The sequence below is a fragment of the Pogoniulus pusillus genome, chromosome 11 (assembly GCF_015220805.1).
Source record: "Pogoniulus pusillus isolate bPogPus1 chromosome 11, bPogPus1.pri, whole genome shotgun sequence".
Lineage (NCBI taxonomy): Eukaryota > Metazoa > Chordata > Aves > Piciformes > Lybiidae > Pogoniulus > Pogoniulus pusillus.
Window position 1 is genome coordinate 12,780,895 of NC_087274.1, and position 69,033 is coordinate 12,849,927.

Below are 69,033 nucleotides of genomic sequence, written 5' to 3' on the forward strand. Positions count from 1 at the left end.
AGCAGAGCAGAAGGGCAGAATCGCCTCCCTGTGCTGCTGCCCTCCCTGCTTTGGATGCAACTCAGCACACAGCTGCCTGTTGGGCTGCCAGTGACCAGTGCTGGCTCCTGAGGAGTTTGTCACCAACTGACACCCTCAGATCATTCTCCTCAAAGCTGCTTTGAGTCACTCTCTGCCCAGCCTCTGTTTGTGCTTGGGATCGTCCCGAGTCAGATGAGGTTGTGGTGTGCAAACTGCAGTCCCACCTCCTCGAAGTGAATCTGGAGGGATGGGTAACAGGTTGGCTGGTTTGTGAATGTCCTAAAATCATGTCAGAGCACTTCGAGGCCCTGCAGGAGCAAGGGCAGGGGAAAGCAGCTAAAGGTAAGGACAAGTCCTGTTGATCTATCTGAAGCCAGATGGTTAAGAGCCAAAGATTACAGTGGGGCTGTTTGTACTTGAGGTCTGCTGGTGAGACCACCCGAGTAGAGGGGCCTGGAGCACAAGGGATGAAGGAGCAACTGCAAAACCAGGTTGGGATGGATTTGGCAGTTCATGGGAAGGAGCTGGCCGTGGCAGGGGGATGTGCAGACCTGAGGAGAGGGGAAGGTTTGAAAGCATGGCTCTGAACTGAAGTGGCTCTCAGCAGGTGACAGCTCTTCTTCACCCATCCCCAAAACCAGTCAGACACAGTGCTGCCACTGGGAGCTTGGGAAGGACTTGAAGGAGCCAAGTCTTTTTCAGGGACCTTCCCAAGGGCTCCAGGGACCTGGGCTTAGGGCTGTGCTGCAAAAATGCACCACAACCCCGTGGCTGCCACCTAAGGAAAGCCACTGAGGGGGACAGGCATGCTGGGGAGCAGTGTTGCACCCAACAACTGGGGGCTGACAAATGGTGAGGGCTAAGAAAGGTGAGAGGTCTTGCCCTGGATCTCTACCAACCTTCATCAGAACCCTTTCATGGATCATCTTTCCCACCTCCACCCAGACAAAGAAAAGGTGAATTGGACTCAAAAAAGGATGAGGATTGATCTAATTTGCTTTGCATTGGATCAGGGTAAGTGCACACAAATGCTACTGCTGCACCATCATGGTCTGGAGACTGTGACCTGACAGCCACCATAGAATCATAGAATCAAGCAGGTTGGAAGAGACCTCCAATCTCAGTCAGTCCAACCTAGCACCCAGCGCTGTCCAGTCACCATGGCACTAAGTGCCTCATGCAGGCTTTTCTTGAACACCTCCAGGGACGGTGCCTCCACCACCTCCCTGGGCAGCCCATTCCAATGCCAATCACTCTCTCTGGGAAGAACTCCTCCTAACATCCAGCCTAGACCTCCCCTGGCACAACTTGAGACTGTGTCCCCTTGTTCTGTTGCTGGTTGTCTGGGAGAAGAGACCAACCCCCACCTGGCTACAGCCTCCCTTCAGGTAGCTGTAGAGAGCAATGAGGTCTGCCCTGAGCCTCCTCTTACTCCTGGCTGCACACCCCCAGCTCCCTCAGCCTCCTCACAGCGCTGTGCTCCAGGCTCCTCACCAGCTTCTTGTTGCCAGAGACAGTGATTGGCATTGGAATGGGCTGCTCAGGGAGGTGGTGGAGGCACCGTCCCTGGAGGTGTTCAAGCAAAGCCTGGATGAGGCACTTAGTGCCATGGTCTGGTTGACTGGCTAGGGCTGGGTGCTAGGTTGGACTGGCTGAGCTTGGAGGTCTCTTCCAACCTGCTTGATTCTATGATTCCCAGGATACACAGCAAGGGTGAGGTTTTGTGCACTCCAAACTGACAGAAACTGTCCCCAGGGCTCTCTCTGTCCCAAATCTGGGGAACAAGCTTCTGAGTGGCCCCAGACAGGATGCTCCAAGGAATGTGAGTGGCTCTGCCTGTGACATGAGGATGATTCTAAGCAGCAGATTCTAAGCAGCAGAGGTTATTCGCGCGAAGTGGGACAGTCCCAGGTCTGCCTATGAGACAGCTCATCCAGCTGGCCGCACACACCCACATCCAGCTGGGAATAGATGTGCTTTTGACCGCCTTTTTCCAGCTGAAGCGCTCGCTCGCACCGCCCCGAGCAGCAGGCTGCTGCAGTCACCTCCCCGTTACACGGCCGCCGGCCGCGGCGCGGCTCCGGGGGCGCAGCGCGGGGAGCAGAGGCGGCTCCGGCAACCGCCCCGCGGCCAGGCAGCAGGGCGGCGGCCGCGCCCACGCGTGGCGAGCGGAGCGGCGACAGCCGCGCTCCCGGGGCGGGCAGGTGGCTGGCGGCGCTGCGCTTCTCCCGCGGCAGGACTGAGCCTCCCGGGCGCTTCTCCCGCGGCAGGACTGAGCCTCCCAGGCGCTTCCGACAGGTCCTCGCTCTGCTTTCACCCAGCTCAGTCGCGACCGACAGCAATGCAGCCCAGGAGCGCCCTCTGCTGGCAGCGCACGGCGGCGCTGGGGCCACCTGCCGGCAGGGGCAGCCCAGCGGGGCTGCTGCTGCTGCTGCTGCTCTCCCGCACCAGGGCTACGAGGGGGGTTCTGTCCGGGGGATCACTGCCCAGGCGCTAACGAAAAGGCTGCTTTAATGTCCCCTACTCGTCCTCCTCTCCTCTGTCCTACTGAGGCCATAGCTGGAGTGCTGGAGCCAGTTCTGGGCTCCTCAGTTTAAAAGAAACAGGGAAATGCTGGAGAGAGTCCAGTGGAGGCTGCAGAGATGCTGAGGAGCAGCTCTATGAGGAGGAAAAGGCTGAGAGCCCTGGGACTGTTGAACCCTCAGAAGTGCAGCCCCAAAGAGCATCTGAGCAATGCTCAGCAAGAGCTAAAGGGTAGGGAGCAAGAGGCTGGAGCCAGGCTCTTGTCAGTGATGCCTAGGGACAGGACAAGGGGCAATAGGCACAAACTGGAAGCCAGAAGGTTGCATCTGAACAGAAGGAGAAACTGCTTTGTTGTGAGGGTGCTGGAGGCCTGGATCAAGCTGCCCAGAGAGGCTGTGGAGTCTCCTTGTCTGGAGAGCTGCCAACCCCAGCTGAGCATCAACAAGGCTGGAGGAACCAGGAGAAGAAAGTGGTCAGCAATGCCAAGCCCTCTGCTTCTCCCCACCACAGCAGGTCCTTGTGCACCCTCTGGCCAGCACAAAGCCAGCCTGTGCCCTAGGGCCTGCCCTCCCCATGCTCACAGAGGTTACTGCCTTTGGCTGGCACTGGGGCTGCTGAGCCTGGAGGAGAGCAGCCCCAGAGGGGATCTGAGCAATGCTCAGCAAGAGCTCAGGGGTAGGGGGCAAGAGGATGAGGCCGGACTCTTGTCAGTGGTGACCAGGGACAGGACAAGGGGCAGAAACTGGAAGCCAGGAGGCTCCATCTGAAGAGGAAAAGGAACTTCTTTGTTGTGAGGGTGCCAGGATTGTACCCAAGAGGTGTACCAAAAAAGTTGTTTAGTTTTTTCCCTGCCCAAAGAGATTTTAGATGAGGTTTTGGGGTAAGTCTCTGGCAACAGGTGGATTTGGGCACCTTCAGCCTGGGGGACTCTGGGGTGCTAGAAGGATCACAGAGTGTTAGGGGTTGGAAGGGACCTCCAGAGATCATCCAGTCCAACCTCCATGCCAAAGCAGGGTCACACAGGGCAGGTCACACAAGAACACATACAGATGAGTCTTGAAAGTCTCCAGAGAAGGAGACTCCACAACCAATTTGGGCAGCCTGTTCTAGGGCAAAAGGCTCCCCCCCCCCCCATGCCAAAGCAGTTCAGGAACCTGCTGTGTTCTAGCTTGTACCTGTTGTTCCTTGTCCTTTGCCCTGGATGCCACCAGCAAGAGCCTGCCCACTCCATCACTTCATTCTGACACCCTCCCCTTTGATATTTATAGACATTCGTAAGATCCTCTCTCAGCCTTCTCTTCTGCAGACTAAACAGCCCCAGCAAGAAGCCAGAAGCAAGTGTGGAAGTCTATGAGACCAGAGGCAGTCCTGGTGTGTGACTCAGATTCCTGCTGAAGCAGAGTCCAGATGTGAGGGAGGGCTCCAACGAAAGCAAAACAGAGCCCAGCTACTAGCGCAAAGAAACCTAAAAGGGACTTTTAAGCCTTACAGCAGAGGGGACAGACGACAAGTGTGGAAGGTCCTACAAGGGTTGAAGATCTCTGTCTAATGGAGGAGAAGACAAAACAGCCAAAAAGAAAAAAGGGCTGGACTCAACATTGAGACACTCTGTAGGAAACCATGAGTAACTGTCCCAACAGCTAAACCCTCCTTTAATCTGGAAACATCACAGCAGGCAAGAGCAGGGAGTATGTCCTGTGGCAGCAGAGCTGAATGACTCACCTACACCAGTGGTTACCAGGGAGTTGTTTACACACTGCTTTCTGACTGACAAAGAAAAATAGAGAGAGAGAAAAAGCCCTGAAGAACTCACCCAAAATGAACTGAGTTGAAGGAGGTTTTCTCGAGCTGGCAGCAGGAAGAGGAAAAACTCAGCAGGGCCAAGGAGGTTTTCAGGAGGAGTCCAAAGGGCTTGAGGAGGAACCCACCAAGGTGCTAATCCCTGGGGGAAAAAAGCCCAACTGCTTGTCCTGCTGCCAGACTGGTGGAAGGTGGCAAGGAGGGCACTGGGGTTTGGGGGTTTTAATAGGATTTGGGGAGGAATATGAGGAATAGCAGGAGCAGAAAATCCAACTCCTGTGTCAAACAAACTGCTCCCACTCCTGATTGGGAGTTGCAGAGATGAGAAATAGCTGAGGAGCATCACTTAAGCCCTGATTAAGTCCTGAAGCTTTGTGAAATGTGTAGCAAGCAGCTGGGGGATGAGGTAATCTGGCATTAATGGTCACTAATTGGGTAATTCATAAATTAGGAGTTTGGGAATAAATCCATAATGAAATGTGGGAATAAAATAGTAGGGTTTGTACCAGGGGGAGGTGGCCTAAGGGGATGCCAGGGGCCACATAGTTTCTGGATGGGATTCATTGCCATGGGAGGGCTTGGATGCCACCAGGTCCTGAGGCAAGTTCAAAGCTGTTAGAAATGATGATGCAGGAACAGCCTCAGAAGTCCTGCTCCACAGACTGCCAGAACTGAAGCAGGTGCAAGAGTGGCATCACTGCTTTGTGTGAGTGATTCCTGAACATCAGCATCACCCAGCAGGGGCAGAAATGGGTTTGAGCTCAGCAAGCTGATCTGGCAGGATCCCAGCAGCAGCTTGCCTGCAGATTTCCAACCCCACATACGACACAAACCCCAGTCCCTCTGCCACCTATGGCAGCAAACACAGAACACCCCCGGGCTTCCCTTTCCTCCCCAAGTGCACACAAAAGAAGGTTGGAGGTGGTTTTCACACAATGAGGTGTGCAGCATGTTCCCATGAGCAGTGCAGAGCTCTCTGCCACAGGGCACTGCAAATGCTTGAAGGCTGCATGGACCCAGAAAATCACAGAATCATGCAATGGAAGGGACCCTCAAAGGACATCTTGTCCAGCCCCCTGCAGGCAGCAGGGACTCCTCCAACTAGAGCAGGTAGCTCAGGACCCCATCAAGTTTGTCCTTCAACGACTCCAGAGATGGGGCCTCAACCACATCCCTGGGCAACCTGTTCCAGTCTCACCACCCTCATTGTGCAGAACATCCTCCTGATGTCCAATCTAAATCTTTCCTGCTCCAGATTCAAACCATTGCCCCTTGTCCTGTCACCACGGACCCTCCTAAACGCTCTCTCCCCAGCCTTCCTGCAGGTCCCTTTCAAATATTAAAATGCAGCTGTAAGGTCTCCCTGAAGCCTTCTCTTCCCCAGGGTGAACAGCTCCAGCTCTCCTATCTTCACAGGAGAGGTGCTCCAGCACTCTGGTTATCCTCATGGTCCTCCTCTAGACCATCAGATCCATGTCCTTCTTGTGTTGGGGGCCCCAGGAGCTGGACACAGCACTCAGACAGATCACTGTCATCAAAATTCATCAGGTGACAGAGAAGCCACAAAGCTCTGGTGACAAAGGTGTTCCTGGAAGCATGGCAGTGCTCACACTTCCCACAGACTGTATGAGGCACATGGAATTAGCTACTACTGGAGACAAACCTTGGGTTTGACCAGACCAGCATGGCCCAAAGAGCCTGCAAGACACAAGTGGGAGCTAAGAAACCTGCTAGGAGCCAAGGAAGGGACTGGCCTCACTGCAGCAATCAAAAGCAAAGCCTTCCCCTGGGTCAGCAGTTGTGCAGCCAGCAGGAGCAGGGCAGGGATTGTGGCTCTGTCCTGGACACTGGTGAGGCCACACCTCGACTACTGGATCAGTTTGGGACCACTTACTCCAAGGAGGACATTGAGGGGCTGGAGTGTGTCCAAAGAAGGGCAACAAAGCTGCTGAAGGGGTCTGGAGAAAAGGGCTGGTGAGGAAGAGCTGAAGGAACTGAGGTTGTTTAGCTTGGAGAAGAGGAGGCTGAGGGGAGAGCTCATTGCTCCCTGGGAGGAGGCTGCAGTGAGGTGGAGGTTGGCCTCTGCTCCCTAGTCTCAGGTGATAGGAGAGGAAATGGTTGGACCCAATGACCCAATGCCAAGCAAAACAATTCCATGAGACTGAAGCAGCAGAGAACAGCACAGCATGTCCCCAGTGCCAGCTGCCCCCAGCAGGGCTGGGAAGGAACTGGACTGGTGCTCAGCAGGGGCAGGCAGATAAGGAGGACCCAGGCGTGCCCTGTGGTGCTGACACGCTGCTATCGGGCAAACAGAAATAGCCTTTCCTTGCCCTCTGCTCTGCCCCTGCCTTATCAGGGTGCTGGGGAGGCTCTTGGCCAGCCGTGGGTTTGCAGCCTAGGAAGGAACCCCAGCTCCCAACCTGGGGCTGTTTGTACAGGAGGGAAGCGAGAAATTCCTTCCTGCCAGGAGCGCTGGAAGCAGCGCTGGGGCCTGGCCAGCAGCCACCCTCCCCACTGCCTTTGGTCTCCTCAAAGGTCACTCTCTCTTAGTCACTGCAGCTTTTTGTTTAGGAAATACCAGCTGGGATGTCCTGTTCCGTGTGAGCAGGGCTGACCCTGGCCTCTGCCAAGCAGCCCTGCAGCACTCCAGGCCTGGCAAGTGCCCAGCAGGTCTCTGGAGGGAAAGACAGGCAGGCTCCAAGTGGCCTCCTGTGCACAAGCAGCATCCCCCCTGCTGCCTGCATCTCGTCCTGCCCAGGGGCAAGGGGTAGCACACAGGGAGGGGGAGATGTTTCCTATCGGAGGCTGGAGCCAGGTGAGGGTTAGTCTCTTCTCCTGAGGCAGCAAGTGACAGGACGAGAGGAAATAGCCTTCAAGTTGCACTAAGGGAGGTTTAGGTTGGACATGAGGAACAATTTGGTCCCCAGAAGTGTTGTGAAGCCCTGGCCCAGGCTGCCCAGGGCAGTGGTGGAGTCCCCATCCCTGAAGGAATGAATTTTGCCAGACATCTGCCAGAGGAGAAATGGTCAAGGGAGAAGAAGGTGGTGAAGAATGAGGTAAGGTCATAGAATTGTTTGGGTTGAGAAAGCCCTCTAAGGTCATCCAGTCCAACCATCAACCCAGCACCACCATGGCCACCAAACCATGTTCCCAAGTACCATGGCACTGATCAGGCCACACCTTGAGTACTGTGTCCAGTTCTGGGCCTCTCAATTCAAGGGGACACAGTCTCGAGTTGTGCCAGGGGGAGGTCTAGGCTGGATGTTAGGAGGAAGTTGTTGCCAGAGAGAGTGATTGGCATTGGAATGGGCTGTCCAGGGAGGTGGTGGAGTCACCATCCCTGGAGGTGTTCAAGAAAAGACTGGATGAGGCACTTAGTGCCATGGTCTGGTTGACTGGCCAGGGCTGGGTGCTAGGTTGGACTGGATGATCTTGGAGGTCTCTTCCAACCTGCTTGATTCTATGATTCCCAGGATACACAGCAAGGGTGAGGTTTTGTGCACTCCAAACTGACAGAAACTGTCCCCAGGGCTCTCTCTGTCCCAAATCTGGGGAACAAGCTTCTGAGTGGCCCCAGACATGATGCTCCAAGGAATGTGAGTGGCTCTGCCTGTGACATGAGGATGATTTCAAGCCCACTTCCAGCTGCACTTTCAACAGCCAAGGGGTACTTTGCTGATTCAAACAGTGGCTTATTATTGTCAATCTTGGAGTATTATTGTTGCTCTTGGAGCCTTTCAATATCTTAAGGGGCTGCAAGAAAGCTGGGGAGGGACTTTTTGGGATGTCAGGTAGTGATAGGACAAAGCTAGCAATGGGTAGCTTCAGACTGGATGTTAGGAAGAAGTCCTTCACCATGAGGGTGGTGAGACCTTGGAACAGGTTGCTCAGGGAGGCGGTGGAAGCTTCATCCCTGGAGGTGTTTAAGGTCAGGCTGGATGAGGCTCTACACAACCTGATCTAGTGTGAGGTGTCCCTGCCTATGGCAGGGGTTTGGTGGTTCCAATCCTTGTGGTTCCTTCAAACCCTGACCAATTCTATTTCTGCCTCTCTAAGTTCAGCCACCACCCAGGCTTGGAGACCTTGGGTGGGGTCACTATTACACAGCTAACCCTCCAGAAACTGGCTCAGTGTGAATTCCTGAGGCTTGGGGGAGGAGGAAAAAGCACATTCAGAGAATTTCTGCTGCAGCTCCCAGTTCCTGCTGAGCAGGAAACCCCAGCAGCCAGCCAGCAGAAATCAAACGAGCCTCACACCCAACTGGAGCAGCGATAAGGAGCTTGGTTCCGATCCACGGAGCGGAGGAACGCAATAAAATACCAGCTTCTCAGAAGCCAAAAGCCTGAGTGCTTGCCAAGAGGTTAAAAATAAGCCAAAGAGGCCTATATTTAAAAGCACAAAACTAGTAAATGCCTCTGGCCTTGCTGAAATCAACGGTGACTTCCAGAAGTGCACTCTCCCTTTGCCAGCAGTTTGGGTGGGAGCTTTGGCAGCAGGGGAATGAAGATGAAATGCCAAAAAATTCCAAGATGCTTCCAAACAGCTACCTCATAGCTGAGGCTGTGCTGCTGTCAGTGACACCCATTTGATGGGCAGCAGTTGGCCAGGAGCTGAGAATCTGACAGAACCACAGAAGCATTCAGGTTGGCAAAGCCCCTCAGGATCACCCAGGTCCAACCCATATCCCTACTTTGCAAGGTTCACCCTAAACCATAGCCCCAAGCACCACATCCAAAGGACTCTTGAACACATCCAGGGTTGGTGACTCCACCACCTCCCTGGGCAGCTCACTCCAGGGCCTGACCACTCTTGCTAGAAGATTTTTTTCCCCTAATCTCTCTGGATTTGTAGTCTTCAGCCAGATGAGTTTAGCTAACCTGCTGTGTACCAAGCCCTGTGAGACTGCTTGAGACTCACAGGAGCAAACAGGGGCCCATTCCAGTGAAAATGAGCAAACAGGAATGACAACAATAAATCCTGAGGGACTCATTCTTCACTGGAGTAGAAGTTCTGTGTCTCAGTGAAAGATAGAAAACCGAGGTACTCTCAGAGGACAGCTTTAGAAGAGTTGGACTTGGTGATCATAAAGGTCTTTTCCAACCAAAAGGATCCCATGGCTTTCAGGGAGGCTAAAGATAAACTTCCCAGCTTGTAGGGGATGTGATGGGGGTTCCCCACCACAGGAACAGGAGTTCCCTTCTTGCTCCTGAGAATCACAGAATTAACTAGGTTGGAAAAGGCCTTCGAGTCCAACCTAACACCTTCTGATCAACTATCCATGGCACTAAGTGCCTCATCCAGTCTTCTTTCAAACACCTCCAGGGTTGGTGACTCCACCACCTCCCTGGGCAGCCCATTCCAATGCCTGACCACTCTTGATGGGAAGATTTTTTCTCCTAATATCTAGTCTGAACCTACTGAGTAGCAGCTTGAGGCCACTCCCTCTTGTTCTATTACTGATTACCTGTGAGAAGAGACCAGCACCAACCTCTCCACAACCTCCTTTCAAGTAGCTGTAGCCAGTGATGAGGTCTGCCCTGAGCCTCCTCATTTTCAGACTAACCATCCCCAGCTCCTTCAGTTGCTCCCCATCAGATGTACTCTCTAAATGATTTCCCATTGCTGGTGCTGAGTGCTGCTCTCACACATCCCCACGTGGCTGCAGGAGCACCTTTGGTTCAGTCACTGACTCATTTGGCTTGGCTGCCTTCATTCCTCAGAAATAAATCAGCTTCTCCAAGGAAAATGGGGATGAGGAGTTCCCACTATGGGGTGGGATAAGCATTTATGGCAGCACTGCTGGGAGCGAGCCAGGGAGCTGGGCAGGTCTCACCAAGAGCTCTCAGGAAGGAACCTCTTGGTCACTCCAGGTGAGCTGTAAAGTGTCGCTTCCCTCTGCTCCAAATGACAACTCTAACAGCCTTACAGAGAAGTGTTTGCAGGGGGAAAACCATCTAAGGACTGAACCAGAACTTCAAATCACAGGATGGTTTAGGATGGAAGGGACCTCAAAGCCCATGCAGTTCCAACCCCCTGACATAGGCAGGGACACCTCCCACTAGAACAGGTCACTCAAGGCCTCATCCAACCTGGCCTTGAACACCTCCAGGCAGGGAGCAGCCACAGCCTCCCTGAGCAACCTGTGCCAGTGTCTCACCACCTCACTACAAAGAACTTCTTCCTAACATCTGGTTTAAATTTCCTCTCTGCCAGTTCAAACCCATTCCTCCTCATCCTGCCATTACAAGACCTTGTCAATAGTCCCTCCCCAGCCCCCTTCTAGCCCCCTTCAGACACTGGAAGGCCACTCCAAGGTCTCCTGGAAGCCTTCTCTTCTCCAGGATGCAGAGCCCCAATTCTCATAGCCTGTCCTCATAGCAGAGTTGCTGCAGTCCTCTGAGCATCTTGATGGCCTCCTCTGGACTGGCTCCAACACTTCCATGTCCTTCTTCTGTTGGGTGCAACCTGAGAAGGAACCCCTGTGAGAACTCTGTCACAAGAAGGTGGTGTCCTCCTAGAGTGCAGCCCTGAACCACAAGAATGAATCACCTGTCTGGTTAAACAAAGCCTTCTTTTAATGTCAAGATTTTATAAATACATATTTACAAAAGGAAAGTATCAATCCACAGAGCTGAACAAATGTACAGCTCCCAAGTATTGCTAGAGGGAAAGAAAAATCAAGTTACCACCAGCCCACTGCTCACAAAGAAACCTCACTGGAAACACCCCACCCAAAGCTCACAACAGCCACCACCATCAAAGCAGAGTCTGCTTGGGACACAGCTATGTGACAAGGAGGAGCTGACCCCTCTCATACAGCTTCTCACACAAAACAAGCCACTTTCTGCCATCAGAGTGAATGCTGCCCCCTACAAAATGCTCTTTTCCAGACCAGACTCCTTGGGGAGCATGGCTGGAGGACAGCACATGGATCTGTGACACATAAACCTCTGTCAGTCCTGTCCCCTGTGACAAGGAGCTGGAGAGGAAACTGCAGATCACACCATCCTACACCCTCCTGGAGACAGAGAAAGGGCTGTGGCACCAAACTGCACAGCACCAACATCATGTCAGCTGCCAACCCTTGAGCAGCATCACTCAAGGACTGCTCTTGGAAGCCACTAAGGAAATTCATCTGCAATCCTGCTCCTAACCTGGTTTTCCTGGTGCTGCACTCTCCAGGCAATGACATGCAGGCAGAAGAATTTCCCTAAATCCAGGAGTTTAGGATGTTGCTGAGACCTCCATGAACACTTCAGATCAATAGAAGAACACAGTTGCTTCAGGGAGTCACTTTCTGCTTTCCAGGAGACAGCAATCATCTTCCCACTAAGCCAACAGCAATGTTTCCTCCTGACGTCCTTCAGGGCCACCACCTCAGAGCTGTCCACATCACAGGGTGAGAGATGCAGAGCCACTCAAGTGCCACCCAAACTCTGCAAGAGGCAGCAATAACCTCCCACCAGAGCAAAACACAGCAACATCCACAACCAGAACCAGCTGAGGCACCAGGTGCTGGAGGAGCTGCAGGAGTTGTTGGCTAGCAGAAGGTTTAGATTCTGCTCGGTGTTTCTGAAGAAGGATGCCAAGCAATTTCCTCTGAATTCATCCAGCAGACCCAAACCTGTAGGAGAGCCATCTAGAATCTGCTTTAATTTGAACTGGAGACAAATGAACTGGAGACAAATTAAGTCTAATTTAAGTAACCTAAAGAAGAAAAGGACTGAAACACAAACTCCTAACGGAAAACTGAAGTTGCCAGGAGGGTTAACCTGAAGCCTTCAACAATTTATTTACTTCTTTTAATTCACACCTCAGGTATGCAGCTCCCAGATCTAAAGGTCACAGCAACATTCTCTGCTGTCCACTACTGAGAATCCAGCCTGAATTGAGGCTTCCACACAGCTCAGGATGCTGGTTGGTCCTCTTTGGCCACAGTCTGCAGGAGACAGAGAAGAAAAAAAATGAAGAAAAGAAGCAAAGTGGAACAGGAATCTCCTCAGTGCTAGACACTAATTAAAGGGTAGGGGGCAAGAGGCTGGGGCCAGACTCTTGTCAGTGGTGCCCAGTGACAGGGCAAGGGGCAATGGGCACAAACTGGAAGCAAGGAGGTTCCACCTGAACAGGAGGAGAAACTTCTTTGTTGAGAAGGTGCTGGAGGCCTAGAGCAGGCTACCTAGAGAGGCTGTGGAGTCTCCTTCTCTAGAGAGATTCTAAACCCATCTGGGCATTGTGATGCTGGGCAAGCTGCTGTGGGTGCCCTGCTTTAAGAGGGGGGTTGGACTGGCTGATCTCCAGAGGTCACTTCCAATCCCCACCCTGCTGGGATTCCATGATGTGACTCACTGCCAGGACTCTGGGGCAAGACAGTGGTTTCTGCCAGAGGCTGAGCCTGGTCTAGAACTCTGGTTAACCACAGCAGTTGTGAAAGCATTCAGAACTGCAGCCAGCTACAGAAGAGGACAAGAGCACAGGCTGCCAAGAAAGATTTATCAGTGAGCTGCTATCACACTGGTAAGAGTAATTCCAGCAAACACATGTGAACCTGTGGCAGCCAGAGCAGAGCTGTCTGTGCAATACAGCCAGGAAACCTGCTAAAAACAGATGTTAAATCACAGCCTGCAAGTAAAGCAGGGGATGGCTGTGCTGCAGGGACCTATGGACAGAAGAAAACCCAGTACTGGGGCAGAAAAGGACCTCAAGAAAAACTGGTTGGAAGCATGAGAAAATCCAGCTCATCCCTCCAGATGCACAAAGAAGAGAAGGCTCCAAGGAGACCTTACTGTGGCCTTCCAGGTTCTGAAGTGGGCTACAAGAAAGCTGGGGAGGCAGTTATTAGGGTGTCAGGCAGTGACAGGACTGGAGGGAATGGATCCAAGCTAAAGGGGGGGAGATTTATAGTAGACATTAGGAAAAAATTTCTTCACCATGAAGATGCTGAGACACAGGAACAGGTTGCCCAGGGAGATGGTATAAACCTCATTCCTGGATGTTTTTAAGGCCAGGCTGGATGTGGCTCTGGGCAACCTGATCTAGTGGAGGGAGTCCCTGCCCGTGGCACAGGGGATGAAGTGGATGATCCTTGGGGTCCCTTCCATGCCTGACAATTCTGTGATTCTACGGTGCTGTGGCCAGCACAGCCTGAGCAGGGAGCAGTGCACTGAAAAGAGTTTTCCAGCAGCCTGGTATCCAAGAGCTGCAGCTCATCCATAATCATTTCACATGCACTGTGGTCCTTATTTCCAACATACCAGCCACAATCCATCAACTCCTGTAGCAACTGCCCCTGGCACCAGCAAATACAAACTCATGATGAAGCAAATGGAACCTGAAGCAAATAAGTAGCAAGTTACTCATTGAAGGGGCTCAAATTAACAGAGCCGCAAGGTGTGAAGGTTCCCTCTGCAGAGCTACACAGAAAAGGCCTTTTTAGCCTTTCTTTTGATGGCCCAGGTGGGAAGCAAACTGATGGAGAGAAGTGTGCCCAGAGGTTTTCCAAAGCCCTGGAGATCTCACCTGCCGCAAGAACTGCTTCCCCAGATAGTTGGTGGCCATGCTTGTCAAGTTCTTTCTGCTACCCACTTTACACCTGATGTAACCATAAAGGTTGGCTCCCTGAAGCACCACTCCCATCACCACCACTGCCTGAGACAAAGGAAAACACAGTCAGTGATTGACAGCACCTTGCCTGTCAGACACAGGACCTTAGCTGAAGGATCCACTCACCAGCCACTTCACTTTGAAAGAGAAGAGAGCACTGAAGGCAAAGATCACCCAGATGATAGGACAGACAATTAGACCCAACCAGAAAATTCTGGACTCTGCTTCTGATGAGGTTTTACTTCTCTGTGCTGATGCCTAAAAACAGAAAGGAAATGGAGATGAACAGGCTGCTCCATTGTACAGATCACATTGGCCTTAAACACAGTGCAGGAGAAAAGGACACAAACTGGAAACCAGGAGGTTCCATCTGAACAGGAGGACTTCTGTAGCATAAGCGTGCTGGAGGCCTTGAGGAGGTTGCCCAGAGAGGTTGTGGAGTCTCCTTCTCTGCAGAGATTCCCAACCCCAGCTTGGCATTGTGCTCCTGGGCAAGCTGCTGTGGCTGCCCTGCTTTAGCAGAGGTGGAGGTGGATTAATGACCTCCAGAGGTCCCTTCCAACCCCACCATGCTGAGATTTTGTGATCTACAAGCCCCCTGGGTTTTGCCTCCACACAAGTACTGAGTGCCTTCAAGGTCAGTTTCTACATCAGGAAGTTTTTTCCTGCAACAGAGAATGTTTCCTTTTAAAGAGACACTTCTGTCAATTTCCTATCAGGCAACAGCACCAAATCCTCTTAGAGAGCTTGGGGTTAAAAGAGTTTGTGGAACAGGACATTTACTGCACAGTTCAGCTATGGAGCTTGGGAATAGCCCAAGGGGTCACATTTTCTCCCTCTGAAGCACTGCACAACCTGAACTTCAGGCAGAACTAAAGATTAATATTCCCAGCATCCAGGCAGGGTTTTCCCTTTGCACACACAGAGAAGTGAGCCCCAGCTCCCTGATGATTTCAGAAAAGCTTTACAAAGCAAAATCATAGAATGGCACAGGTTGGAAGGGACATCAGAGATTGCCTACTCCAACCTCCCCAGCATGAGCCTGGACACCTTTCAACTAGGCTCAGCTGCTCAAGGCCTCATCCAACCTGGCCCTGAACACCCTCAAGGTGGACATTAACAACCTTCCTGAACAACCTGTTCCAGAGCCTCACCACCCTTGTACTGAAGGGCTTTCTTCCTAAGATCCAGTCTAACTCTGCTCTCCCTCAGCTTCAAACCATTCCCTCTCACCTAATGAAAAGTCCCTCTGCAGCCTTCCTGTAGGATCCCTTCAGCTCTAAGGTTCCCCTTCTCTTCTCCAGGCTGAACAACTGCAGCTCCCCCTGCCTGTTCTCACAGCAGAGGTGTTTCAGCCCCTGGATCATCTTTGTGGCCTACTCTGAACTCACTCCAACAGCTCTCAGAAGATGCCAAGCAAGGACTCCCTCCTCTAACAGTTAAAACATCTGGATTGGGTTAACAACTTATGGGTACATTCACAACATCACCTGTCAAGCTACTTTTCCCCACCTCTCCCTCAAAATAGCTTTTCTAAACTGGCAACCTTTTGAGACAGAGCCTGTAGTGAGGGCATAAACTTGGCTGGAGAAAGCTTTAAATTAAAGCCCTACACCACTGCAGACTTCCCAAAGCTAGGAAACTATCTCTGCCTTGCTCCAGATCTGCACATTGCTATCTTCACAGCAACAGGCATAAGAGATAGGGATGAGAAAGGTAAAACCTGACAGATGGGCTGCTGGAGAGGCAGCAGAAGGCATCACTATCACAAAGGCAAAGCAAGAGCCATGAGCAAGGCTCTACCTCTCTTCCTATTTCCAGTAGTTTTCCACAGGAGATAAAACTTCCAAGTTTTCAGCTGTTCCAACTTGACATCAGAAAACTTCCTGCTGTGACATGGGAACCTTCACTGCATTCTAGGTGGAGCTTTTAGGGTACTTATATTCAACTAGATCAATGCACCATGAGAACTGTTAAAGAACTGCTCAGCCACAAAGATCTTGCAGCAGCCCATGTGCCCATGGTCACAGATCTGCCGCTGGAACCTGCATCATGCAATCAGCTATCACAAAGATAAATGCTAATTAACAGGGGAGTTCAGAAACAATTAAAAGACTTTGAAGGATTTACCTTCCTAGCTTCAAACACCCAGTGACTTCTACCATCATCATCCACTTGGTTCCACCAGCGAAGGCCAACCATCAATCTCCCTGTGATGTTCTGAAAGAGAACAGCAGCAACCAGCTTCAGATCTTCTGCTGACCAAAACCAAAGCATTGGCAAAACTCAGCTGTTTGGGGCTATTCTTAGTGGTACCAAACTGCCCCATATTTGGAAGATGATTTCAAGGCTCTTATGTCCACAACATTCTGTTTTCTGATATGTTCAGAAGAGCTTTAACTCTTGGTGAGGCATATTCTTGGTGATTTGAAAGCGATCTGCTGATGAAGCCTGTGCTACCTTCAAAGAAAACCTGTCAGATACATAGATTCATAGAATGGTTTGGCTGGAAGGGACCTTGAAGACCATATTAGGAATAATTATTTTCCAGTGAGGGTGGTAAGCCACTGGAACCCAGGGAGGTTGTGGATGGCCCCTCCCTGGAGGTGTTCAAGGCCAGCCTGGATGAGGCCTTGAGCAGCCTGGGCTAGCAGGAGGTGTCCCTGCCCATGGCAGGAGGGTTGTAACTGGAAGATCTTTAAGGTCCCTTCCAACCCAAACCATTCTATGAATATACAACTCATCCAGTTCCAAACCTGACTCCCATTGGCAGAGACACCTCCCACTAGACCAGGTCACTCAAGGGGGTATTCACAGCCTCCCTGGATACCTTTCATCTCTCTAGATGGAAGCCTCATTCCTGGAGGCCTTTAAGGCCAAGCTGGATGGGTCTCTGAGCAATCTGATTTAGTGTGAGGTGTCCCTGCCCATGGCAGGGGGGTTGGAGCTGGATGATCCCTGAGGTCCCTTCCAGCCCTGACTGATTCAGTGATTCTATGATTCCATTTGGTTTCCAGGAAGAAACCAGGTTCAGAGATATTTAAGAGGTATTATTTCATAACACTTCTCAATACACCAGAGTACCTGAGAGCAGTTTTGTGTGCAAGGCATAAAGAACTGACTTGAACATCTCTTCTCTGAAGAAAGACTGAGAGAATTGGGTCTGTTTAGTCTCCAGAAGGCTGGGAGGGATCTTTTTAATGTCTATAAACATCTGAGGGGTGGGTGTCAAGCTGAAGGGGACAGGCTCTGCTCAGTGGTGCCCAGTAGCAGGAGAAGGAACAATGGGTATATGCTTTAAAACATGAAGAAGTTCCACCTCACTATGAGGAGAAACTTCTTTGTCGTGAGGATGCTGGAGCCCTGGAGCAGGCTGCCCAGGGAGGTTGTGGAGTCTCCTTCTCTGCAGAGATTCCAAACCTACCTGGATGTGTTTCTGTGTGACCTGCCCTGGTGATCCTGCTTTGTTAGGGGAGGTTGGACTCAATCTCCAGAGGTCCCATCCAACCCCTAACACACTGTGATTCTTTGCTGTGACCACCACTGTTCAACTCTTCTTACATAGTAAGATGAAGAGAACGAGAGGCACAAGAGGAACATACCTTAACGGTCCAAAAGTCACACGAGAGGAGGAGGATGATTGTCACCATGCAGGCAATGAAGCTGCTAGTTAAGAGCTCACAGAGCAGATAGACAACTACAGCACTGACTCGGAAGAACAAGTGGAAGAAGGACGCCACTGGGTGCCTGGAATGAAGCACAGCACAGTCACAGCTCCTTCAGACAAGGCTGAAAGCACTTCAGAGAACTGACACTGCCAAGTGATGTCACATCAACTCACAGCATCCCAACGTGGCCCTACTGATGCAAATATGGGAACTACACTGGCCAGCAGCTCGCTGGAACAAAGATGCATTCTGTGTGCGGCCACATCGACTGGAGTTGGAGAGAAAGAGGACAGGGAGCTTTGCCTGGTGTTCAAAGCCATTTCAAAGGGGTAAATGAAAAACATTCTGTCAGAGTAAATAGCTTCCTCAGAAGGAAAGCTCACACTTCTCAACGTGGCAAACCTGCCCTTCTGTCTGATTTCAGCAGTTTCCAGGTGAGAAAGAGACAGTACAGGGCTGAAGTCACCACAGCACCTCTGGCAAGAATTTGGGCAGAACCAGGACAGAGGTGGCTGGAACAGCAACACCAGGACACGGAGAGCAGGGCAGCACCAAACACACTCAAGAACAAAGACTGAGGAAGAGGTAACAGCCTAGCCCAGAAGCACCACTCCACAAAGTGAGTGCATCCTGGTACAGAGTTGCTGTATCAGTGTAGATGCCTTACAGAAAGGAACACAAACACAAACTGAGCAGGAGGACACAGACCTGCAGGTCCAGCTGAGCTGCTGAAACTGGCTCTTTCAGCTACTCAGAAGTTATTCTCCATCACTTCCAAACAAACAAACAAACAAAGAGGGTATCTGCCTTCCCCTTTTGCATATGACTCCTCAAGGAACTCTCTCTCTACGACCACTGACCTTATTTTTGACTTTCTGGATCTCCTGGATACATCATCATCTGCATCAAAGAGAGACACATCTTCAATGTCATCACTGCTGTCCTAAAGTGGCAAACAGACAGAGGGTTACAAACAATCTGCTTTCCTCTTTTGAAGAGGGAGAGTTTTGATCACCCAGGACGCTCACCTTAAGGACAGGGAGGAATGTCAAGATTTAACCACACACACAAACCAAAACACTGTTTTGATTTGTGACAACCACATAAACGCACAGTGTGAGCCCAAGGCTCCCTTCTGCACCCAGGCAGTTAACTTCTCACCTACATCTAGTACCTTTTATTCTTCATTCCTCCCAGGAAGCTTACTGCCTTTTGTAACAAAGCTATTCTCGTGTCAGACAGCACTCGAATCCTCCTGCATTTCACTGAACGTACTGCTAGCAGGTTTGGAATTACTCCTTTTTACAGACAGGGTGCACTTCTGCTGCAGACCCTGCAGAAACATCACACCACCGGCACAAGAATGGCTGAGTGCTCTCACCTAATAATCATTTTCACAGGATCCCAGACTGGTTTGAATTGAAGGAACCTTGAAAGATCATCCAGTCCAACTCCCCTGCAGCCAGCAGGGACATCATCAGTCAGAGCTGGTTGCTTACAGCCCCAGACAACCTGACCTGTGGTCATTCCAAGAATCCAGGGGCATTGCCCACCTCCCTTGGGTACCTGGGACAGGCTCTAACCCCCCTCAGGGGCAAATATTTCTCCCTTCTCTCCACTCTCGGCCTAGTTCTTTGGTTCAAACCATTCCCCCTTGTCCTGTCACCACAGGCCCTGCTCAAAACTCCGTCCCCAGCTTTCTGATCTCCTTCTTGAAGCACAGAAAGGCCACCAGAAGGTGTCCCTGGAGCCTCCTCTTCTCCAGCCTCAACAAGCCCAACACTCTCAGCCTGGCCTCGCTGCAAAGGGCTTCCAGCCCTGCCAGCATTGCTGCGGCCTCTTCCGACCCCGCTCCAACAGGTCCCTGTCCGTGCTGAAGACTCCAGAGGTGTTCCCAGCACGGCAGGGGCGGCCTCAGCAGCGCACAGCCAAGGGGCAGCATCCCCTCCCTGCCCCCGTTGTGCACACTCCTAGGGATGCTGCCCAGGACACGGCTGGCTCCGGGCTCCGATCGCTCCTCTTCCCCTAGCGCTGCCGCAACGGCTCTCGGGCGGCACACGTAAGCCAGGCGTTACAGAGCATCAGCAGGTCCCCCGGCAGCGCAGTCCCGCGGGCCCACGCCAGCAGAGAGCATCTCGCACCCCCGGCACCCAAGCCCGGCCGCTGCTGCCCCCGGCCCGGCCCCGGGCCCGGCCCCGCCGCCCCTCACCTGCCGGAGCATGGTGGGAGCCGCTGCCTTCCGCCTGCCGCTGACGCTGCTGCCAACGGCCAATGGCGGCTGGCCGCGGCCCCTCGGCCCGCCCTGCGCATGGGCGCTGCCTGCGCGCAGCGGGAGACGTGGCCGCCCGCGCCCCCCCCGCGCCCCCCCGCGCTGGCGTCACGGGGCGGAGTGCGGCCGCGGGGGCGGAGTGCGGGCTGCGAGTGCGGGACTGCGAGTGCCGGGCTGCGAGTGCGAATGCGGATGCGAGTGCGGGGCTGCGGGTGCGGGCTGCGAGTGCGAATGCGGATGCGAGTGCGGGGCTGCGAGTGCGGGACTGCGGGTGCGGGCTGCGAGTGCGGCGGGGCGCGGGTGGGAGCGCCGCTGGGAACGGGCGTCCTGCAGCACCGGCAGGCAGCGGAGAGCGTGGGCTGGGGGTCCTGCAACGCTGGCAGGCGGCAGGGAGCGCAGGCTGGGGCCGGGGGTCGTGCAGCGCCGGCAGGGTGCACGATCCAGCCACGAAGAAGTAAAACATCTTCCTCAAGACTGCCTGCAGAGAGTTTTGTTTTGACATCAATTTGAGGACGGTATTAACCACTTCATTCCTCCTGCCTAGTTAACAAGTGCACTTTATCCGCTCGCTGGCCCGTGGCAGCCCCAGGCTGTCCCTGCTGGCTGCTCTAGGTGAGCGTTTACGGGAGGCTCGCTGGTGCTGGTAACCACACAGGACAGAATCACAGAATCACTTCAGTTGGAAAAGGCCTCTTAAGTTCATTCAGTCCAACCATCAACCCAACAGCGCCACAGGCACCAAACCACATCCCAGAGTGCCATGTCCACACGTTTTTTGAACACCTTCAGGGATGGAGACTCCACCACCCCTCTGGGCAGCCTGTTCCTATCCCTGACCACTCTTGCAGCAGAGAAATTTTTCACAGTATCACAGTATCATCAGGGTTGGAAGAGACCTCACAGATCATCAAGTCCAACCCTTTACCACAGAGCTCAAGGCTAGACCATGGCACCAAGTGCCACGTCCAACCTTGCCTTGAAGTGCCCATCATAAACCTTCCCTGATGCAACTTGAGGATGCTGTGGTCAATTCAACCACTGAAACAAGAACTCACCCCCAACACAGAGGGCAAAGAGATTGGACACACACACTGGTACCCTCCACATTTCTGAAGGCAATGGCTGAAATCAATGTACCATTTCCCAGGCAACTCAAAGCTGTGACTGATAAACATGATATAAACCCTCAATTTCTTCTTTATATCCTTCTTATTGTCTCTTTAGTACTCTCTTGCTCCTTTTCACTGTGAAGTGTCAGGCACACTTCCCCTGTTCTAGCTGTAACCAGCACTTAAGTCAACAGGACCTTCTGCTCAGAAGCACTTCTCCAACTACACAAAAAGAATGACTCTGACACTCAGTTTAGTGTCACCACACTAGGATGATATTACCTACAGTTTGGACATGGCACAAGTAGAACAGTAATGATGCCTGCAACCAAACTGTCTGAGCTCTCTTGCCACCCCTCTGACTGCCCTTCTCTCTGTTTGAGGCTGTATCGTGCCCTGCACAGCACCAGTGTTGCTCGCAGGCCTCCCAGGTTGCACACCCAAAGGCCAAGCATTCAGAGAGGGCACTTGAATCCAGAAGTTAATTAAGATATCAAAATGAGCTACCCATAGTTACCTTCAGAAGTGAGCTCACATCCCATTTGTGACATCTTCCCTTAGGTCAGTTCCCTTCCAATGCATCTCTGATGCCCAGCTCCCACCTTTGTCCCCACTGTGCTCAGCTAAAGCCCATCACAGGAGGACTTGATGCAGCTCTGCCCTGATGGGTGGCTTCATGTCAGCTCTGCTGACTGTAGCATCTTGCCAGTGCTGAGCATTCATACCTACAGGAGATGCTAATTCATTGATTCCAGAGAGGAAGGCAACGCTCCAACCCTCCTCACCTCGGCAGGATTAAAAAAGACATCAGCCTTTCCGTGATGTGCTTCCTTCAGCCTTCTTCTGATGCTTTTTTTTCCAGGGGGTTGTGCCAAAGGGCCTCTGGCTGCAGCCACACTGGGCTGATTTCTTGTAGGCAAGCGCCATCCTGTGGCTGAGCCTGAAATCCCTGCTGCTTCCTGCCTGCAAGCCACCTCAGACAACTGCGACTCCCCCATCCCATAGCGCAGATGTGCTGCAATAACGCCACTGACAACCTCCCTCATCCTCAGCGTGCATGGCCCTTCAGCAGCACATCTGGACTAAAAGAGTCCAGCTCCCACATCTGCATCAGGTCCTGGCTTCCTCACAGTTTTACACAGAGAGCTTTTAGTCCCAGTTTGTTATTATGCATTGGAGGATAAGTGTCTCTCTCTTTCTTTCTTTCTTTCTTTCTTTCTTTCTTTCTTTCTCTTTCTTTCTTTCTTTCTTTCTTTCTTTCTTTCTTTCTTTCTTTCTTTCTTTCTTTCTTTCTTTCTTTCTTTCTTTCTTTCTTTCTTTCTTTCTTTCTTCCTTTCTTCCTTTCTTCCTTTCTTCCTTTCTTCCTTTCTTTCTTTCTTTCTTTCTTTCTTTCTTTCTTTCTTTCTTTCTTTCTTTCTTTCTTTCTTTCTTTCTTTCTTTCTTTCTTTCTTTCTTTCTTTCTTTCTTTCTTTCTTTCTTTCTTTCTTTCTTTCTTTCTTTCTTTCTTTCTTTCTTTCTTTCTTTTTCTTTCTCTTTCTTTCTTTCTTTCTTTCTTTCTTTCTTTCTTTCTTTCTTTTTCTTTCTCTTTCTTTCTTTCTTTCTTTCTTTTTCTTTCTTTCTTTCTTTCTTTCTTTCTTTCTTTCTTTCTTTCTTTCTTTCTTTCTTTCTTTCTTTCTTTCTTTCTTTCTTTCTTTCTTCCTTCCTTCCTTCCTTCCTTCCTTCCTTCCTTCCTTTCTTCCTCTCTTTCTCTCTTTCTCTCTTTCTCTTTCTTTCTTTCTCTCTCTCTCTTTCTCTCTCTCTCTTTCTCCCTTCCTTCCTTCCTTCCTTCCTTCCTTCCTTCCTTCCTTCCTTCCTTCCTTCCTTCCTTCCTTCCTTCCTTCCTTCCTTCCTTCCTTCCTTCCTCACTGTTAGCAAGGTTTGTCTTAATCAGGGGGGTTGGAAGATCAAGATGACATTAAAAAACCCACAACTATCGTGGGGAGCTTCACAGACAGGCATTTCAAATCAGAAGTGCTGCTGAAAGGACCCTTGGCATGGCTGTGGGCAGGAGCCTCCTGCATCGAGCCTTTAATACAAGAAAATCCCAGAGCTCCAGCATGGTGGCATTGGAAGGGACCTCTGGAGACCACCCAATCTGCTAAAGCAGGGCACCCACAGCAGCTTGCCCAGGGTCATGATGTCCAGGTGGGTTGGAATCTCTCCAGACAAGGAGACTCCACAAGCTCTCTGGGCAGCCTGCTCCAGGATTCCAGCACACTCAGAGTAAAAAAACTTTTCCCTCTCTCAGCCTTTCCTCAGCAGGGAGATGTTCCACTGCCTTCAGCATTTTTGTGGCTCTGTGCTGAACTCTTTCAAGCAGTTCCCTAAGGTCCTTCTTGAACTGAGTTTTCTCTCTCTCAGCCTTTTCTCAGATGTTGCATCCTCAGCAGATGTTCCGTTGCCTTCGGTATCTTTGTGGCTCTGCACTGGACTCCTGCTAGCAGTTTCTTGAGGTTCTTCTTGAACTGAAGGGCCCAGAAGCACTACCATTATGTTTTTAAACACATTTTAAGATGCTTTCCAGATGGGTGATCCCCATCCTGCCCTGGGGCCTGGGGCTGTTCCTCCCTCAGGGCAGAACCTGGGGACTGATCTGTTGGAAGGCAGCAAAGTTAAAAAGGATGTGGGGGTCCTCGTTGATGAGAGGTTGACCAGCCAGAAACTTGCACTTGTGGCCAGGAGGGGCAATGTCATTCTGAGGTGGATTAGAAGGGCTGTGGATAGTAGGTTGAGAGAGGTTCTCCTGCCCCTCTGCTCTGCCCTGGTAAGGCCACATCTGGAGTACTGTGTCCAGTTCTGGGTCCCCCAGTTCAAGAGGGACACAGAACTGCTGGAGAGAGTCCAGTGCAGAGACATAAAGTTGCTGAAGGGAATGGAACATCTCTGTTAGGAGGAGAGCCTGAGGGAGCTGGGGCTGTGCTGCTGGGAGAGGAGACTGAGAGGTGACCTCATCAATGTTTATAAAGGGTGAGTGGCAGGAGGCTGGAGCCAGGCTCTGCTGGGTGATGCCCAGTGACAGGACAAGGGGCAGTGGGTGGAAGCTGAGGCATAGGAAGCCTCATTTAAATATGAGGAGGATTTTTTTCCCTGTAAGGGTGCCAGAACCCTGGAACAGGCTGCCCAGGGGGGTTGTGGAGTCTCCCTCTCTCGAGATATTCAAAGCCCACTTGAGCACATTTCTGTGTGATCTGATAGAGGTGATCCTGCCCTGGCAGGGGTGTTAGATTGGATGAGCCTTTGAGGTCCCTTCCAACCCCTGACATTCTATGATGATTCTTTCCCATGCTGAACTTCAGTTGGTCTCTCTCAGCCCATTTCTCCAGCCTGCTTCAATCCCTGAGGATGGCAGCTCAAGCTCTGGTGCATCAGCCACTCCTCCCACATTGGTGTCATCTGCCAACTGGTTGAGGGTGCTCTCTGCCCCCTCATCCATCAATTAATGAAGTGTTAAACCCAGCACTGACCCGTAGGCTACACCACTAATTACTGGCCTTCAGCTAGACTGCACCACCCTGTGGGCTCACCTGCTGAACCAGTTCTCAGTCCACATTTCTTCAGCTTATAAACTTTGATCAATCCTCACAAACTCTAAGAGGATTTGGGGTAAATTATTAATTAGCTATTCACACACACTTGAGCCATATGTTGATCTCTATTAGTGTCAAGCAGTGCAGGGGCTGTCCTAACAGCAGGCCTAGCAAGACAAAGCCAGGAGAAGATTCAGACCATTCATTGCCTTGAGAAACAGCCAAATATATCAATAATAAGTGTTGGGGAAACTTGCAGTGGAGATGTCTTTTGTACTTGGAAAGCAAAGGGATCAGATGGTGGTTGGGCATTGGTCTGAGCAGTGGCCTCAGTTGAATGTTTTAGAGCCAAGCTCAGGAGCAGCTGTTTTCCCCTCCCCAGTGAAGGAGTCTGTAGGCAAGCCTTTAACTTTCCTCAGCCAAGCCCTCCTGCGTGCTCTCTGCTGATCTTCTCTGAGCTTTGCCTGGTGAGCCTGGTACTCAGCTGCAGCAGCTGCCACGTTCTCCTCCTCCTGCTTCCCCGTCAGAAGCCTGAACTCACAGCTGCTGTGAGAGAGGTCTCCAGCACATGGACAGAAGACTGATTTCCTCCTGGAAGTTGCTTCGTTTGGCATTTGGGCCATTATGACACGTGTGGATTTGATCAGTTTCGAAGAAGCCATAAAGGGATCATTGAGCTCAGCCTCATCTTCAGGGAGAGGAGAGACATCACTCTGCTCGCTGGGAGCTTTCTCCCCTCGCAGCAAACCGCAGGTCTTGGGACGCACGACGGAGGGAGGAGGGATGGAGGACTTCACAGCAGGTCCATACAAAGAGTGTTCCAGCTTGAGCTGCAGCATTTTGGTTTCGAAGGGCACAGAAAATCTTGTCACAGTCGAAGAACCACTGTGTGGTTTCACAGGCTGGAGCTGGGCTGCCTGATCCCTCCTGCTTAGCAGAGAGGTTTTGTGGCTCCACTCCTCGCCAGGGCGGTGATGCTGATGTTCCCGTGGGAGTCTCCATGGAGATCCCAATGAGGCTTTCCTCGGAGATTTCCATGGAGATACTAATGAGCTTTGCTCTGAAAGTTTCCCTGATTCCCTGCCTCTTGCAGTGTTCTTAACACCAGGGCTGCCTTGAGCTGCCTTCCTGGTCTTCTGCAGCATGCTGACAGTTAAGAGGAACTTGTAAGGGGATATTGAACAAGAGGAATTTTTTCTCTTCTGCTGCTTCCAGGCAGCTTCTGGCCTGGCAGCATCTTTGGAGACCCAGACATCGTGCTTGGGTTTGGCACCTGCTTCCAAAGAAAGGAGAGTACAATTAAAGTCAAGGATGGGTTTTTGATTGCTGTGGGCAGTGTAGTGCTCTGAGTGAAATCAAGGAGGGGTGCTAGGTTAATGCAGACAGCCCAAGGTTACAGTCATAGAATTGTTTCAGTTGGAAGAGACCTCTAAGATCATCCAGTCCGACCATGGACCAAACACCACCATGGCCATTCAAGCATGTCCCAAAGTGCCATGGCCACACCTTTCTGGAACACCTCCAGAGATGGGGACTCTGCCACCTCCCTGGGCAGCCTCTGCCAATCCCTGACCACTCTTGCAGCAAAGAATTTTTTTCTCAATCTCCAACCTAACTCTCCCCTGGCACAATTTCAGGCCTTTTCCTCTTGCCCTATTACCTGATATTAGGGAGAAGAGACCAACCCCCAGCTCTAGGAAGCTACAAGCCAGTGGTGCCCCTTTCAGTTTGTTCATCCTTGGCCTCACTAGTGACACTGCCTGCACCAGAGGTAACTCCTGATCAGAGCTCCTTGCCATGGTCTACACAGGTCAAATTAAAGTCAGATTCTGTAGCGTGTTCTATTTCATAGAGTCATAGAATGGTTTAGGTTGGAAGGGACCTCAAAGCTCATCCAGTTCCAACCCCCTGACATAGGCAGGGACACCTCCCACTAGAACAGGTCGCTCAAGGCCTCATCCAACCTGGCCTTGAACACCTCCAGGCAGGGAGCAGCCACAACCTCCCTGGGCAACCTGTGCCAGTGTCTCACCACCCTCACTGCAAAGAACTTCTTCCTAACATCCAGTTTCAATCTCCCCTCTGCCAGTTCAAACCCATTCCTGCTCATCCTATCACTACAAGACTTTGTCAATAGTCCCTCCCCAGCCCTCCTGGAGCCCCCTCCAGATACTGGAAGGCCACTCTGAGGTCTCCTGGAAGCCTTCTCTTCTCCAGGCTGCAGAGCCCCAATTCTCATAGCCTGTCCTCATAGCAGAGCTGCTGCAGCCCTCTGAGCATCTTGGTGGCCTCCTCTGGACTGGCTCCAACAGTTCCATGTCCTTCTTGTGTTGGGGGTATTTGTGGGTAGATGACTTGGTATCTAAACCATGGTTTCCAGAAGGAAGGAGGTTCACAGAGTCAGAGTATGCCAGGTTGGAAGGGACCCCAAGGATCATCTATTGCAGCCTTTCTAGGTGATAGTCTAGCTGAGATGAACTGATATGCCCTATTAAGCTGAGCTGTGAAACTGGCCAGTGCAGGGGAATCCACCACATCCCTTGGGAGGTGATACCAGTGTCCAGCTGTTCTCATGGGGAAACATTTCCTTCTGGAGTCCACTGGGAATCTCCCCAGCAGTAATTTGTCCCCATCCCCCCTTGTCTTTTCCATGGGACTCCTTGCCTAAAGAGAGTCTCCATCCCCTTATTAGGCACCCTTTATGTCCTGGCCCATGGTAGTAAGTTCTCCCCTAAGCCTTCTCAAGGCATAACAAGCATGTTCCCCACTCTCTCTCCCCATGCACCTCTTCCTTGTCCCTGCAGTTTGTACTCTGGGAGAAAGCTTTCAAGACAATTCAGTTCGTGCTGGAAATCTTTGAAGCAGTCAACCCCAGAGCCCCCTTTGAACCATTCCTACTCACAGCTGCCTCTGAACTTTAAACCAGGAGCCCTGCTCCACAGCTAGCTCTGCCCCTCAGGGGATGGAGGGAGTGACCTGTTGGGTGTGACAGACACATGCTGATGGATTGTGTGGCTATGCCCTTGACTGAGAGCTAGCTGTGGATCACGACACAGGCTAAGTCACTGGGTCCCAGGGCCTTGCCACAGGGATTCATTTGTCACTTGGCTTTGCTGTGTGACACTATTCCCATGCCTCTGCTTTGCAATTCTGCTCTTCCAGACTGGTGACCTGAAACTTCTGCTCTCCAGAAATGTGTTTCAGAGACCATCATGTTGCAGTTCTGGAGTGTACTGCAAAGCAAGTTCATGGAAACTACTGCTTGTTCTTCCATCCCAGAACTTAACATCTACATGGGACCCAGCATCCTCAGGACAAACACCAGGAGTCTGGGATTAAACTTCCCAACTATGCAGCTCTTCTGATGTAGGAGTTCAGAGTGTGTCTTAACTTTTGTGATCCCAGCAGCTTCTGAATTGTAAAATCACAAAGCTGATCAGAGGGCTGGAGCATCTCTCCATCAAAGACAGGCTGGGAGAGTTGGGACTGTTCAGTCTGGAGAAGAGAAGGTTCCAGGGAGACTTTAAAGTAGCATTTCAATATCTGAAATCTCCTACAGGAAGGCTGGGGAGAGACTGTTCAGAAAGGCCTGTGGTGACGAGAGGCCATGATTTGAAGCTGGAGCAGGGGGGATTTAGGTTGGACATTGGGAAGAAGCTCTTTAAAATGAGAGTGGTGAAACACTGGAACAGGTTGCCAAGGGATATGGTCGATGCAATCCCTGGAGACATTCAAGATCATCCTTGATGTGGCCCTGGGCAGCCTGCTCTAGTTGGAGGTGTCCCTGCTGACTGCAGGGGGTTGGATGAGATGACCTTTGAGGGTCCCTTCCAACCCAATGCAATCTGTGAACCTGAGAAAAGTTAACTTGAGAAAGTTGCCATCTGGCTGCAGAGTGTGCTTGTGACCTGGGTGCTGTCCCATCAAGTTTCAGGTTGTCACTGAGCTCAGTTTACACAGGATTTTTTTAAAAGCTGTTTTTCTAAGGTGCCATGGTCTAGCCTTGAGCTCTGTGGTAAAGGGTTGGACTTGATGATCTGTGAGGTCTCTTCCAATCCTGATAATACTGTGATACTCCTATTGGTTAACTACCAACTACTTGAGTAAATCTTGTGCAAAATTCTCCTGCACCTGATAAAGAAATCAAGAGTAGAATAAGGATACACAAAAAGCCTCCTAGACACCAGAAAGCTAAAGCCTCATAAAGCTGAGCACTTCATTGCTCCAAAGCAGCCTCTCTCTCCACCACAGGCTCTGTTAAACCCAGACCAGGCCTGGTTTCTGGAGCCCCTCACCTTTAAGCCACTCAGTGACCCTGGAGAAGAGAAAACTGAGAGGGGATCTAATAAATGCTTGAAACTATCTGAGGGCTGAGGGTCAGGAGAGGGGGGACAGGCTCTGCTCACTTGCTGCCTGCACAGGACAAGGAGCAATGGATGGAAGCTGCAGCACAGGAGGTTCCAGCTCAACACAAGGGGGAACTTCTTTACTGTAAGGGTCCCAGAGCACTGGCACAGGCTGCCCAGAGAGGTTGTGCAGTCTCCTTCTCTGGAGCCTTTCAAGGCCTGTCTGGATGTGTTCCTGTGTGACCTGAGCTAGATTGTATGGTCCTGCTCTGGCAGGGGGGTTGGACTGGATGATCTCTTTGTGTGTCTCCCAACCCCTGACATCCTGTGATCTGAAGTTCCCTTGTTGGAAGAGTTATTGCTCTGCACAGCTGTGAAGAGCCTCCATCTGGAGATGAGCAGAAACTTCTTTGCCAGAGGGTGCCAGAGTCCCAGGGCAGGCTTCCCAGAGAGATTGTGGAGGCTCCTCTGGAGAGAGTCCAATGGAGGCTACAGAGATACTGAGAGGCCTGGAGCAGCTCTGTGAGCAGGAAAGGCTGAGAGCCCTGGGGCCAAGACTGCAGAAGAGCAGCCCCGGAGGGGATCTGAGAAGTGCTCAGCAAGATCTAAAGGAGCTGGGGAGGGGGTGGCAAGAGGCTGGGGCCAGACTCTCATCAGCAGTGCCCAGTGCCAGGACAAGGGGCAATGGGCACAAGGTGGAAGCCAGGAGGTTTCATCTGAGCAGGAGGAGAAACTTTGTTGTGAGGGTGCTGGAGGCCTGCAGCAGGCCCCCCAGAGAGGTTGTGGAGTCTCCTTGTGTGGAGAGCTTCCAACCCCATCTGGGCATTGTGTTACTGAACAAGTTGCTGTGGGTACCCTGCTTTAGCATGGGGGTTGGACTGGATGATCCCTTGCACAAGCTGACTTATCTTGCATCCTTATCACAAAGCACAAACCACAGGGACAAGAGAGAGGTGCATGGTGGGGAGGTGGTGAGAAACCTTCTTTCTGGAAGCCATGGTTTGCATCCCAGATGATCCAACCCCCACCACACAGAAATTCTGCCATTTCAAATACAGAACATCACAGTGTTGCACATGAGAGGTGCCTGCTTCTGTGCCCTTTCACTCCCCCAGGGTGGCAGATCCCACCTGCAGCTGTCCTCTGGCTTTCCAGAGTGTTTTTGTAATGAATAATTCAAGCACTGAATCAGCAGCAGGTTTCTGTGCACACCAGCTGCAAGGATATCAATGCCACCACTGATTGCTCTGCCACTTGGTTGAGGAAGCAACAGTTGCTGCCTTGACAAATGTGCTGAGTTTACTTCAAACCTTTCTGCAGAGGCACAAAGGTTTTTGTGGAAGCCTGGAAGTGAGACAACTCTTGGAATGCAGCAGCACATCTCCCAGACTGTGTTTTGAAAGTTTTGTGGGTGTAGATTGACTCAGGTGGAGGTAGGGTGTGCCTGGAACTGTTCCTGGCTCACTGACTTGGTTCATGGAGGAGAGGGAACTGCTTGTGAGGATACAGTAAAGGCTACAAAGGTGAGGAGGGAACTAGAACACCTCTCCTATGAGGAAAGGCTGGAGGACTTGGGCTTTTCAGAACACCTTTTAGCCTCCTTCTTCAAGACTGAAGGAGGATCTTATCAGTGCTGACCAATACTTCCAGTGTGGGTGTCAGGAGGATGGGGCCAGTCTAATTCCAGTGGCTGGACAAGAGGCAACAGGCACAAGCTTGAGCATAGGAAGTTCCATCTAAACATGATGAGGGACTGCTTTGAGAGTGGCAGAGCACTCAAATAGGCTGCCTAGCAAGGTTGTGGAGTCGCCTTCTCTGTAGAGCTTCCAACCCAGCTGGGCATTGTGATGCTGGGCAAGCTGCAGTGGGTGTCCTGCTTTAGCAGGGGGGTTGGACTGGATGATCTGCAGAGCTCCCTTCCAACCCCTTTCATTCAGTGATTTCAGAAACTTCCAGTGTACTGCAGAGGCTGTAGGAGGTACTTGGAGGTGCTCCAGAGGTTTTTGGTGACTGGTCAGTACCTTGTGTCTCCCCAGTGAGGCGATGCAGCTGATCCAGGCCATCCTGTGATTGCTGCAGCTGAAGCCATTTCGCTCTGTAATTCCCAAGGCACTTTTTGTTCTTCCCCATCTCTCGGTCAGTGCCTAAGGTATAGTCCCACCAGACCTCCTCAAACTCGTACAGCAACAGGCTGCTTGGAGTATTGATCACCATCCTGGGGAAGGCAAAGTTGTTACCAGCACAGAGGTAACCCAAGGGACTGTTTGCTTCTGTGCAACACAGCCCCCAGGACACTTAGATCTGAGATCATAGAATGGTTTGGTCTGGAAAGGACCATCTAGTTCCAACTCCTTCCCACCATGGGTAGGGACACCTCCCTCTAGACCAGGTTGCTCAAGGCCATAGACAACCATCACTTGTCTGAGGAAGCAGCAGCAGTTAGTGCCATGACTTGGACACTGCACATTTTAACTCAGACCCTAGAGGAGCTCCGTAGGGCTCTGCTCATCCATCTCAGTGATGAAAACAGATCATTAGGATGAAAACTGCCAGGAGTGGCTCGAGATAGACAAAGGCAAGGCAAGCTCAATCTGGAGATACCATATTAAAAGGGACATTTAAACCCAAGTCATAGATTGCACCAGGCTAGAAGGGTCCTTCAGGAGTCATAGAATGGCTTTGGTTGGAAGGGACTTTAGACATCTACTCCAACCCCCTGCATGAGCAAGGGCACCCTCTACTAGCCCAGGTTGCCCAAGGCCTCATCCAACCTGGCCTTGAACACCTCCAGGGAAAAGGCATCCACAACCTCCCTGAGCAACTCATTCCAGAATCTCACCATCTCATACTGAGGAACTTCTTTGTAAGATCCAATGTAGCCCTGCTCTCCCTTGGCTTCAAACCATTGCCCCTTGCCCTATCACTAGACACTCTTATGAAGAATTCCTCTCCACCTAGTCCAAGCCCTCTGCAGTAAACAGGAGAGGTCTGCACTCAATCTGGTTGGGATGCAGTTGCTTTCCTTAGCAGTTCATGCATTGCTGTAGTTTGGAGTTGGGACCAAACCAGCAGCAGCAACACATCAATTCTGGAGTTATTGCTTCCCCGGGAGCTGGGAGCAACCCTCCACTTGGAGGAGCAAAGTGAGTGAACATGGAATGATTTCCCACTGTTGGCTTGGTAAAGAGATGGTAGGTGAGGGAAGAAAGGCACTCTCAGGCATGGCCTTGATTCTCCAGCTCCTTAAGACATTTGGGCTCTGATCTGGATTCTCTCTACTCTGCCTTAGTGAAGCCCCATGTGGAATACACATCCAGTTCTGGGCTTGGCAGTTCAAGAGGGGCAGGGATCTACTTGAGAGAGTCCAACAGAGGGCTAGAAGGATACTGAAGGGACAGCATTGCCTGATGAGGAAAGGCTGAGAGCCCTGGAGGTGTTCAGTCTGGAGAGAAGATGACTGTTAGAGGATCTGATCAATGTCTGAAGACTGGGGGTCAGGAAGGAAGGGACAGGAACAGCCTCTGCTTACTTGTGCCCTGGGACAGGACAAGAAGCAATGGATAGAAATTACAGCACAGGAAGTTCCACCTCAACATAAGGAAGAGCTTCTTGACCATAAGGGTCCCAGAGGACTGGAAGAGGCTGCCCAGAGGGGCTGTGGAGTTTCCTTCTCTGAAGACTTTCTAGCTCTTCCTGGATGTGTTCCTGGGCAACCTGTGCTAGATTCTCTGGTCCTGCTCTGGCAGGGAGGTTGGACTCGATCCCCAGAGGTCCCCTTCCAAACTCTAACATCCTGTGATCCTGTCAATTCAGCTTCACAGTTGGGTTGGTATCATATCTGAAAGTTACCTAGAAAGATGAAAACATCCATCACTGAATGGAGTAAGAAAGTCTCTTTTCAGCCCCTGCTAACACCAAGGGATCATCAGAGCAGCTGCTGGGCATTGTAGCCCTTCAGAATACACAGTTCTTTAAGCCACAAGGTCAGCTGCCTCGTTAGGCTCAGAGGCTGATGGCAGCTGTCATCACCAACCTGCCTTCTGCCACACAGAAAGAGCAGACAGGGTCCCCTCCGCCGCTGGCTGTCAGCACTTTGAGGCAGCTTCCAGTCAGGTAGTTGAATACACGAATCTTCCCATCTGCACAGCCACTGATGACTCTGAGGTAGAGGAACTCCAGAGACAGGACTTCCCTGGCAACACAACAGGTAAGGGTTGGTTATGTTCACTGTGCCATCAGCTACCTCCCTTCTTGGGAAGATGCAGTGATCTGCTACCAGTGACAGGATAAACAGAGTTGCTGATCAAGATTTGATTAGTTTAGATTAGGAAAGAACCTTAAGAGCATCAGTTCCAACCATTAGCCCAGCACTGCCAGGGCATCGCTAAACTGTGGTGCTCAGCACCACATTTATACAGCTCCAGGGATGGAGACTCCACCGCTGCCCTGGGCAGCCTGGTCCAGGGCTTGACAACCTTGCTGAGAAATGAATTGTTCCTCATGTCCAGCCTAAACCTTTCCTGGCACAGCTTGAGGCCATTTCTTCTTGTTCTGTTGCTTGTTCCTTGGGAGAAGAGACCAATCCCCCACCTGGCTCCAGCCTCCTTTCAGGGAGCTGTAGAGAACAAGGTAGTTTCTCCTGAGCCTTGCTTTCTCCAGGCTGAACAACTCCAGCTCCCTCAGCAGCTCCTCACAAGACTTGTGTTCTGCATCCTTCACCAGATTTGTTGCTCTTTAGATTCTCTCCAGACCCTCAATGTCTTTCTTGGAGTGAGTGGCCCAAAACTGACCCCAGGATTTGAGGTGTGGCCTCACTAGTGCTGAGAACAACCCTATTTAGCATGCCTAGCAGTCAAGTCACTCCATGTCCCAACCAACCAACCCACCCAGCATGTCCTCATAGCAACCAATATGGTTCTGGCCATCTGCTGCATTTTGTGCTTCATTTCTGTGTCTAGAAGACATGGCAATGATGCTGCAGCTGGCACAGGTCTGATGTACAACTCAAGTATCAAAAGATGCCACAGCACAGCTGGAGGGTGTCAGGAGGTAACTCAGACACCTCCAACACACCCATGGTCTACTCAAATAGAGTCACAGAGTGATTTAGGTAGGAATGGACCTGTAAGTTCCAGCTCCCTCCCATTAGCCCAGGCTGCTCCAGGCCTCATCCAACTGACCTTAAACACCTCCAGGCAGGGGACATCCCCAACCTTGGTTCCCATGACACAGTGCCTAATGCTCTTTTAAAGATGAAGACTGTTGAGAGTGAGGATATTTTAAACCTAGCACTGATAATTAAGGCATTTTCTTACCCAATAAAACTGACATTTCCTTGACATTCAGCAGACTGTTGCTGACAACCTGGAACACAACTAATCATCACTTAGCATGGCAAAAAGCTATTAGGCATCCCCCTGTCAACTGAAATCCTGAGCCCCATCACAGTCACCACAGTGCTTTGACCTGGCTTAACACAGTCAGGATTTCACCTCCTACTGACTAAAGCTACTTTTAACTTAGTCACAACACAAGACAGGGTTTTAGCCACCCTGACATAAAAGAGTGCCTCTGAGATGTCAGTTTCACTCCCTCTTCCTCGGTGGGGACTCTCAGACGTTCTCTCCATGCTCATTCAGTGCTTCTCCAGACCTCCTGTAGATTCACACCTGGAATTTTAACAGTTTCACAAGCACACAGAAAGAAACAGCAGAACAAAAGGGAACAAGGAGACTTATCCACCACCTGTGAGTGATATTATGGCGCATGTCAAGTCAAGTCAAGCCCTGCATAGCCCTACCTAGCCGGGGGGCCAAGCAGGCCCCCCGGCCTTTTGAATCCCCTCCACCACTCACCCAGTGCACACCATGGAGGACTCACCAGTGGTGATAGGAGGAGGATCCCTCTGCCCAAATGGGCAAACTTGGAGCTTCTGCTTCTCTTGGGGCCCATTAAATAGTGGAGTGGTCAGGGAGGGGAAAGTGGCCACAGCTGGGGTGGGAGGAGACTCCAACAGAGCCCAGGTGCTCTGGGTTTGGGGAGATTCCAACTGAACCCAGGTGCTCTGGGTTTGGGGGAAAAAGGAGAGTTACAGTATGGGGTGGGAAACAGATACAGTGGAAAAGGGGAGGTGGTGCTGAAAAGAGGGAGATGGAAAAAGATGAGGATGGAAAGGTGGGGGAAAAGGAAGTAGATGGGAAGGAAGGAAAGGAGAAGAGGAAAGAGAGGAGATGGAAAGAAAAAGAAGAAGATGAGGGAAAATAGGAGATGAAGAGGAAAGAAGGGAGATGTGGGAGAAGGGACAGTAAAACAATAGTAGTAAAGCTGCAAATGGGACTGCAGTGTTTGCACTGAAGCAGCCTTGTCATCACCAACCCTTTGTCTGCTACCACTGGGAGCAGTAACCAGCCATCTTCACCAGCTCACTGTGTTGGCTGGAGAAGAGCAAGTCACAGCTGTCTGAGAGGAAAGAATGAGGAAATAAAAGAGGGAAACTAAGAAATAAAAATGAAAAAGGAAAACAAATAGAAATGATAAATACCCAAAGCCTGAGGGCTTTCAGCAAGTTCTGCATGGGCCAGCAATGTGACCTGGTGGCCAACAGAGCCAGTGGCATCCTGGGGTGCATCAGGAAAAGTGTGGCCAGCAGGCCTAGGGAGGCTCTTCTCCTCTAGCCTGCCCTAATGAGACCACACCTGGAATACTGTGTCCAGTTTTGGGCTCCTCAGTTCAAGAGGAACCTGCTAGAGATAGTCCAGTGGAGAGCTACAAGGATGATTTAGGCTTTTGAGAATCTTCCCTATGAAGAAAAACTGAGAGCCCTGAGGCTGTTTAGTCTGGGGAGCAGAGAGCTGAGAGGGGATCTGATCAATGTCTGAGGGGTGGGTGTCAAGTGGAGGGGGCAGCACCATGAGCAAGTCGTAAGGACCAGTGCTTGTTCAGCACCTTCTTGCCTGCATGGGAGGGAACCTGCACCCCTGAGCTCCTGCCTTGTCCTAACATGTCCCCTGGTCACACGCACAGCCTGCAGTCTGGGCACTGCCAAGGCTGGGAGGCATCACAGGGACATGGCTTTCCCTCAAAGAATGAAGGCTGAGACTGCCAGGTCTCCTTTCTTGCCACAGGAGCATCACACTGCCCAGAGGCTGCTGTGCTCTGGGTGTTCAGAGGTTCATAGAAAGGGTTGGGTTGGAAGAGGCCTTCAAGATCATCCAGTTCTAAGCCCCTGCCATGGGCAGGGACACTCCCCCTAGCCCAGGCTGCTCAATCCTCATCCAGCCTGGCCTTGAACCCCTCCAGACAGGGGACATCCCCAGCACTGGTTGCCACCACATAATGTAGGATGATGGTTTAAAGATGAAGGCTGTTGAGAGAGGATACTTGAAACCCAGCACTGCTAATTCAGGCATTTTCTGACCCTGTAAGGCAGACATTTCCTTGACAGTTTTAGCAGACCATTGAGGACAACCTGGCCCACAAGCAAAGCTCACTTAGGGTGGCGGAAGGCTATGAGGCATCTCTTCAGCTTCCCCAGCATGCTCCATCCCATGACATATCCATCGCTGCTTCCTGTCACTAGGTGCCACTGATCAAAGGTCAAGCACTTAACTGGGCCTTGGTGCCCCTGTAATGTCTGTGAAGGAAGACAAAGAGGTGCAGCACTGTCAGCAGTCTGAATGCATATGTGACAGGATATCTCATGGACAGGGACTTCTGAGAAGGGCTTGGAGTGCCAGGTCAAGGGGCAATGGCTTCGAGCTGACAGAGGGGAGACTGAGACTGGAGATGAAGAACAAATTCTTTCCAGTGAGGGTGGGGAGACACTGGCACAGGTTGCCCAGGGAGGCCGTGGATGCTCCCTCCCTGGAGGTGTTCAAGGCCAGGTTGGATGAATCCTTGAGCAGCCTGGGCTAGCAGGAGGTGTCCCTGCCCATGGCAGGAGGGCTGGAACTGGAAGATCTTTAAGGTCTCTTCCAACCCAAACCATTCTATGAATCTACAACTCATCCAGTTCCAACCCTCCACCTGCCATGGGCAGGGACACCTCTCACTAGACCAGGTCACTCAAGAGGGCATCCACAATCTCCCTGGGAACCTTTTATCTCTCCAGATGGAAGCCTCATTCCTGGAAGTCTTTAAGGCCAGGCTGGATGGGGCTCTGGACAGCCTGATCTAGTGTGAGGTGTCCCTGCCCATGGCAGGGGGTTTGGAACAGGATGATCCTTGAGGTGGCTTCCATCCCTAACAGTTATTTACGATCCCTTCCAACCCAAACTATTCAATGATTCCCAACAGCAGCCTCATATATTGGCCTTACTGGGTGTAACTATGGGCCACCCACATCCCCTGGGGATAGCTGTTGGTTTAGTAGACACTAAGAAGAAATATTCTGAGCTTGTGGGTGATAATGAGCTCCTGGCATGGAATTAACATCCATGTTCCATCTTTAGAATGTCCTACTGCACCAACACCTCTTATTTAGCTTTACAGAGTGATTCTGAAGGCATAGTTCATGTTTTGGGCTATCCCATGAGACCTTCAACCCCAAGGGCTGTCAGTCAAAGCCTTCCACCCTCTTTCCAGGCTCTGAATGTTTCCAGAGAAGCAGAATTTAATGTCTATGCAGAGAACAAGTAGTGATGGACATTCAGTGATGGGTTAACATTGGCAATCCTTTGTAAATCAGCTTTTGTACTGTTTGCTTACAAAGAGTTTCTTTTATCAGTTTCTCATAGAATCATGGAATTGTTTGGGTTGGAAAAGCCCTCTGAGATCATCCAGTCCAGCCATCCACTCAGCACCACCATGGCCATCAAACCAAGTCTCAAAGTGCCATGACCACAGGTTCCTTCAACACCTCCAGGGATGGAGACTCCACCACCTCCCTGGGCAGCCTCTGCCAATCCCTGGCCACTCCTGCAGCAAAGAAATTGTTCCTCATCTCCAACCTAACCCTCCCCTGGCACAATTTCAGGGCATTTCCTCCCCTATCACCTGAGACTAGGGAGAAGAGACCAACTCCACCTCACCGCATCTCCTTTCAGGGAGGTTTGGAGAACAATGAGGTCTCCCCTGAGCCTCCTCTTTCTCCTCCTACATTGCCTTTGGTTGTGTTTTGGGGATTATTTGAGTTATAAAGTCTGAGAAAAACCAGCACTAAGGCATCTGTGACCATTCAGCACAAAGTTACCCAGCTAAGAAGAAACTTACCTTGATAAGAGCGCCTGTGTCAGCATTCCAGACTTTGACCATCCCTCTCTCACCACCACTGATGATGTGCTGCCCACCCATTTTAGCTGCCAACACAGGACTGCCATGCCTCAGGGTCCTCAGACATTTCCCAAGTGCCAGGTTCCACACTGTTAGGGAATAGTAGAAATATACATCCCAGAGGTGAGTGTTGCTGAGTAGAACATCAATGAATACCACTGTTGGAATTCTGCAACATCCTCATCAGTGACCTGGATGAAGGGATGGGATGGAATGACTCTTCAGGCAGTGTGCTGATGGTACCACACTGGGAGAAGTGGCTGGCACCCATCAGGCTGTGCTGCCATTGAGTGAGACCAGGCCAGGCTGGAGAGCTGGGCAGAGGGAACCTCATGAAGTTCAACAAGGGCAAGTGTAGGGTCCTGCATTTGGGGAGGAACAACCTCCTGCAGCAGTACAGCTGAGGGGAGACCTGCTGGGAAGCAGCTCTGCAGGGAAGGACCTAGGAGTCCTGGGGGACAAGTTCCCCATGAGCCAGCAATGTGCTCTTCGGGCCAAGAAAGTCAGTGTGGTCCTGGGGTGCATTAACAAGAGTGTGGCCAGCAGGTCAAGGAAGGTTCTTCTCTCTGCTCTACCCTTGTGAGGCTACATCTGGAGTCATGGGTCAAATTCTGTGCTCCCCAGTTCAAGAGGGACTAGGAACTACTGGAGAGAGTCCAATGGAATCTACAAAGATGCTGAAAGATCTGGAGCAGCTCTGTGAGGAGCAAAGGCTGAGAGCCCTGGGGCTGAGAGCCTGCAGAAGAGCAGCCCCAGAGGGCATCTGAGCAATGCTCAGCAAGAGCTAAAGGACCCATGGGGGACAAGAGGCTAGGGCCAGACTCTTCTCAGTGGTCTCCAGGGACAGGACAGCAGCAATGGGCACAAACTGGAAGCCAGGAGGTTCCACCTGAACAGGAGGAAAAACTTTTGTTGTGAGGGTGCTGGAGGCCTGGAGCAGGCTGCCCAGAGAGGTTGTGGAGTCTCCTTTGGAAAGCTTCCAACCCCAGCTGGGCAATGTGATGCTGGGCAAGCTGTTGTGGGTGCCCTGCTTAGCAGAGGGGTTGGACTGGATATCCCCAGAGGTTTCTTCCAACCCCACCATGCTGGGATTACTGCTACACCTTGTGCCTGCAGCTTTGCACAGGTCCAAGTGTTAGCTTAAAAAGCTTAATTACATGGCAAAAAGTTTTAATGCAAGGCCCAGATCCCAGCTCATCTTCTTCATCCTTACTCTTTAAGTTCATGAAAAGGAAAGCTGTGGCAAAGCTGACAGATGACACTAATGTCCCAAGAGTTGGCCTGGCCCTCAAACCACAAAGCCATTAGAGCAGGGCTGATGATAATTGCTTCAGTGGTACAGAGACCATAGGTTGGGTTGTTCTGGAAGCAGAAACATCAGACACTAAAATTCCTCCCTCTGATGACACTGCCTGTGTCACCCTCCCACCTGCTCTGCCTTTGGCTGGACAGCTCCTAGCCTTGGCTCTCACCTTTCAGTGTCCCATCTCTGGCTCCTGACACAAAGTGCTCCCCATGTAAATCCAAGCAGGTGACTGTCATCCTGTGACCATAGAAGATTTTCAGGCAGTCACCACTCTGTAGATCCCAATATCTGCACAGGACCAACACAAGTACAGTGATTGACTTAGCTGATGGCTTCTTCATCTGAATCATTATTTCCCACTTAACAGGCCTAGGTTTTCTCCACTGCACACCAGGTTAAAATCAGGAGTCATTCTGCTGGGGTGTTGAAGGATCTGGAATGCTTAAGTCAGGCTTAGCATGGAGTTTTGACCCATAGACTGTGTTCTTTTGCCTCCAAACTGCCTGGAAATCACAGAATGTCAGAGGCTGGAAAAGATCTTATCTCATCCAGTCCAACCCCCTGCCAAAGCAGGATCACCTAGGGCAGGTCACACAGGAATGCATCCAGACAGGTCTTGAATATCTCCAGAGAGGGAGACTCCACAACCCCCCTGGGCAGCCTGTTCCAGGGTTCTGTCACCCTCACAGGGAAAAATTCCTCCTCATGTTTACATGGAACTTCCTATGGCTCAATCATGTTCCCATGGAACTTCCTATGTCTCAGCTTCTACCCATTGCCCCTTGTCCTGTCACTGGGCATCACCCAGTAGAGTATGACCCCCATCCTCCTGGCACTCACTCTATACATATTTATTGACACTAATGTATGTAAAAATCATCTTTGGAATGGCTGCCTTCACTCAACCTCAAAATGTAGAGTTCTATCAGAGGAGGTGTCCTCTTCACTGGCTTCTACCAAGATAAGAACATAGAGTCATAGAACTGCTTTGGTTGGAAAAGCCTTCTAAGATCATCCAGTCCAACCATCAGCCCAACCCCACCATGGCCATCAAACCATGTCCCCAAGTGCCATGGCCACAGGTTTCTTCAACACCTCCAAGGATGTGGACTCCACCACCTTCCTGGGCAGCCTCTGCCAATCTCTGACCACTCTTGCAGCAAAGAAATAGTTCCTAAAAATGGTGTAGTGGTGGACTTGACACTGTTGGGTCAGTGGTTAGACTCAATGGTCTTGGAGATCTTTTCCCACATTGATGGTTCCATGATTCTACAAGATGATTTCTGTTGATGTTACCTAGGGAACCCAAGGGCACCCCAAGACAACCTTCCCCCTTTTGGAGCAGAGAGGACAGGGCTCTAACATCCAAACAAAATGTTTACACCATGTAGGGGGTTGAAGCAGATGAGCTCTGAGGTCTCTTCCAACCTTTGCCGTTCTATGATTCCTATTTTATCATTGAGTACCAGCTGCAACTGGGGAACAACCTGTCCTAGGTGAGCAGGAGATGCATTCCCTTGGCTACTGTCCTTTCTTCAGTACTCTAGCAGAAGTGAAGGAAGGAGGATTCCTAAGGGTTGGAGTGGGGGGATCCAAGTTTCACTCCTCCCAGGTTAGCCGAGGGGCTGGTATGTGGGGGACAGCTCCAGCTCTGCTCACCTGATGCTGAGATCGTAGCCTGTGCTGAGCAGAAAACCTTTCTTCTCCTGGAGGAAGAGTGCCTTGATGCTCCCAGCATGGCCAGAGAGCAGAGGAGGCACTTCTCTCATCTCTGACATGTCAAAAAGCCTCACTTGGCGGTCTGCAGAGCCAATGGCCACCAGGTGCCCACCGTCATAATGGATCACTCTGCTTCGGTCTGTTCTGCAGGAGAAGCAGTGAGTGAGATGAGCTGCAGCCAGCTGACAAGGCACTGTGGGCCTGAGACTGTGGCAGGAGCTTCTCTGATCATAGAACCACAGAATGCAGAGGCTGAAAGTAACCTTGTAAACTCATCCAGTCAACACTCCTGCCAGAGCAGGAGCACCTGTACCAAATCACACAGGAACACATCCAAGCAGGTCTTGGATATCTCCATAGAGGGAGACTCCACAACCTCCCTGGGCAGCCTGTTCCAGGGTTCTGTCACCCTCACAGGGAAAAAATCCTCCTCATGTTTAAATGAAACTTCCTATGCCTCAGCTTCCATCCATTGCCCCTTGTCCTGTCAGTGGGCATCACCCAGCAGAGCCTGGATCCAGCCTCCTGCCACTCATCTTTGCATCTTTATAACCACTGCTGAGGTCACCTCTCAGTCTCCTCTCCCAGCAGCACAGCCCCAGCTCCCTCAGGCTCTCCTCCTAACAGAGATGTTCCATTCCCTTCAGCAACTTTATGTCTCTGCACTGGACTCTCTCCAGCAGTTCTATGTCCCTCTTGAACTGGGAGGCCCAGAACTGGACACAGTACTCCAGATGTGGCCTCACCAGGGCAGAGCAGAGAGATAGGAGAACCTCTCTCGACCTACTCACCACAGTCCTTCTTATCTGCTCCAGAATGGCATTGCCCCTCCTGGCCACCAGAGCACATTGCTGGCTCATGGTCAGACTCCCATCCACTAGGACCCCCAGGTCCTCTTCCCCTTCGCTCCTTCCAACAGCTCTGTCCCTGACCCATACTGATCCCTGGGGCTGTTCTTCCCCAGCTGCAAGACTCTGCCCTTGCCCTTGCTGAGTTTCATTCAGTTTCCCCCTGCCCAGCCCTCCAGCCTGGCCAAGTCTGGCTGAATGTCAGCACAGCCTTCTGGTGTGGCAGCCACTCCACCCAGTTTGGTGTCATCAACAAACTTGCTGACAGTGCACTCTGTGCCCTCAGCCAGGTCATTGGTGAATAGATTGAACAGAACTGGTCCTGGTACTGACCCCTGTGGGACCCCACAGGCCTCTCTGATGCTGGGTAGGACAGGAGGGGCTGGCCTCATGTTGTGCTGTAGGAGGTTTAGATGGGAAGGGGATCTCAACCACTGGAGCAGGCTCCCTGGGCAGGTGGTGGAGTCCCCATCACTGGAGGCATTTAAAAGCTGTGGTGCTGAGGGGCATGGCTTAGCATGGATTGGTAGAGTTAGAGAGTGATTGGACTCCATGAGTTTAAAGGCCTTTTCCAGCCCAAACAGTTCTCTGGTTCTGTGATTGTCCTCACTGAGCAGCCTGATGGTCAGGTCAATGACCTTCAGCAGATGGATCCTTCACAGGACACCACAGCCAAGGTCCCGAGCTCTGCATACTCAAGCATCTGGAGGGTGGCCTTGAAGAGGGGAGAAGGCTCCTCCCAGCCCTATGTCCTCTGTCAGTGTGGATTTCCCCCCCTTTGAAACCAGCCTGTCTTGGTATCTGTATAGAATGCTGGATGTGACACTCAGGATTTCCCAGCACTGCTGCTGAGAGACCCTTCTGGAGAAGGGTCCTTCCCACAGAAGGATCTCAGGGAGCTTTCAGAAGCTGCTCTGGGGCCCCACAGTCTGCTCACTGCTGCAGGAGGACACGGATGTTGTAGCAGCTACAGAAAACATTTCTCTCTTCCAGCTGGACTGTGTCAGTTTTGATATCGTGGTAGGCTGCCTGCAGGTTGTCTTCCTCCTCCTGATAGGAAAAGGGATAAGGGAAAAGTAGTTCAGAGAGGGAAGCATGGAATGGCATTTCATGGTGCCAAACATACCACTGTGGTCCTCACTCTCGTGGTGAGACCAATGGAGACACAAAGTGTTGGCAAGGAACCATTCTTTCCCGTGAGGGTGGTGAGACACTGGCACAGGTTGCCCAGGGAGGCTGTGGCTGCCCCCTGCCTGAAGGGGGTCAAGGCCAGGTTGGATGAGTCCTGGAGCAGCCTGGGCTAGTGGGAGGTGTCCCTGCCCATGGCAAGGGGATTGGAACTGTATGATCCTGAAGGCCACTTCCAAACCAACCCATTCCATGAATCTCTGAACACCCAGAGCAAAGCAGCCTCTGGGCAGTGTGGAAACAAGGGTTGCTCCTGTGGCAAGAAGGAAGACCTGGCAGTCTCAGCCTTTATTCTTTGAGGGAAAGGCCATGTCCCTGTAATGCCTCCCAGCCTTGCCAGCACCCACTCTGCAGGAGATGTGTGTGACCAGGGGACACGCTTGGACAAGGCAGGAGCTCAGGGGTGCAGGTTCCCTCCCATGCAGGCAAGAAGGTGCTGAACAAGCACTGGTCTTTATGATTTGCTCATGATGCTGCAAGCCAGAAGCAGGAGTGGGAGAGGAGGAAAGCAGAACTCACTGTCCTGCCTCCCAGGACCACCATGTCCCCTCACTCCCCAGATACTGGAGTGCAGGATCCAGGGAAGGCAAACACCTTCCAACCTACCTTCACCTGGCTTTCTGAATCGTTGTCTTTCACTGGGGTGACCTCCCCCTCTTCACCGAGCTGGGGAATTATCACCTTCACTACTTTAGCATAGTTTGGAACTGCTCCTCTAGGACACAGCCCCTGGAATAGAACAGCAGAGGCACCACAGTCACTGCAGAGACCACAGGAATGGTGCTGAGATGCTTTGGCATCTCCCTGGGACACTGAAGGTACATCCAAAGCAGAGCTGCACGCTCTGGGTTGTTGCTATTAAGAGACCTGGCTCACACTGGCTGCTTTGTCAGTATAAAGATGCAACTTCTTGGGAGAAAGAATCACTTTTTATTCTTCTCCAAACTCCAGAGGCTTCAGATTCTAATAAGCTGCAAAATTTCAAGGTCCTTCTCTGGTGAGTGCTCAGCATGTTCCGAATCCAAACCCTCTGAGATGAGTTCTCAGAGCATCTCTATCAATATTTAAGGTTCATTTTAAATGTGTGAAAAATTCCAGTAAGTCCTCACTGCATGCTGGGACAGAGCTATCTGTGCTCTCTTCATAAATCAAAGCATGCAAAGGGCCCAAATCTTGTGTCTCTTGGCCAGGCTGCAGAGTTGGGCAGAGGGAAACTTAGGAAGTTCAACAAGGGCAAGTGAGAGTGATTGGCATTGGAATGGGCTACACAGGGAGGCGGTGGAGGCACTGTCCCTGGAGGTGTTCAAGAAAAGCCTGGATGAGGCACTTAGTGCCATGGTCTGGTTGACTGGATAGGGCTGGGTGCTAGGTTGGACTGGATGATCTTGGAGGTCTCTTCCAACCTGATTGATTCTATGATTCTAAGTGTAGAGTCCTGCAGCTGGGGAGGAACAACCTCCTGCAGCAGGGGGGTCCCTAGGGGGGACCAGCCGGCAAGTCCCTTCCTCACCCCACATTGCATTACCTCCTTTCTTCCCCCAAACCCAGAGCACCTGGGTTCAGTTGGAGTCTCTCCAAACCCAGAGCACCTGGGTTCAATTGGAGTCTCTCCAAACCCAGAGCACCTGGGTTCAATTGGAGTCTCCTCCCACCCCAGCTGTGGCCACTTTCCCCTCCCTGACCACTCCACTATTTAATGGGCCCCAAGAGAAGCAGAAGCTCCAAGTTTGCCCATTTGGGCAGAGGGATCCTCCTCCCATCACCACTGGTGAGTCCTCCATGGTGTGCACTGGGTGAGTGGTGGAGGGGATTCAAAAGGCCGGGGGGCCTGCTTGGCCCCCCGGCTAGGTAGGGCTATGCAGGGCTTGACTTGACTTGACATGCGCCATAATATCACTCACAGGTGGTGGATAAGTCTCCTTGTTCCCTTTTGTTCTGCTGTTTCTTTCTGTGTGCTTGTGAAACTGTTAAAATTCCAGGTGTGAATCTACAGGAGGTCTGGAGAAGCACTGAATGAGCATGGAGAGAACGTCTGAGAGTCCCCACCGAGGAAGAGGGAGTGAAACTGACATCTCAGAGGCACTCTTTTATGTCAGGGTGGCTAAAACCCTGTCTTGTGTTGTAAGTAAGTTAAAAGTAGCTTTAGTCAGTAGGAGGTGAAATCCTGACTCTGTTAAGCCAGGTCAGGGCAGCAGATGTCTATGATGGGGCTTGGGGTTTTACTTGACTAAGCTGCCTGATATCCAGAGGCTTTTACAACCTGTTATCTCAAACCTGGTCTGTTTCTGCTTCTAACTGTGCTCATTTTCACAGGGACTAAGCCATCTCAACCTCCACCACTATGGCTGCAAGCTGCAATTCTTCCTGAAGATTGTTGGGAAAATCTATTGACTTGTTCTCAGGTGGAGCAAGATCTGAAGCTACTGCTCAGGTCCTGCCCCAAAACCTGGGAGTCTGTTTCTCAGTGTTCTTCTGCACTCCCTAAGACTAAGAGGCTTATGTGACTTCAAATTCCAAAGCACTAACAGCAATAACAAATGTTAGGTGCTGACTGGAGTCAACTAGACAAGATCTTCCCTTGGCTGCAGCCTGGGTAAAGCCTCTTGCCTAAATTCAGGCTGGCATATGAAATGCCATTCTCCTTCCCTGAAGGATAAGGCTTGTTCCAAGGGGCCTGGTACCATCACTCCCAACTTCTGTAAGGGAATTCTGATGGTTCATTGAAACTATCTCAAAGGTAGCATTTTCCCACTGCAAATGTTATGCTGCCAGTCAAGAAACCCAGTGCAGCTTTACACAGCACACTACCCCAGACACCATGTACCCAGGGAGATCAATCCCCAGCCTGAAGAGGAAGATGGGAATGTGATAAACTTGAGTCCCACTCTAAGCATTTTGGACAGACAAGTGCAGCTCAGTGTTCCATGAATCATTAAATCAACCAGGTTCAAAGAGACCTGTAAGATCATCCAGTCCAACCTAGCACCCAGCCCTATCCCATCAACCAGACCATGGCACTAAGTGCCTCATGCAGGCTTTTCTTGAACACCTTCAGGGATGGTGACTCCTCCACCTCCCTGGGCAGCCCATTCCAATGCCAATCACTCTCTCTGGCAACAACTTCCTCCTAACATCCAGCCTAGACCTCCCCTGGCACAACTTGAGACTGTGTCCCCTTGTTCTGTTGCTGGTTGCTTGGGAGAAGAGTTCAACCCCACTTGGCTGCAGCCTCCCTTCAGGTAGCTGTAGACAGCAATGAGGTCACATCTTAATAGTATTTCTTTGTCTCCCCCCTTCTCTCCCTTATTCTGCCACTTAACAGACATTTCTATTTTGTCTCTACTTGAGGGGACTGGGTCTTAGGTGTATGTAAAACAGATTTTTTTCTTATATTTTAAAACAAGAAAGTTGGCTGTCCAGGCTCTGATTACAGAGAAAAAGTCTGTTCATTGCAGCAAAGAACTCTTTTAATACCAAAGAAAGCCACCAGGACACTGGGTTGCATCAACAGGGGCATCACTGGCAGAGTTAAAGAAGTCTTGTCCCACTCTACTCAGTGCTGGTCAGACCACATCTGGAGAGCTGCCTGCACTTTTGGTTCCTGCTGCATGAAAAATAGATGTGGATGGGCTGGAAAGTGTCCAGAGAAGGGCCATAGGAATGATCAGGGGACTGGGAAACCCTCTGCCCTGTGAGGGGAGTCTGAAAGAACTGGGTCTCTTCAGCCCAGAGAAGAGAAGGCTGAGGGGAGACCTTATTATCATGGACCAGTACATAAAGGGTGGCTACTGAAATGATGGAGACTCATTTTTTGCGTGGAGACTCATGGAAAAGACATGGGGTGATGTAGAAAAGCTACTGCTGGGGAGATTCCCATTGCACTCCAGAAGGAAATGTTTCCCCATGAGCACAGTCAGACACTGAAATCATCTCCCAAAGGAAGCAGTGGAGCCTTCCACACCAGACAGTTTTAAGACTCAAGGTGCTGAGCCAGCTCACTTGGGCTCTGCCATTGCCTGGAAAAGTTGGACCAGAGGATCCTTGGGGTCCCTTCCAGCTTGGCATCCTGTGAAAACCCAAGGCACCTAAACCCCTCTAAAGATTCAGTAGGGCAAAAGTTACATTCCAGGAGTCTGAACTAATAGTTCCTTTTCTTGCCCCCTGTGGACACTGTCAAGCATTTCTCTGGATTTGTAGCCTTCAGCCAGATGAGTTGAGCTAACCTGCTGTGTACCAAGCCCTGTGAGATTGCTTGAGACCCACAGGAGCAAGCAGGGGCCCATTCCAGTGAAAATGAGCAAACAGGAATGACAACAATAAATCCTGAGGCACTCATTCTTAGCTGGTTGGAGTAGATGTTCTCTGTCTCAGTGAAAGGTAGAAAACTGAGGTACTCCCACAGAGGGTTGGGCTTGATGATCACAAAGGTCTTTTCCAACCAAAAGGATCCCATGGCTTTCAGGAAGACTAAAGATTAAGTTCCCAGCTTGTAGGGATGTGAAGGGGGTTCCCCACCACAGGCACAGGAGTTCCCTTCTTACTCCCAGGAAACACAGAATCACAGAATTAATGAGGTTGGAAAAGACCTTTGAGAGTGAGTCCAACCTATTGTTTAACACCTTCTAATTAACTAAGCCATGGCACCAAGTGCCTCATCCAGTCTCCTCTCAAACACCTCCAGGGATGGGGACTCCATCGCCTCCCCAGGCAGCCCATTCCAGTGCCAATCACTCTTGCTGTGAACAATTTCTTCCTAACATCCAGCCTGAACCTGCCCTGGCACAGCTTGAGGCTGTGTCCTCCTGTTCTGTCCCTGGGTGCTTGGCAGAAGAGACCAACCCCACCTGGCTACAACCTTCTTTAATGCAGTGGTAGAGAGCAATGAGGTCTGCCCTGAGCCTCCTCTTCTGCAGGCTGCACACCCCCAGCTGCCTCAGCCTCTCCTCACAGGGCTGTGCTCCAGCCCCTCACCAGCATTGTTGCTCTTCTCTGGACATGTTCAAGCACCTTAACATCTTTCTTAAAGTGCCCAGAGCTGGACACAGCACTCAAGGTGTGGCCTGACCAGTACAAGGACAGAAGGACTGCCCTGGTCCTGCTGGCCACACTATTCCTGACACAGGCCACTGTGCCATTGGTCTTCTTGGCCACTTAAACACACTGCTGGCTTATGTTCAGTTACTATCTACCAGCACCCCCAGGTCCCTCTCTGCCTGGCTGCTCTCCAGCCACTCTGTCCCCAGCCTGTAGCACTGCATGAGGTTGTTGTGACCAAAGTGTAGAACCCCAGCACTTGGACTTGTTAAAACCTAATGATTACAGAGATCAGAGGAATCCACCATGAGTGGCTTGGTGCTCTATATTTCATGGAAGGATCTTGGATGGAAATCATAATCAACCTCCTAAGTACTGGCTGTTCATCACACAACATTTGTAAGAGGCTCCATTAAACAGATACCAAAATGGAACAAATGGGGAAAGCAAATGCTCCATCTTGACTAGAAGGAGAAAGTAAGTGAAAAGTGATTTGAAGAAGGGAAAGGTAATCATAGAATGGTTTAGGTTGGAAGGGACCTCAAAGATCATCCAGTTCCAACCCCCTGCTGTAAGCAGGGACATCTCCCACCAGAACAGGCTTCATCCAACCTGGCCTTGAACACTACCAGGGAGGGAGCAGCCACAGCCTCCCTGGGCAACCTGTGCCAATGTCTCATCACCTCACTACAAAGAACTTCTTCCTAACATCCAGTTTCAATCTCCCCTCTGCCAGTTCAAACCCATTCCTCCTCATCCTGTCATTACAAGCCCTTGTCAATAGTCCCTCCCCAGCCCTCATGCAGCCCCCTTCAGATACTGGAAGACCACTCCAAGGTCTCCTGGAAGCCTTTGCCTTAACAAGCAGCACATTCATGGTACAAGTCCTGGTTAATGGAGGACAGAGAAATGCCATCAAAATATCATTTTGGACCTGGGAGTGCCGGGGTACAATAAGTCCCTTGTGAGCCAGCAATGTGCCCTCAGGGCCAAGGATGCCAATGGTATCCTGGAGTGCACGAAGAAGAGTGTGGTCAGCTGGGCTTCTCTGCTCTGGCCTAGTGAGATCACATCTGAAGTTCTGGAATCCCCAGTTCAAGAGAGCCAGGGAACTACTGGACAGAGTCCAGTGGAGGCTACAAAGCTGCTGAAGGGCCTGGAGCAGCTCTGTGAGGAGCAAAGGCTGAGAGCCTGGAGAAGAACAGCCCCAGAGAGGATCTAAGCAATGCTCAGTAAGAGCTAAAGGAGCTGTGGGGTGTAAGAGGCTGGGGCCAGACTCTTGTCAATGGTGCCCAAGTGATAGGACAAATGTCTGCTGGAGAGATTCTGACTGCACACAGGAGGACAATTCTTCACCACAAGGACAAGCAGCCATTGGAATAATCTCCTTAGGGAAGTGGTGATGTCCCCAGCGATGGCCATCTTTAAGATTCAGCTGTCTCAGCTTGTCTAGACAAACGTTTTGCCAAGAAGGGTTGGACCAGATCATCCTTGAGATCCCTTTCAAGCTAGTGCTCAATGATTCCGTGATCTAATGGCTCAGACAGTGGCCCAGGCAGCATACCTGCAAATATTGGATCTTCTCCTGCACCATGCTTTGACACACACGTTCCTTCTCCACTGCTCTGGCCAGGAAAGCCCAGAATCTGTTCACAGCAGCACAGGCCTTCAGGGATTTTTGGTCCAAAAGCCCTGAGGAATGAAAGGGGTAGGCTGTCTAACCCCTGCTCACACCAGAGACCACTCGTTACCCTTAGAAGAAACCACCCTTGGAAAACCAGAGCAGCTTTACCCAGGATGGACATGGCCAGGTGGGATGGCAGGCAGCGAAGGAAGTCCTTGGGCTGGTTGGCATTAGAAGGTGGCTGGTGAGGTGCAGGAACCACAGTGACATTTTGGTTGTTTAGGGACGGAAGAGGTGAGCTGATCTCTGCATCAGGATGCTCCTGGATGCAGCATTTGGTGTTTGAGGACTGGCAGCATGTTCCTGGTGGCTGACGTCCTAGAGAACAGGGACATGGACAGTCTTGTAAAAGCTTTGGTGGGTATAAACAGCACTGTCCCCAACCCACACTCTGCCTGTGTCCCACCACCCCAACACAGCATCCTGCCTGCTCCAGTGTCCCCATCCAGAACTCTGTCTGCATCCTGCCCACTCCTGGCCTTCTCCACTGACCCATTTGATGGAGTCATAGAATCACAGAATGGATGGAGTTGGAATAGACCTCTGGAGATCACCCAGCCAGGATCACAATGGCCAGGTGGGTTTCAAATCCCTTCAAAGAAGGAGGCTCCACAACCTCTCTGGGCAGCCTGCTCCAGGCCTCCACCACCCTCACAACAAAGAAGTTTCTTCTCCTGTCCAGATGGAACCTCCTGGGTTCCAGTTTGTGCCCATTGCTCCTTGTCCTGGCACTGGGCACCACTGACAGGAGTCTGACTCCAGCCTCTTGCCCCCCACCAATGCTCCCCCTTGCTGAGCATTGCTTAGATGCCCTCTGGGGCTGCTCTTCTGCAGGCTCTCAGCCTCAAGGCTCTCAACCTTCACTCCTCACAGAGCTGCTTTAGGTCCCTCAGCAGCTCTGTAGCTTCCATTGGACTCTCCCCAGTAGTTCCAAGTCCCTCTTGAACTGGGAAGCCCCGAACTGGGCCCATGACTCCAGATGTGGCCTCACAAGGGTAGATCAGGGGGGAGAACCTTCCTTGACCTGCTGGCCACACTCTTGTTAATGCACCCCAGGACCCCACTGACATTCTTGGCCCCAAGGGCACGTTGCTGGCTCATGGGGAACTTGTCCCCCAGCACTCCCAGGTCCTTCCCTGCAGAGCTGCTCCCCAGCAGGTCCCCCCTCAGCTGTAGCGGTGCAGGGAGTTATCCCAACGCCCTGCCTGCTCCGTGCATGTCCCACTGCCCCCGGCCCACTCCGCACCCCACCTGTAGGTGCGGGGGCTGCAGCAGCAGCAGCGCCCACAGCCACGCCGGCTGCTGCCCGGCGCGCAGCGGAGGCGGCGTCCCCTGCGCGTCTCTGCCGGCCCCTGGCGTTCTCGGGCTTGATCGAACGCAAAGCCATTCGTCCCCGGGTGCCGGGCAGAGGAGCAGCCGCCGGTACCGTCCCCGGCCCGGGGGAAGCTGTCGGGGCCCGCGGAGCGCCGGACCCGCCGTGCGGCGCCGCTTCGGGCTCCTGCCGCCCGTGCGCCGCGTCCTGGCTGCTAGGAGACAGCAGCGCCCGCGGGCAGCCCCCCCGGCGCAGGGCAACGCCGGCGGCTGCCGAGGAGCCGCACAGCTCGTCCCGTCCGACCCCTGCGGGCAGCAGGGGCGGCTGCAGCTAGAGCGGCTGGCCCTACAGCTGAGCTGCGGTGGTGCCAGCCGGGGGGCATCCTCGGCCCTGAGGGCACATTGCTGGCTCTTGAGGGACTTATTGTCCCCCCGCACTCCCAGGCCCAAAGTGATGCTGTGATGGCATTGCTCTGTCCTCCGTTAACCAGGACTTGTACCATGAATGTGCTGCTTGTTACGGCAAAGGCTTTGAGGAGGCCTTGGAGTGGCCTTCCAGTATCTGAAGGGGGCTGCATCGTTCACCTCTCTGGCCAGCCTGGGCCAGGATATCACCACCCTCGGGGTCAGGCAGTTATTCCTTCTCTCCAGCCTGAATCTCCCTCTTTGAGTTTCAAACCATCCCCTCTTGTCCTGCCACAACAGGTCCTGCTCAAAAGTCTGTCCCCAGCTTTCTTCTTGCCCCCTCGAAGTGCTGAAAGGCCACCAGAAGGTCTCCATGGAGACTGGGTGATCTTGGAGGTCTCTTCCAACCTGGTTGATGCTATGATTCTATTCTCCTCTCCAGCTGAACAAGCCCAGCTCTCTCAGCCTGGCTTCTACCCCTTCCAGCATTGCTGTGGCCTCCTATGGCTCCACTCCAACAGGTCCCTCTCTGTGCTGAGAACTCCAGAGCTGCCCGAGTATTGCAGGGAGGGATCTCATCAGAACACAACAGAGGGGCAGAATCTCCTCCCTGTCTCTGCTGCCCACCCTGCTGGGAATCAGCCCAGGACAGAGTTGGGGGCTTGGTGCCAGCTCATGTCCAGCTTTTCACCCCCCAGCACTCCCAACTCCCTCTCCACAGGGCTGCTCTCCAGCCCTTCATTCCTAGCCTGGACTGACAGCAGGATTTGCCCCCATCCAGGTTCAGGACCTCATGAGATTGACACAGGCTCGTTTCTCCAGTTTGTGCAGGTCCTCCTGGATGGATTCTGCTCCTCAGAGATGCCATCTGCACCACTCAGCTTGGTCCCGCCAAACAGCAGGGTGCTGAGATGAGTGCTGCCTCTCCCTTACCTCTGTCCAGGCTGCACAGGTGGAGAGTGCTCAAGCAGGGCAGAGGCATGGCCACCACAGAACCCTTCACAGAAACATCCAGGTTGGTGAAGCTCCTCAGGCTCACCAACTCTGACTTAGAACCCTACTCTACAAGATTCACCTTAAACCATAGCCCTAAGCACCACATCCAAACCACCCTGAAACACATCCAGGGTGGGTGACTCCACCACCTCCCTGGGCAGCTCATTTAGTCCCTGACCACTCTCTCCATGAAAAGCTTTTTCCTAATGTCCAATCTAAACCTCCCCAGCCTCAGCTTGAGGCCATTCCCCCTTGTTCTGTGTCCAACCACCTATGAGAGGAGACCAGTGCCAGCCTCTCCATAATATCCCTCCAGGTAGCTGTAGACAGATGCCTTGGAGCACAAGGCAGCTGGGAAACAGCAACCAGGTGTTTGCTCCCAGGAGAATGGAAGTTCAGTTGGCCTTTGGACAGCAGTGTTTGGTTTTCAGCCACAGACACCCATAGAGGCTGTAAATGTCAGCTGGGCAGTGCTGATCCAGGGCTGTGTTTGGGAAGGTGCTTGTACAAAGATACTTCACAATCACCTTGCTTTTAGCAAACACCCATTTTGTACTCATTATCCTTAGTCCCAAGCTTCCCCAGGCTGGGAAAAGAAAAAAGCCCCTAATTTAGTCATTTAATGAGTCAAAAATGCACGTGGAGTACGAGTAAAGACTGCTTCATCCATCATCTGGGAGAAGGTAGGAGGATAACTAAGCCATCAAACAAAACCCCACTTTTGACAAGAAGGCAGAGCATTGAGGAGCAGCCCAGGTGGGGAAGCAGCAGAACAAGCAGAACAACACTAAACACATCCCTCCACCATGCCCTGCAGAGGTGGGCACAAACACAGCAGGACATCAAGGCCTGGGTGCCACCTACCTCAGTGCACGGCAGGTTTGGGGCTCTCACCTCGCCCATTGGACTCTTGTAGGCAGGTGTGGGAAGGACAATGCTGGTGGGGAACAAAATGTTCTGCCCTGCAGAGCTTGTGGTGCTGTTGCTGTGGTTTGAGGGTTGGTGTGTGCAGAGCAAACATCCTGTGGGAGGCTTGGCCACCATCCCACGCACAGTCCCACCTGGCATCTTAACACAGCTTTGGCAGAGCAGGCAGAGGAAAGCAGAGCTCCAACCACAACCATTATTCTCCTGTGCAGGGCTGTTTTCCTGCTAGTTGGAACTGGAGAAATGGGGGAGGGTTTGCTCTAAGCCCAGCTGCAGGCTGCCTGCCTGCATGGTTACAGCAAAGTGTGGAGCTCCCCTCTGCAGGGGTCACAGCCTCTCTCAAGGGTGCACTTCACTCCCCTTGCACAGAAATGCTTCTCTCATGCTGATGTCTAGGGAATAATCTTGGCTTGTGTGAGAATCCACTGGGGAAGACAGCACCAACCACCAACAAACTGTTCTCCCAAGATGAAAGAAGTCTCCAACATCCTCTGTCTCTCCCACCTCTGCCCTTGTCAAGCTCCTTGCCATCTGCCCCTCCACGCTTGCAGGGAGGTGCAATCACCCTAGCAAGGCATCATGCACTCAAACCATCCCTGTCAGCCCATAGGACCCCAACTGCCACCCTGTCCTACAGTCCTAGACTTCATAAAGCACTCAAGCCCCACTGCTGAGACAATATCTTCTGCAACAAGCCTGACCTGCTGGCCAGAGTGTCAGGAGAGCCAGGAGTATGTCCCACACTGCCAGACCTTCTCTAAGATCCCTCAGAGCTCCTTTACCAGCCGCACACAAGTACCCAGAGCTGAACTGGGCACTGTCAAGAACCTGCTGTCTCAGAGTGAGAGAGGCCCCCAACATCCTCCATCTCTCCCACTTCCAGGAGCACACAGCCCACTCTCCTCCAGGCAGGCTCCTTGCCATCCCCCTCTCCATGCTTGCAGGGAAGTGCACCCCAGCAAGGCAAACTCAGCCCTGAGACCCCCATTGAACTCAAACTGCTCTTTGGCTTCATAGAGCCCCCAAACCTCACTGCTGAGACAGGCAAAAAGCCTGAGCTGCTGGCCAGGGGGATCAGGAGGCCTGAGACCATGTCCCACACTGCCACCTCCTCCCTGAGAACCCCCAGAGCTGCTTTCCCAGCTGGTCACAAGTAGCCACGACTGAAGCAGCACCTGGGGACATTTGATAGAGGTAGACATTGATGTGAAGGACCTCGGAGGAGCTCAGCCCAGCAGCAGAGAGAGCAAGTTGAGCATTTATCTTTGTCCCTTCTGCTCTTCCCCATAATCTTCCTGAGATGTATCTCTGCTGTGCTGCAACTCAGCCCTTTTCCTGGAACCCTGTGCTCCTTCCCAGCTAGAACCTAGCTGCTAGAGCTGAGGTGGCTCTGCCTGTTCCCTGCCTGCCTGGGGAGCCCTTCCCAGGGCCACAGCTCCTGGGATTAGTGGTTTGAAGCCAGCAATAGATTCCTGAAATGTGTGAGATTCATTTGAAGATTAAATCCTTGGAGTCAAAGCAGCTAAACCAAATGGAATATTTTGTTGATTCAGTCCATCCAGGGATGCACAACAACCTGGGAGAGGTGAAGACATGCCAGGAACAGGCATGGAGCTGAAATCCTGTGTCTAGGAGGTTCACACTGGGAAGAGCTGGATACAGTGGGAAACCTGCTGGCTTTCCAAGGACACACATTCAGCTGCCTGCTGGTGGAAGGAGGAGCCCAGGTCATCACCGAGGCTGGGCAGGGTGGGCATCTGTCCAGGTTGTTATTCCCTTGCACAGATACTTATTCTTCAGTGGGTGAAAAAGTGGCTGATGCCTGGGCCCAAAGAGTGATGGGGAATGGAGTTACCTCCAAGTGATGCTCCCCCAGGCTCAGTACTGGGACCAGTTGTCTTTAATATCTTTAGCAATGATCTGGATGAGGGGGTCAAGAGCACCCTCATCTGGTTTTTAACTGTCACCAAGCAGATGCCACTGAGCTCTGTGGGAGTGCTGCTCTATGGGAGGGTACAAAGGCTCTTCAGAGGGATCTGGACATGCTGCACTGATGGACTGAGAGCAATGGGACTGAGGTTCTAGCTGGGTCCTGCACTTGGGTCACAGCAACCCATGAATGGTTCAGGCTTGGGGCAGAGCGGCTGGAAACTGCATGGTGGAAAAGGACCTGGGGATGTTGGTAACAGTGGCTGAAGATGCCATGTGCCCAGGTAGCCAAGAAGGCCACCAGCATTCTGGCCTGGATCAGTAATGGTGTAGCCAGCAGGAGCAGGGCAGGACCACAAACTCTGCATTCAGTTTCGGGCCTCTCACTCAAAAAATGACATTGAGGGGCTGGAGTGTGTCCAGAGAAGGGCAATGAAGCTGGTGAAGGGTCTAGAGAACAGGGCTAGCGAGGAGCAGCTGAGGAACCTGGAGGTTCAGCTTGGAGAGGAGGAGATTGAGGGGAGACCTCACTGCACTCTGCAGAAGAAGGCTGGAGCCAGCTGGGAGTTGATCTGTTCAGCCAAGGAACAAGCAATAGGACAAGAAGAAAAGGTTTCAAGTTGCACCAGGGGAGGTTTAAGTTGGGCATGAGAAAAAAATTCTTCCCCTTGAGGGTTTTCAAGGCCTGGCCCAGGCTGCCCAGGGCAGTGGTGGAGTCCCCACCCCTGAAGGAGTTTCCAAGCCATGCAGATATAGTGCTGAGGGCCAGGGTTTAGTGGTGACCTGGCAGTCTGAGTTCATGAAAGTCCCAGCATTTGAAACAGGCTGGAGCATGCCTGGGGGTGGGAGAGCAAACACCCCTGGTTAAAGCAGCACAGGCACAGAATGGATGTGGAGCACCCTGTGAAGGACACAATGACCCTGGTGACAAACCTCTTCTTGCTTCCAACACACAATCCCCTCTGCTACAGCACAGCTCCCACTGTGTGTCATGTGTGTGACATCTTGATGGCCACAAGGGTTTCAGTGGGAGGTGAGGATGGAAGGGAGTGTGACTGCAGTGCCACAGATGCTGTCTAGCACGGGAGGGAACAGAGAGAGACATAGAATGGGTTGTGTTGGAAGAGAGCTCCAAAAGTCATCTATCCAACCTGCTCTGCAGGTCAGCAGGGACATTCTCCACTAGATCAGGTTGGCCAAAGCCCTGTGGAGCCTCACTTTGAGTAGCTCTAGGGATGGAGCCTCAACCACCTCCCTGGGCAACCTGTTCCAGTGTTCCACCAAATGGGTGGAACAAAGGGGGATGAAGCAGGGAGCAGAGGTACCAGGTGCATGCCAACCTGGCGTGGCTGGCCCAGGGGAGTTGAGCACCTCCCTTCTTACACCCAGAGGCAGCCTGAGTGCCCATATAAACACCAGCACCCAGCCAGAAGGGATGCTTTTATTGCAGAAACACTCCTGATGTTACCCAAATGCCCAGCTCGGCCCCAGGCAGCCCTGCTGAAGAGAGCTGGGGGCTCAGTCACAGGCTGTCAGTACAGCAGGAGGAAGCCCAGCGCTGTCTTCCTCACGTTTCTGGGAGGCAGAGAGAAGGGCTGGGAGCAGGTTGCCCATGCAGCTGGTGGCAGAGGTGCCTGGCACGTCTTTAAGGAGAAGCTCAGAGCAGCCCTGCTGCTTGTGGCTGCTGCTGTAGCATTCGTGGCCCTGTGGCTTGCTGCCATGAGTTTTGGAAGTGAGGCATTGCAGAAGAAGCAAAGGCACTTGGAGGACCTCAACCTTCTCCTTAAGCCCTTTGCTTAAGGGGCCACAGGGCGCCGGAGAGCAAAGAACCTGCCTGGAACCGCCCTGCACTCGATCTGCAGCCACATGGAGAAGAGATCTGTCTCCTGGTATTTGTCAGCCATCTGGAAGGTGAAGCTCTGCAGCAGTGTGGTGAGGAAGAGGAAGAGCTCGATGCGGGCCAGCGCTTCCCCCGGGCACATCCGCTTCCCTGGGGCACAGAAAGGGGAGGCTGAGCACTGGGCTGGTGGCTCCATGGCTTTGTCCAGTGTGTGGGGAGAAAAGGGCATGAAAGGATGGAGAGGAAGCTCGTGCCATGGGTGGGACTCTGGTGCCAACACATACTGTGGTGGTGGTGGCCCCTGGAGCAGAGCCACTGAGGGCAAGGTGCAGAGCTGAGCACTCACCTGCTGAGAAAGCCATGAAGGCCTCACGCTTCCTGAACTCGCCCTTCTCATCCAAGAAGTGACCTGGGTCAACTCTTTTAGGGTTCTCCCACTGGGTTGGATCCGAATGCACAGAAGAAAATACTGGAATCACAGGTGTGCCCTGCGGGAGTGGGGTGGAAGAGGGATGGAAGGAGGCACATCAGTACATAGACCTCCCACACCTCACACAGAGAGCATTGCTGAGATGGGTTGGCGCCTGAGGAGAATCTGAGGGACACGGGGAGAGGCTGGGTGCACCCCTTGGTGCCCATCCAAGGGCAAGACTCTGGGGAGTGACGAATCTGTGCCAGGCACAGACAACTAATACGGAGCTCTGCCATCCCCCATGGTCCTGCTGGTCTCTGTGCAGCTCCTGAGACTGAAGTTCACAGATTGCATCGGGTTGGAAGAGACCTCAAAGGTCATCTTGCCCACCACCCCTGCAGTCAGCAGGGACACCTCAACATCTTTCTTGAATTGAGGGGCCCAGAACTGGACACAGTACTCAAGGTGTGGCCTGACCAGTGCTGAGTACAATGGAAGAATAACCTCCCTTGTCCTACTGGCCACACTGTTCCTGATGCAGGCCAGGATGCCATAGGCTCTCTTAGGCACCTGGGCACACTGCTGGCTCATCTTCAGCCTACTCATCTTCAGCTCTCCCCTCAGCCTCCCCTTTTTCACACTGAGCATCCCCAGCTCCCTCAGTGACTCCTGATAAGCTTTACTCTCCAGGCCCTTCACCTTGGGGATGGTGTAGCCCTTGAAGACGATGTCCTGCGTCGCCATGCGGGGGAAGTTCTCGATGCGGCTCCTGTGGCAGCGCTGCATCTCGTGGATCACCGCGTTGGTGTAGGGCATCTTCAGCTTGTCCTCGGTGCTGGGAGCACGGCTGCTGCCCACCACTGCATCAATCTCCTCCTGCACCTTGGCTGGGGACAAGGCAGGTGTGGAGCTGCAGAGCTTGCTGTCCCAACCACCCCTTAACTCGTCCCCATGGACACCTGTCCTGGAGCCAAAGGGTGATCTAGCAGAGGGAGTAACCCAACGTAACCCTCTGTAGAGGCCAGAAGTAAGGTCTTGGCCCACATAACTGCCCAGGTCAGGCAGGTTAAAGCATCTCTCATAGGTGAGTCCATCCACACAGGCAGGGATGGAGAAGAGGGAGAAAGTACCCAGATCCCTCTGGTCTGTGTGAACGTATCTCTAATGGCTTGGGTGACCCAGGCAGGATGGTTTTGGTGTCCACACACACAGGATCCTCCAGAGGTCCCTGTGATACAGGGATCAGCCACATTCTGCTGCCTTTACCTTGAATATGGGGGTGTTTTGCCAGGATCAAGAGGAAGAAGACCAGGGTGTTGCTGGTTGTCACTGTTCCAGCACCAAAGAGGCTGAATACTGACATGACCAAGTCTTCATTGCTGTACATGTTCTCTGGGCTGCTGTTCTCCTGGAAGGTGTAGCGGGGAGGGGACTCATTATGGAATCATGGAACCATGGAGTTTCCATGTTTGGGTTGGAAGCTCATCTAGTCCAACCCCTCTGCAGGCAGCAGGGACTGCATTTGCAGGTTGCTCCCAGCTCCACGCAACTCAACCTGGAATGGTTCCAGGGATGGGGCATCTACCACCTCTCTGGGCAACCCTCTGGGCCAGAGTCTCACCACCCTCAGTGTGAAAAATCTCCTCCTTCTCTTTAGTTTTAATCCCCCTGTTTTTGAATTGTGTCAGCAGGAGAAGACCTTTAAGATTATTCAATCCAACCTTGAACCCAGCACTGCCAGGTCACCACTAAACCATGGCCCTCAGCTTCACATCTCCATGGCTTTGAAACCCCTCCAGAGATGGGGAGTCTGCCACTGCCCTGGGCCAGACCTTGACAACACTAAAGAAGTACACCTAGGTCATCTTCAAGACTGCAGCCCTTTACACCACCTCTACCTTCTCTGCTTTCATAAGGAAACAGTCGATGTAGTCCCTGGGGCAGCTGGGATCCAGAGTCTGCCTGTGATCCTCAACTCGTTCTTGGATGTACTTCTTCAGCTTCTCACACTCGGTCAGAACTTTCTGGTGTGGCCCTGGGAGATGCTGCATGATGCTGGGGAAGGTGTTGTAGACCTGTGGATGGAGGAGACATAGGATGGCTCAGCTGCATGGGTGGAGACTCTTGGGAAGCCCCAAAGCCACATAGAAACATGGAATGGTTTAGGTTGGAGGGGACCTCAAAGTCCATCCAGTTCCAACTCCCTGGCATAGGCAGGGACACCTCCCACTAGAGCAGGTTGCTCAAGATCTCATCCAACCTGGCCTTGAACATCTCCAGGCAGGGAGCAGCCACAACCTCCCTCAGCAACCTGTGCCAGTGTCTCACCACCCTCACTGCAAAGAACTTCTTCCTAACATCCAGTTTCAATCTCCCCTCTGCCAGTTCAAACCCATTCCTCCTCATCCTGTCATTACAAGACCTTGTCAATAGTCCCTCCCCAGCCCTCCTGTAGCCTCCCTCAGATACTGGAAGGCCACTCCAAGGTCTCCTGGAAGCCTTCTCTTCTCCAGGCTGCAGAGCCCCAACTCTCTCAGCCTGTCCTCATAGCAGAGCTGCTGCAGCCCTCTGAGCATCTTCATGGCCTCCTCTGGACTTGCTCTAAGAGCTCAGTGTCCTTCTTGGGCTGCACTCACACTGCAGGCTCATGTTGAGCTTTTTATCACCCCAGACCCCCAGGTCCTTCTCCTCAGGGCTTCTCTCAGCCATTCACCACACAGCTTGGAGCTGTGCTTGGGATTGCACCGACCCAGATAGAGGACCTTACACTTGGCCTTGTTGAATGTCATGAGGTTGGCCTGGGCACACCTTTCCACCTCTGAGTGGCAGCCCTGCCTGCTAGCAAGTTGGCTGTGACACACAGCTTGGTGCCATCTGCACACTTGCTGAGGCTGCACTCGATTCCTCTGTCCACATCAAAGCCGAGAGGTGACCCAAAGCTAAGCAGCATTCCTCAGCCTCCTGAGAGCAGTGGATATGAGGGTGCTGAGCACAGCAAGGGCATCTACCTTGGCGATGGGGGAGAGGAAGAAGCTGATGTAGTTGCCAATGGCATTCAGCAGGTCCAGGAAGGCTTTGTCAGTGTAGCTGTAACGGCTCCCGAAGACAATGGAGCAGATCACATTGGAGACTGCGTGTCTGAACATGGTCATCGGCTCGAAGGGGTTCCCTGCAGCCCCAGGAGAGGCAAGAAAAGCATCACAAAGTCAGTGGGTTGTTATCCCCTTCAACACAAACCCCACCCTTCCTCCCCCTCTGAGCCCCTTGTCTTTGGTGGCGTCTGATGGATCTAACTGCCAAAGCAGAGGGCACTCTGTGGGCTCCTACATCTCCCTCCCTGCTCCTAAACTCCTGCCCAGTGTTTGGGACTGAGGAAAGCAGAGACATCTCCATGTGCTTTGAGCACCTACTGTCATACCCTGGGGAGGAGTCTCCTTCTCTGGAGATTTTCAAGACATGCCTGGGTGTGCTCCTGTGTGATCTGTGAGATCTGCTGTAGAGCAGTGTAGTTTGCTTTCCTTTCTCTGTTCTTTTGGCATGAAATGCTCCTCAGTGATTGCCACCCCCTGCACCAGCTCAGGAGCAGGATGTCCTGACCTTTAATCCATGCCCACATCACACCTCTGCAGCTATCTCCGGCTGGGATGGAGCTGGATCTAAGCCCTGTCTCTACAAGCATCATCCACTGCAAACAGCTCTTGGGAACCCCACATGTCCCGTGAGGCTGTTGTGTGTCCTCCATCTGCTGCAGAGGCCAGGATGGGCAGGACCCACGTCACCTTTGAGCTTTGACAAGATCTCCACCAGATGCTGTGCCTCCTCCTGCACCCGCTGGGACATGGAGCTCTTCCCCATCCCGAAGTCCCGCAGGGTGCTGAGCGTGAACCTCCGCAGCTCCCGCCACTTCCTCTCGTTGTAGGAGACAAAACCTGGAAGGGGGCAGTGCAGACCACTCAGCTGACCACCCCAGCACTCCTCCACGGAAACAGGGGGCCTTGCTCCCAGCCTGGCTGAGGAGCAGCCGGGCAGTGAGCCAGGGAATGAGCCTGGTGTGTGCAAGGCATCCTTGAAGGGCTGAGGACCTCCACGGAAACTCGGATCGAAGCTGGGAGTGGCTGGGGGAGGTCACACTGTCCTCGGACAGGAGGCCTGGCAGCTGGAGGGACTTGCTGAGTGGGAAATGGGTGTTTGAGGTCTTGGGTGTTGAGTCCTTTGCTAGACTCTGGGTTGCTTCTCTAGGCTTAGCATATGGTCATGGCCTCTGCTTTAGTAGGGAGGTTGGGCTGGATGATGTCCAGAGGTCCCTTCCAACCCACACTGTGCTGGGGTTCTGGAATTCTGTGAGCATGACAAGCTACAGCTGGGGACATTCTGCTCACCTCGAGAGCAATGGTGTCTAGAAGGACCCCAGACACCTACCATAGTCTTTTGATAGCTTCATCAGAAGGGGTATCTGAGGTCTCCCTCCAAACTCCTCTGAGTGACCCACCAGAGCATCCTTCACCGCCTCGTACCCGCAGAGCACCACCACCGGCTTCAGCCCCAGCCAGACAGTGAAGATGGAGCCATACACACTGCTGAGCTGGGGGAGGACACATCTGTGGTGAGCCAGGGACCCCAGCCCAGCCTCTCCTCTGATTTAAAACTAGAACTTGTAGCCAGGGTGCTGGTGAACACTTGGGAAGGGATGGGAAACACCTTCCTCAAAGCTGATGATGCCCTCACCCTGCTCCCACCCCACTTCTGTCCCTGAGCAGTTTCTGACCCAAATCCCTCTTGGGGGTTTGAAGCAGAATCTACTGTGGCTTTTCAGAACTTCAAGAGGCTGATCAGAAAGCTGGAGACTGACTTCTGAGCAGGGCCTGTTGTGACAGGACAAGGGAGGATGGTTTGGAACTCAAAGAGGGAGATTCAGACTGGAGAGAAGGGAGAAATGTTTGGCACTGAGGATGGTGGGAGCCTGCCCAGAGAGGTGGAAGAAGCTCCATGGCTGATATCATAGCAGATCAGGCTGTTTGTGGCTGTGAGCAACCTGCTCTAGCTGCATATGTCCCTGCTGGTTGCAGGGGTTGGACTGGGTGAGCTTTAAATGCCCTTTCCAACCCAACCCAGTCTGTGGTTTGGTGACCTCCAGGAAGAAGCTGCAATGGCAGCAATGCTGTAGCTGAAGAGGGGTTAGTGTCACCACCGTGTGTCCTTTACCAGAGGAGAAGGACTTCAGTGACAGCATTGACTGTGCCCCCAGTAGTGATTTGGGCAATTCTGGCAGAGGGGGAGGAGAGGAGAGGAGAGGAGGAGGAGAGGAGAGGAGAGGAGAGGAGAGGAGAGGAGAGAGGAGAGGAGAGGAGAGGAGAGGAGAGGAGAGGAGAGGAGAGGAGAGGAGAGGAGATGGAGAGGAGAGGAGAGGAGAGGAGGAGGAGAGGAGAGGGAGAGGAGGAGGGAGAGGAGAGGAGAGAGAGAGAGTTGAGTTTGGGCAAGAGCCCCCTGCACAATACCCCTTTCACTTTGCCACAGGACATCCTCTCTTACCTTCTCGTAGTTCTTGTAGAGGGGCAGGACATCCTTCTGCTGTAGGTTGCCCAGGATGGGCCACGGGGCTGGTCCAGGAGGCAGCTGACTTCTCCTCTTGCTGCTTCTGCACGCCAGCAGCCACAGGATGGACAGGAGGAGGAGGAGGAGAAGCAGCAGCCCACCTGACCCAGCGTCCATCCTCACCTGTGCTGCCCAGCAGAGAGAAAGAGCAGAAAATTCCCTCTGCAGGGGGTCAATCCCAAGTGATCTGAGAGCAGAGAGGAGCCAGACCCTGCTGCCTCTGCCCACCCCCCGCGCTCTATATAGCCACTGCCTGTCCCTCACCCCGGGGGCTCTTTTGCCTTTGTCCTCTGGGTGCCCGGCTGGTCAGTGACACAGAAACCGTTTTTCTTCAGGTCAAGCAGCTGCCAAGGCCAGCAGCGTTGTGACAGAGGGCTTGGAGCTGACACGGGGTGCTGCAAGGGTTGCAAAACCCTGTAGGCGTGCGGGGGGGATGTCGCTGTCCGGACGAAACGTGAGACAAGGTGAGGTCATTGCTCATCTGGCTGTTGTCTTGTGTCCTGGGATGAGATTTCTCCTGGAGGAGAGTGCTAGAAAAGAACAGGGAGGAGATCTGGTTTCATGATAGTCTCTGCAGTGGAAGGAGACCCTCAGCAGAGGATATGAAATGGCATTTGCTGAGAGGAGCCTGAATTGAAGCACCCAGAGCAGAATATCTGCTGCTGTCCAGCCAGAGGAGCAATGGGGTTCAGCTTCCTGTGAACCTCATGAGGTTCAACAAACCAAGTCCAAAGTCCTGCACGTGAGTCAGGGAAACCCTGGATTCAAACCAGGCTGGGGCTGAAGGCTGCAGCCCTGTGGAGAAGGACTTGGGGATGCTGGAGAATGCAAAGCCGGACATGAGCTGGCACTGAGCACTGCCAGCCCAGCCTCACCTGTGTTCTGAGCTGATCCCCAGCAGTGTGGGCAGCAGGGACAGGGAAGGGATTCTGCCCCTCTGCTGTGCTCTGCTGAAACAGACCTCACCTGCAGTGCTGGGGCAGCTCTGGAGTCCTCAGCACAGCATAGACAGGGACCTGTTGGAGTGAGGCTAGAGGAGGCCATGGAGATGACCTGAGGGCTGGAAATCCTCTGCTTGACACTCAACAAAGTACCATGGCAGCTGGATGAGCAGTCCCTTGGTACTGCCAAGAATCCTGTGACTCACTGGGGCTGAGGCCATGAGGTCACCATAACTCACTTGTTTACCCCATCTCACCCCATCCTGTCCCTTCTCTTCCCATAGCTGGCTCAACATTCTTGGCTTGGCTGCCTGCAAGTGGGGAACTTCACTTGGGGAGGTGATGCAGGGATTTTGGCAGGGGGGTGACGAGCAGGCCCTGGGTGACTGACACCATTTCTCCCATGGCAGCCAAACAATACAAAGGAATCACTCAGACAACAGGACCAGAAAGAGCCTTTGGGGATTAATCTGAGCTGCAAAGTTTAAACCCCGTGGAAAATTCCCTCTTCTGCAGACAGGCTCAGGCAGAGCCTGTGGCCACTGCTTGGACTTTGCAGCGTTTCAGTGCAATGTGCCTTGCTGCAACAGGTTCTTTGAAGGGTGAAAATCTCAAATGCAACAAGAAGAAGCATGGTTAGATGACATTTTGTTGCTGAAACAGAGAAAGTAATCAAGTCACCCCAGAAATTAGTAAGTCCAGGTCAGCAGAGGAGAAGCTTAACCCAAAATAACTCCCAGGGATGCTGAAACTTTGCATTTGTCTTCTCGACCTGCTTGGTGGACTTTGGCTTTAACTTTTGCTTCATAATCTACACAATAAATTAAACCAAGAGACCCCAGATGTAGTCTGGGTGGGACCTCTTGTCAAGAGTGCAGGAGAAAAAAGGGGAAAGGTAGAAGCTGTCAACTAATTTTCTAGCAGCAGAGCAGCACTTCACCTGCAGACAGCTCAGGAGGGAAGAGTTTTGACAGAGCTGCTTTGGCACTTTGAAGGGTTGGGATCTAAACTGAACCCAGACTGCTTCAGATGGACCCAAACTCATTGGTACTTTGTCTAACTTTCTGCTGATGTTCATAGAAGGGCTTTTGGAGAGCAGGGATCTCCAGACAACCTGGCTCCTGTAAGGCTTTGGGGTCACTTCAGGAGCTCTTGGTGAGATCTTTCTGCCCCAAGACCTGAAACAACAGGGAAGAGTCAGTGGGAAAGGGCCAGATCCCACCTACAGTAATGTGTCCAGCTCTGGAGCCCCCAGCAACAAGGAGGTGGAACTGTTGGAGAGGGTCCAGAGTAGGGGATGAAGATAAGGGGATGCTGTGAGGCCAGGCTGAGAGAGTTGGGCTTGTTCAGCCTGGACAAGAGAAAGCTCCAGGGAGACCTTAGAGCAGCTTTCCAGTACCTGAAAGAGCTACAGGAGAGCTGGGGAGGGATTTTTGCTAAGAGCTTGGAGTGATAGGACAAGGGGCAATGGCCTTGAGCTGGGAAAAGGGAGATTGAGAGTGGAGATAAAGAAGCAATTCTTTGCAGTGAGGGTGAGGAGACACTGGCACAGGGTGCCCAGGGAGGTTGTGGATGTCTCATCCCTGGAAGTGTTCAAGGCCAGGCTGGATGGGGCTTTGAGCTACCTGGGCTAGAGGGAGCTGTCCCTGCCCATGGCATGGGGTTGGAACCAGGTGACCTTTAAGGTCCCTTCCAACTCAAGCCATTCTATGATTCTATTAAAAACCCACCTGGAAGGAGCAATGTGACATGAACAAAAAGGCTGATGCCCAGTTCCCACCTGGGGTACAACTCATAGCTCCTCCTTCAGGCTCCCCTGATCTCTCTGGCTTAACCTCAGCTGTCCCACTGACACTAAGATCATTAACATTGCCCTAATGCAATTTCTCCTCTGCCAGCAGCCCAAAGGCTCTGGAGGTGCCCTGCTCACCTCAGGATCTTGATTGTGCAGAGTGAAGAAGGTGTAAAAATAGCTGATGACTGTTTTGTTCTCCTCTGCTTCCCCATCTGCAAGCCCAGGGGTGACAGCCTCGGCCACCGCTCACTGCATAGCCCAGGCCAGCAGATGACTAAGCTGGGAGTATTTTTGGTGGCTCTCAATAATGCAGCAGCACTCCCTGCCTCCCAGTCTGGCCCTAATTATAGGGCAGTGTCATTTGTCATCGCAGTCATCTCCTCTCCCTGGGATGTGGCTCCACAGCAGCATGATGCTGAAGCCCCTTTCATGTTCCCAGGGGGTGGTTTCTGGGGGTTGCTACAGGATCAGAGAATCAGAGAATTGTTTTGGCTGGAAAAGGCCTCTAGGATCATTGAGTGCCACCATCAACCCAGCACCACCATGGCCACTAAATCATGTCCCCAAGTGCCATGACCACAGGTTCCTTCAACACTTCCAGGGATGGGGACTCCACCACCTCCCTGAGCAGCCTCTGCCAATCCCTGACCACTCTTGCAGCAAAGAAATTGTTCCTCATCTCCAACCTAACCCTCCCTTGGCACAGTTTCAGGCCAGTTCCTCTCCTTCTATCACCTGATACTAGGGAGCAGAGCCCAATCCCTACCTCACTGCAGCCTCCTCTCAGAGAGCTGCAGAAATCAATGAGCTCTGCCCTCATCCTCCTCTTCTCCACACTAACCACCCCCAGCTCCCTCAGTTGCTCCTCCCCAGCCCTGATCTCCTGACCCTTCCTCAGCTTTGTTGCCATTCTCTGAGCCCACTCCAGCCCCTCAATGTCCTTTTTGTAGTGATGCCAGAAGCACAAGCACTGAGCAAGACACTGGGCTTTCAGATACCTGTGGGCCAAACAGCCTTTGAGGCTTCAGCGCTGGAGGAGCATCAGGTCCTTCCTTCAATCTACATGACACAAGTGGCTCTCTGTGGTTTTCCAGGAGCCCAAGTATCATCCAGGAATGTCTGGAGAGGAGGAACCTTATGCCCTGTCCGTGGGCAGTCAGCTGTGCCCCACCACACTCCTATTTATCCTGTTACAGGCTCGTTTGGGCTGGAATGGCCCTTTCAGATCATCCAGTCCAACCTTTCTGTAACTCTGCCAAGGCTTCTGCTAAACCCCAACACCACAGTGGGGTGATCCTTCAGCTGGCAGCAAGGTGAGCTACCCAGTGGGCATGTCAGTCAGCTGTTGTGAAAATCATTGACAGGATCTCTTGGGACATCTCTTCTGCCCTGAAACCTCCTTATCTTGCTGTTCCCTGCTCTTGCAGTGATCATGGAGAGGATGGGAAAGTCCACACACACCACTCTCCCTTTCCCTCTGCCACCTTGCAGACACAACCTTGTCCTTATCCAGATGTTTGTGTGTTTTCACCACACCTAAAAACCTCATTAAAGATGGCAATTCCAAGGAAGGGGAAGAAATAGCTCTGAGTGTGCTGCTCACACCTTCCCCAGCACCTCTGGGAGAGCTGCAGCCCAAGGCAGGCTGTTGAGCTGGCACTGGCCCTGTGTCCCTGTGGCTGGGGTGGCATGCTCCAATGGGACAGGCAGCACCTCTGGGGGGGTTTGGTTGGAAACACAAAAATCTCTCCTCTGTGATTCCCTGACAGGCAACAGGTCACAAAATCACTGAGTCCTGGAATGCCAGGTGGGAAGGGACCCCAAGGTTCATCTGCTCCAACCTTTCTAGGTGATGGTGGAGTTGAAATGAGCTGCCCCAGCAGGCTGGCAAGCTGGGTCTTCAAACTGCCCAGTGCAGGGGAATCCACCACTCCCCTTGGGAGATGATTGAATGTCCAACTGCTCTCATGGGGAAACATTTTCTTCTGCAGCCCAGTGGGAATGTCCCTAGCACTAACTTGTCCCCATCAGCCCTTGTCTTTTCCATAGGACTCCTTGTCAAAAGGGAATCTCCATCCCCTTGGCAGCCACCCTTTATGTATTGGTCTGTGGCAATAAGATCTCCCCTAAGCCTTCTCCTCCCCAGGCTGAACAAACTTTGCTCTCTCAGCCTGTCCCCATACTGCAGGGTTTCAGTACCCTGACTGTTCTTGTGGCCCTGTGGTCCTGGGGTTTGAGCCTGAGTGTCCCTGCCCCTTCTCTCTGGCCAGGGAGATCAGTGGGGCTCAGTCTGACGTGTGCACCCTTAGGGCTTTGGTATGGGTACAAGGGGCTCAGGCCACGCCTGCACCTCCTGTGCCACTTCAGCCAGGTCCCCTCTCTGCCAGAGGCATCTGTGTCCCAAACAGACACGGGTGGGGCAGGGAGGGATCCCTGCAGCGTGGAACAGCAGGGGAGCCAGGAGCCAAACCCTCCACAGGAGCTACCAGCACGGCCCAGAGCAGCAGCATCACTCATTCCCAGTCTAAAAGTGGGCAGCTCTGCTGCCATATGGGATGCAGCAGGACAGGCAATGCTGAGCCAGGTGAGCAGATGGCAGGTGGAGCAGAGCTGCCCTTCCCCAGGCGAGCAGCCTCGGGGGCATGGCAGTGTGCCAGGTGGCAGCAGCCAAATCCTAGCGGGCATGGGGAGGAGGGGATGTGGCACAGGTGCCCGGGCACAGCACTGCAACAGAGCCCTGCTGCTGGGGAATGTGCTCCTGTGTTGCTTCCTGGTGCCTGGGACACTGCTTACACTGGCACAGGAATGAACCAGGGGGTCTGGTCTGGTGCCTTCTGGTTTTGTTATGGAATCCCAGACTGGTTTGGGTTGGAAGAGGCCTTCAGAGCTCATCCAGCCCAACCCCTGCAGGCAGCAGAGACATCTGCAGCAAGA

At 52.3% G+C, this 69,033-nt stretch overlaps 3 protein-coding genes and 1 long non-coding RNA gene across 4 annotated transcripts in view; 1 reads left to right on the forward strand and 3 right to left on the reverse strand.

Annotated features, from left to right (window-relative positions):
* Positions 1–12,094: 12,094 nt before the first annotated feature.
* TVP23C (trans-golgi network vesicle protein 23 homolog C) lies at positions 12,095–19,868 on the reverse strand. Its single transcript, XM_064151104.1, has 7 exons — positions 19,822–19,868; positions 18,473–18,555; positions 17,547–17,691; positions 16,075–16,164; positions 14,071–14,202; positions 13,861–13,989; positions 12,095–12,283 (listed from the first exon to the last, which is right to left on the reverse strand). The coding sequence occupies exons 1-7, from the start codon at positions 19,831–19,833 to the stop codon at positions 12,251–12,253; spliced, it is 624 nt and encodes a 207-aa protein (XP_064007174.1). The 5' UTR covers positions 19,834–19,868; the 3' UTR covers positions 12,095–12,250.
* Positions 19,869–24,761: 4,893 nt separating this feature from the next.
* On the reverse strand, positions 24,762–52,649 carry FBXW10B (F-box and WD repeat domain containing 10B). The gene is made up of 13 exons (XM_064151830.1): positions 52,601–52,649; positions 51,203–51,568; positions 50,060–50,269; positions 49,832–49,959; positions 43,828–43,962; positions 42,983–43,095; positions 41,138–41,341; positions 39,645–39,766; positions 38,113–38,261; positions 36,393–36,535; positions 32,936–33,094; positions 30,924–31,117; positions 24,762–25,829 (listed from the first exon to the last, which is right to left on the reverse strand). The coding sequence occupies exons 1-13, from the start codon at positions 52,647–52,649 to the stop codon at positions 24,886–24,888; spliced, it is 2,916 nt and encodes a 971-aa protein (XP_064007900.1). The 3' UTR covers positions 24,762–24,885.
* On the forward strand, positions 44,947–46,203 carry LOC135179374 (uncharacterized). The gene is made up of 3 exons (XR_010303993.1): positions 44,947–45,001; positions 45,213–45,354; positions 45,547–46,203. It is a non-coding gene; the product is annotated as an uncharacterized LOC135179374 (long non-coding RNA).
* A 4,666-nt stretch (positions 52,650–57,315) lies between the features above and the next one.
* LOC135179795 (cytochrome P450 2C5-like) overlaps positions 57,316–69,033 on the reverse strand; it is a 12,541-nt gene continuing 823 nt past the window's right edge. Inside the window, exons 2-10 of the mRNA XM_064151832.1 lie at positions 63,301–63,491; positions 62,191–62,353; positions 61,551–61,700; positions 60,780–60,940; positions 59,670–59,846; positions 59,038–59,179; positions 58,471–58,658; positions 57,706–57,847; positions 57,316–57,509 (exon numbers count right to left, since the gene is read on the reverse strand). Coding sequence (XP_064007902.1) covers positions 57,316–57,509; positions 57,706–57,847; positions 58,471–58,658; positions 59,038–59,179; positions 59,670–59,846; positions 60,780–60,940; positions 61,551–61,700; positions 62,191–62,353; positions 63,301–63,491 — 1,508 coding nt within the window. The remainder of the gene's footprint in view (positions 57,510–57,705; positions 57,848–58,470; positions 58,659–59,037; positions 59,180–59,669; positions 59,847–60,779; positions 60,941–61,550; positions 61,701–62,190; positions 62,354–63,300; positions 63,492–69,033) is intronic.

Bases quoted from the DNA above. Each gene is read 5' to 3' on its own strand.
- TVP23C (XM_064151104.1), bottom strand. The intron at 17,692-18,472 runs GTCAGTGGTCGT...GCTTCATTCCAG, and splicing joins TCCAGAAAGTCAAAAATAAG to GCACCCAGTGGCGTCCTTCT. The intron at 12,284-13,860 runs GTGAGATCTCCA...TGTCTCCTGCAG, and splicing joins GGAAGCAGTTCTTGCGGCAG to ACTGTGGCCAAAGAGGACCA.
- FBXW10B (XM_064151830.1), bottom strand. From the start codon at position 52,649: ATGCCTCTGCCCTGCTTGAGCACTCTCCACCTGTGCAGCCTGGACAGA. The intron at 51,569-52,600 runs GTAAGGGAGAGG...TGCTGCCCGCAG, and splicing joins CCTGTGCAGCCTGGACAGAG to GGGTCGGACGGGACGAGCTG. The intron at 33,095-36,392 runs GTGAGCTTTGCT...TTGTGTTGCCAG, and splicing joins ATAGCCTTCCGCCACCCTAA to GGAAGTCCTGTCTCTGGAGT.